Below are 72,089 nucleotides of genomic sequence, written 5' to 3'. Positions count from 1 at the left end.
CTGAGCGTGGGTGCCATCCCTAGTTTGTTCTATAATAATAATCTTAAAAACACAAATATACTTATCTATTTTACACATATCATAAAACGTTAATTTAAACGATGCATTGGTATATTTTTGGACCGAATTAGCATCTTTAAAATAACTTTCTCCACCAACAAATTCAAGACGAATTAATTCAGGTGATCTAGTCATCATATCATTTGTATTTTGGTTTTCTCCATATATTATTGATTTAATTTTTTTGGGTAATGTCTGCCAATATCGAGAAACGCTATTTACTAGGGATCTTTCTAAAAATTCTTTTGAATCTTTCTAATTTACAGCTGATCTTAATCCAATTTTTCATCTATCTATTGCTTCTTCTATATTTTTTACATAGTTTAAATCTAAAAATGTTCCAAACAAAAATATACTTTTAGGTGTGGTCCTATCTAAAAGTGTATAACCTTCATTATCTAAGTGTCCTTTTTGCCTTATCATGTTCATTATTGGCGAAATAAAAGAACTTCCTGAACCAGATCTATGCCTGGCATATGCGGAGACAGTCTGCTAGATAACGATATATCATTAATATTTGGATTTTCAGACATCTTTGGTTTTATATCAAGCTTTATATTTATCATCAGATTATTAAATTTATTACTTATTTTTCTATTTCATAATCTGAGAGACAGGTAAAGTTATCTTCAAACTCACTCATTTTATTTTAGAAATATGTTTTGTTAGATATTTCATAGTTGTTTTATTTCTTTTTTCAGTAATTTTTCTCTTCTAAACTTCTTTTTTCTAATTTTTCTTTAATCATTTGATTTCTTTCTTTAGATCTTTATATATGTATAACATTGTTTTTTTGTATTTCAAATAGGTTTCGTTCTATTTTTTAAATTTTCTGATTCTATTATTTTATAGTTCTCTGAATTCAAGTATGCATTTTTAGTAAATATAGATTTCTTTCTCATACAGCTTTTTTCAGATTTTGCTTTTCTATTTCTAAGAATATATTTAATGCTTCTATTATAATTTCTTCAAAATGATTTTTATTTATAAGATTTCTTACTCTATTTATTTTAGCTTTTATTGGTAAGTCTCTACTAATGCATTTTTTACATTCTTGGCAGTATATTATTCTTTCTGGGCTATTCATTATTTATCTAAGTGTTCATTTCTATAATGGGCTCTAAGTTCTTTGTTTATTTGTGCATATCTATTAGTTATTAAATATTTTTCATGTTCTGCTTCTCTTAACGCCTGAATCTATCATGGCAGGTAACGGGATGGCAATTATTTAAAATAACATGAAGCCGCATTCCTCGATAATATGTAATTCTTTCATTTAATTGTTATAGCTGTTGCACCCCATATTTTTGAAAAAAAAAACAAAATTATGAGTTATAAAAATGAATTTTTGATTAATTTTGAGTGAAAATGAGTTTTTTATTTTTAGAGAATAAATAAAGAAAAATGGCCTAAAATGAGACTTAAAAAATGCGATGGTTTTGGCCCAAAATAATAGTTTAAAAAGGGTTTTTAGAAGAAAACATGAGTCACCACTTGGTATTGAATTAAGGTATACCAAGTCACCTAAAAATGTATTTTTAATAAAAAATAGGTAAAATCCTTTTAAACGACTTCTAAGTCTTCGAAAAACAAGAGAAAGGAGTTCGGGAGTCATGGTTGAAGAAAGGGAAGGCAAGGATGAAATCCAAGGCACCCTTTCAACCTAGTCAAGGCTAGTTGCGTGATTTAGTCGAAAATTTTCTTAATTTAACCTATCAAACTTGTCACATTTTGGATGTTATTATATGGATGCGAACCTAGACCTAATGGATATCGAGGAGTTGAAATATCTTTTCAAATTTTGATTGGTGCAAATCACATTAATTGTGATACTCAAAAAGTGACTTTTTGAAGAGGTCACGAAATTACAAAAGATGAGACTCGAGGAAAAGAAAATTTATAATATATAAGTATACGTGACCTAAAAAAGAGGAATGTAACATAACGGGTGCGGGGAACTAAGATTCATGACTAGATTTTCCTTTTTTATAGAGGAGATATGAGCGTGCTAAGGCTAAGAAGTCATACTTGTCCATATCCCATATTTAAAGGGTGACTCTCCTATCTAATCAAGCAAATGATCTAATCTAGTTCTAATTTTTCTTAAATGGAATGCAAGTCTACATGTCATGTTTCACACATAGGGATAAGGGATATACATATAGAGGAAATATCATGCAAAAATGGTAAATATCCTAAAAAAGTAGAAAATATGCATGACATGTAGTGTTTGTCATGCAAATATGATCTAGCGCGTGGATGATCCCTAAGGGCCTAGCATTGGACTAACCCATGTCTATAATTTCTTCACTAGCATTGGACTAGCCAGAAATCGAGAAAATAGACCATAACTAGTGTTGGACTAGTGTGGTGACATCATGCATTTATTATAACTAAATAAATCATATAAAACATAATAAAACCAAGTAAGCACATAAATCACATAGAGCACATAGCGCATAAGCATGATATATAGATGCAAAGACCCTAAGAAAGCGAGTAAACACATAAACACACAAGCATACAAACAAACAAACAAATAAAAGCAAATAGAGACCTAACTATTACATTCGGGGTCCTAACTACAATCTAAGGGGGGGGAAAGAATAAAATAATAACCTAACTATTACATTTATCTAACTAAATACATTTTTTGGCAAAATTAAAACCTATCTATTACATATTCTAACTAAATGCATGTCTTGAGCATCTAACTATTACAATTTAGCATTTAAATGCCTCTCAAATAATTTACCAAAATCAAGTAAATGAATAATACTAAAAGTAAATAAAACAAGAAATTAAAACATGCAATTACATGCAATAAACACGTAGTATCAAGTAAAAATCAAAATAAGGGGTAGAGTATACCTTCCTTGAATTAATGACTTAATGAAATGAAATTTCTCTTATTTACCCTCCAAAAACAACAAATGGTCAAGGCACCAATTTAATTGATAAACACGAAACAAATTATTTGAAATCAACTCAAGGTTCCTAAACTATACAAATTAAATGCCATTTAAACCAAGCATGTAGTTAAATATAGTTAAACAATTCAACTTATCAAGCAAAAATGTAAATCAATGATTCAAGAGCCATCACTTTAGTTCACTAAATTATTAAGTATCCAAAATCTAAACTTAAAGAGTTCGATAAAAGTTGAGTTAACTCATGAAGATTTGTAATCATATTAAAGAAAATTTTGACCATTTCCTTTTAAGAACAAAGTGATTCGTGAGCAAAATCAAATCATTTTAATGAAATTGATAAATGAATCTAAACTCATAAACCAAAAACACAAAAATTCATAAAATCACTTTTTATCAATACAACTTCAACTTGAATCGAATTAAACCCCGACGACTTGAATTGGTGGAATCCGAGAGCATGACAAAAACCGCAAGAGAAAGAACAAGGAAACTTCAATATCTCAGGTTCCTTCCGAATTTCTGGTTTAAAAGCTTTTTGTAAAAAAAAAAAAATTTATACTTCAATATTACAAGCTCACCCATTACCAAACACTAAACCCAAAGTAGGAGAAAAGGAGAGAGGCCATACACATACAAAACAAGAACGACTGAACATGATCACAAACTTCAGTTGGAGCAACTGAAGTTTCCAGAATGCGAATAACACTGCTGCAACAGACCTGTCATATTGTAGCCTGATGCTACATCACAAATCACTCCCTTATGATTAATGGTAGACTTGCGCATGATATTCCCACCCAAACAGCAAGCAAACCAATGAAATGCAAGGCAAACACATGTTGAGAAGACCAGAAGGTTACAAAGGAACAGCTTGTTTCGATAATGAAACATGGAATTTATTAAGACCGCAGTCTGCGATCTTGTGGGAAGTATTAGATGATTCCATTCATGACCCTCATTAAAACAGAACCATTCCATCAACAACGAACCAAACACGTGAAGGATGACAACCACTATAACACAATAATAAAAGAAAAATGAATCTGCCAACACTGCTGCAATAGGCCAAGAACTTCGAGCTTGTTGCAGCAAACTTTCATGCACAGGTCTCCTTCTAGGACTCCTGATAGACTTGGCTATTATAAGGAATGGATACACAAACTATAAAACAGTAAACCACAACACAAACTCACCAAATCTTGAAGCAAAAATGAGGATTAATTAACGTTTACCAGGAACCAAGGACCAAGTTGGATTACCTCTATCCCAGCAAGTGTTTTTGAACGTGAAATAATCCCTAAAGAATGTGACAAATGGTGAGAAATTCCTTTGACCCGCAACTCCAGAAAATTGTAAGGAATGACGAGCTCCTGTTTTTGAGCCCTGATTCGGATGTCTTCCTAATGCTATTCGGAAACTGTCTCTGAACGAAACTTAAACCTCTGCTTTTCTAGATATCCCAAATCTCTTAAAACATCCAAGAAGAAGTTGATTCAGTGGAGAAAATTTCCTCCCAAAGTGACGAAAAATCAGCCTGATCCTAAAATAAATTCTGCAAAAATGCTCTCTTTCTTCTGTTCTCTTATTTACCTTTCTTTTTCCTTTCGTCTGTTTTGCTGTTTTCCTTTCTAATCTTCCCCAGATTTCCCCCTTTCTTTCTTTCTCTTCTTTTTTCCATTTTTCTTCTCCTCTCTTGCTTGTTCCCGAAACCCTCTCCCTCTCTTTTCCTTTTTTTCTTTCCTCCCAGTTTCTCTCGTTTTCTTGCTCTTCACGGTCTCTTTTCCTCCTCCTCTCTTTCTCTTCTCCATTTCTTTTTCCTTTCTTGCCCTGCCCGAAACTCTCCTCCTTTCTCTTCTCAATTTGTTTCCCTTTTTCCTTCTTGCCCCCGAAGCTCTTTCTCTCTTTCTTACCAAGTTTCTCCCATTTTTCCTTCCAGATTTTTCCCAATCCAACAGCTGTCTTGCCACCTAGCCTTTTGCAAGTGTTGTGATGTGCAAAAAGACAAAAATACATGGCTAATGCTTCCTTAATCCACGTAGCTATCTTGCATGCATTCCACCTATTTTTTTTGTTTTTATTTTTTCAAGGCAAAAATTTAGAGTAAATAAAGGTTATATTCCTCTTTCAGATTTATCTTGCAAATTTTCATTTTATTATGAAGAAATTGAGTTTAAAAGATTAAAAATAATTTTTTGTGAGAATTTTCTTTTTTTTTTTGGAAATTTAATGCAAAAAATGTTTGTTTTGTTTATTATTTTTAAAAGAAGATGAACCTAATTCAAAAATAGCTAACTATCATTTTGTGAACTTTGGTTAAATAAAAAAATAAGAATAAGATAAAAAATAAAAAATAAAATTGAAATTTTGGTGTCTACAACTAATATGCATATTCTTTAATAAGAAATAATATTGAATTACATATTTCACATTCTTCTATTTCAAGGAGAAAGATAGTGCCAATCAGAATCATAAAATTCTATTCCATTATCAAAATATCTAATAGGAATTGGGTTTGCATCATATTCTTCATTAGAAATATAATCAATGTTATTATTTAAGAGAATATGTAGATAATTTCTGGGCTCTGATACCATTTTGGTGCCCAAATTTAAGTCAAAATTTAAATTTGGATTGGCCAACAAGATATTTATATTTATGATTCTTGATGTAAAGGATATCTTTATTTATAAAATATATTCAGAATGTATTATATTTACTGATAAGGTACTAAATGAGTTTGTAGAAGCTTTCATAAATTTTTTTCAAGAGAATAGAGTGCATACCATATCAAGACTAGCAATTTCTTATTAACAAAGGAAAAGGGTCCATCAAGCTTCCATATCTTTATATTTGATTTTTGACCGACAAAACTCCGACTATCTCTCCTAGAACTTCTTAATTGGGCGTTTCAACCTCCAACCATAAGGGTGGCTTCCTTTAAGGGCCACTTCAAAATTTTGCAACACAGTTTAGTTTCGTTTCCTACCTCTAAAAGTACTCAGATACAAAGGATGAAAAGTTATGAAGAAAACTTCTTCTTTTATTAATGAAGAAATTGTAGTACAAGATAGGCTTGGCACACTATTCTCTTTCTTTCTTTATTAACAAAACATAAACATGAGAGAAAATTTTACAAGGCAAAGTTGCTCCTTTGTGGGCTCAATGAATGCCTTTTTCTACAAGTCATCTTATCTGTTTATAGGGGTTGGTGGACTTTACTGCTAGACTTGAATTAATTCTTTCCACGGACTTTCACTTACTTCAATCTTGTGAATTTGAACAAAATATTTTGGATTTTGGGGGTGATGTAAGTGCTTATGTTTTATTCCATACTTTGACTGTTTGATACGGTGTTCTTATTTCTTTTTTTCTCCTTGGTACAGGTCGGATGTGTTATTTTTATGTATCCTCATCCTGCATAAAGTTTTGATTGCTTTATTGCTAGAATTTATTCAACTGCTTTCAAGTAAGTGTATTTTCCAATTTAAGTAATTCATTACTGCTTTTGGGATTTTTCCTATATCTGTAGTCATAATTGAAAAGATTGCTCCATTTCCTCCATATGTACGAAAATCTTGTTTGGATGTATTTTCAAGATTTTGCAGAACAATTCTTATTCTAAGGGCTCTTCGATAATGTATCTTGTCTTCAGAAAAGTATTCATATTCCTTCCGTTGAGAATAAAATTTTATGTCCAACTCATCATATGATAAAAGGTATCATATCTATTTGAATCTTCAAAGTCAGGTTCAGCTGAAATAAACTTGAGTATTAAAATACTTTTGGGACCATATGTCGGATTATTTTGATAAATATCCTTTACTCCTTCTTGAATCCACCAAGGGAGTTTGAAAATTTCAAGAAAATTAGGAGTAGTAATGTATATAGTATTGATTAGTCTAAAATTGTACCACTTTTGACTAAAATTGCTATAACATCCCTGCACACAATCCATCTGAAGATAAATTCATGTGAAATCCAGATAATATGTTTCCATATTTTGTAAATCATATAATTCTCTCACAAGAGAATTGTGTTCTGAAACGAGTGGATGCTCATTTATTATATTACTGAATATGGGTATCCTTTGAGATATTTGGTTCCGGCTAAAATCCGATCTTAAGGATATTCCACCTTTGAGAGAATTTATTCCAGGTTTCTTAGTCTGTTAACAATCTTCTTGTCTCGTTAAAAGGGGAAGATTTTTCATTTCATCCTTTTTAAATAGACCATATAATAATGTATCAACCTTGTCGTAAAAGCTTACTGTATTCTAGCCTTATTCGACATACTTGATAAGAAATTCAAAAATTTCTTTATTCATTTCTTGATAATTCACAATATTCATTACGTCATTAAATGGTGTCTACAATTGAGAAATTTGCTCAGATAACTCTGAGATTTTATTCAAGAGAATTGTTTGTTTATTCATTAGACCTTCCATCTCTAGTGAGAAAATTTGTAAGACAATTCGCATCAGATTTTATTAATTCAATTTCAATCATGAACTCAGATAATGCCATTTATCATCTAGTTAATCTTTTTTTTTGAGGTAGAGGTTTAATATTATTTTCAATAAATGCTCTTACTTGAGAATTATCTATTCACAGCATAAATTTCTTAGATAATAAAAAGTAGCAAAATTTATGACATCCTCTTATTACTGCAAGCAATTCTTTTTCATTTATGTGATATCTTTTTTCTATTTTTGAAAACATTCCTGATGCATATCTACATAATAGATTATTTTCTATTTTTAAAACTGCACTCCATACTTTCTCGGAAGCAATAGTTTCTAATATAAGATTATTTTCATCAGATGGTAGGGTTGAAAATGGTAAATTTTACATTACTTTTTTATTTTCTTTACTAGTGTTGTATGATTTTTAGAGAATTCATATTTATTATTTTTTCAGCAATTTTTGTAATTCTTTTCTTTTTTCTGCTAAGTTGCAGATAAAATCTGATACATAATTTAATGTTCTAAAAAATTTTTGTAATTATTTTTTATCTTCTAATTTATCAGGAAATACTTGTATTTTTTTCTAAAATATGTTATTGCATTTTTATTCATTCACCATTTATTTCTAGACCTAAAAATTCAATTTCTTTTAATCCTATTTTTGCTTGCTTCTCTGATAATCCAATTCCATGTTTTAGACATAGATCAGAAAATATATTTAAATGTTTTAAATGATTTTCTATTGAATTTGATGCTATTAAGATATCATCAATATATACATATAAGAAAGGATAATCCTTAAAGATTTTATCAATTTTTCGTTGATATATTTGGGGGACATATTTTAATCCAAACGGCATAACTAACCATTCATATTGTCCTTGAGGAGTACTAAACACTGTATATTTAATACTATCAAGATGCATTTTTATTTGCCAAAACCCACTCTTACAATTGAATTTAGAATATCTTTTCTTTCTTTTACTCATGTTTATGAGAGTTTCTTTATGTTGTAAAAAATATACATCGAATATGGTTTCATTATTTAACTGTTTATAGTTAACAACCAATCTAGGTTTATATTTTATTATTTCAGCATGGTTTCTTACCTGGAGAATTACTTTCTCTTATTAAAGATATTTCTAACAATTCTTTAATTTATTTTTTGAATTCATCTTAATCAATTGAATCATACCTCATAAACTTAACCCTAATTATTTTATTTTCGTCTTTGAGTTTTTTTTTAGCATAATCTTGATTTTTGTCCCAAAATTTTAGAGAATCATAACTTTTCTTTTATGTCTTTTAAGGTTGTAGATATTATTTTTAATTGTAATTGTTTTAAATATAATTGTATTCAAATTTTAACATAGGGCTTCTTTTAGGTATTTTTGATTTTTCTAAAAAACCGTGATGGACCTCACTTGGCATGCTACTATCCCAAGAGGAGGCTAAAGTTAAAACCATGGCTGCTATGAATGACGGTGATTGTTGGCTTGAACAATACACAAAAGTGCTAGTCAACCAGCTTTTCCCTCAACGTGTCCAAGAAAACTCATACAAGATGTCAGGCACCAAAGGAAAAATAAAATGTCGTTTTATAAGGACTGCTATGCATTTTGGTCATAAGAAGCAAAATAAGCAAACGACATAGTTGGTCTTATTCTGGTAGTTAGTGCTTTATGTCCAGTTCGTTAGATGAATAACAGAATTGTATAAATGATTCCATTTTCTTGTAACCGAATTAGCATGAGTAATAACAAGATTCATTCTCTCTCTTCCTGGTTAGTGGTTACTCTCTTTCTTCTTCTTCCTTTTCTTTGCTCATTCCTAGCTTCCCTTCTCCACTCTTGCTCTGCCAAGCTTCATTCAACCTCTCGTAGATTTCTTAGCCTGACAATTGGTATCAGAGCAGCCGATCCTTGGCTGCTAGGGGCACCATTGATGGCTGAAAACACCAGATATCGATCATTGAAGGATTAACTCAAGAAATAGGAAAACAGACTTCAAGAAGTAATGGGGACCATGACCGCAGTTTAGGCCTCTTGTCAAAACAATTTGCAGCAGAAATTCCATGAAGAACTGGAGCAGAACAATTCGATATTAGAGGCTATGGTAGGAAGCCTGGATTAGAAGTTCAACAAGATGGAGCAAAAGTTCAATGCTCTACTAAAGGTGATGATGAAAGAAAAAGGCATGCCAGAGGTTGAAGAAGGTACGTCAGAACCAATCCTACCTACTCCTCCAGTGCATTTGAAGCTCATGTCTTCCACAAAAGTGCATGGAATTCAGCCTGATGCTAGAGGTAAGAATTTCATTCCCAACCTGCCAAGACTGGAGATGCCTATGTTTTCTTCGGGTAACCCTAGGGAGTGGCTAAGAAAATGTCAGAAATACTTCTTGAATTACCAAATACCTGAGAATCAAAGGGTAGATATGGTAGAAATGTTTTTGGAAGGAAGAGCTGACAATTGGTTCCAAGGTGTGAAACTTGAAAGACCTAAGATGTCTTGGTCAGAATTTTGTGAATTATTGTGTGAAGGGTTTACTGGAAAGTGGTCATGTGATGTGGTAGAGTAATTTAACAAATTACAACAAAGGGAACCATGGAAGAATATGAGGAGAAATTTGAAGAATTAAAGACTCTTATGTTGATCAGAAACCCCAAACTGGACGAGGAGTATTTTGTATCCAGTTTCATCAGTGGCTTAAACGAAGAAATTAAGCCAATAGTCAAGATGTTCAAGCCACAGACTCTATCCAAAGCTTTTGAAGTTGCTAAATTGCAGTGTTCACTTGAAGTTCAGTCTAAACAGCATAAGCCTTCAGGAAGAATAGTAGTAGAACCCAAGTATGGGATGTACAGGAACCACACAAATGGTCAGATCAATCCAAGTTCCTACAAACTTCTACCTATTTACCCAAATTTCAAGAAGGTTGAAACTAAATCTAGGGAATTTAATAAGATTCTAGCTGAGGAAATGCAATATAGGCGTAAACACAACTTGTGCTACAGATGTGGGGAGAATTTGGGGTAGGCCATCAATGCAAGTCTGGAGGTTTAAACTATTTAGATTTGGGGAAGGGGAGGAAACTGATTTTGAGGATGCAGAAGGAGAGCAAGATGAGCTCACAGGAAAGGTAGGAGCAATGGCTGAGGTGTCATTGAATTCTCTAGCAGCAGCAATAAGGAGGAAATCTATTATGCTATTAGGTAACTTGGGGGGAGTACCTGTCAAGATTCTTGTAGACACTAGAAGTTCAGATAGCTTCATACACTATGGATTGGTTATATCTCTTCAATTTCCTCATCAAGTAGTCAGTCCTTTTCCAGTAACCTTGGCTGATGGAACTGACATAACTAGCGGAGCAATCTGTCCAAATGTCAAATGGCTGATACAAAACTATAAGTTTCAGTTTGATCTTAAAATAATGGAATTGGGAGTATGAGACATCATCTTAGGAGTTGACTGGATGTGCCAATTCAGCCCTATCACTTTTGCTTTCCATGCACTCAGTATCGCCCTTAGTAGTAGAGGTGATTTATTACATCTGCAAGGCTTCATTAATCAACCTGTGATGGAACTGGTGAGAGGCAAGGATCTCAGAACATTTATACATGAGAAGCTAAGGAGCTGTGCTTCACTACAAGTGGAATCTAAGAACGATCAGGAGAAGGACATTTCAGAGTAGGTATCCTCAGTTCTACAACAATATTCTTAGGTGTTTGTAACTCCAAAAGGACTGCCCCCTAAGAGAGAGTTAGATCACCAGATTATCCTGAAACCAGGAGTGGAGCCATTCAAACTCAAACCTTATAGGTATCCCCATGGATACAAGTCTAAAATTGAGAAGCAGGTTGCTGAAATGCTTACAAATGGAATTGTTAAGCACAGTTGTAGTCCCTTTGCCTCTCTCGTGTTGTTGGTTAAAAAGAAAGACAATACTTGGAGGTTATGTATGGATTATAGAAAACTAAATGAGCTCACTGTCAAGGACAGGTTTCCTATCCCAAACATTGATGAATTGTTGAATGAATTGCATGGGATCAAATATATATTTAAACTAGATCTTAGGGCTGGTTATCATCAATTGAGAGTCAAGACAATTGACACACATAAAACTGCTTTCCAAACACATCATGGCCACTTTGAGTTTTTAGTAATGCGGCCTAACCAATGCACCAGATACCTTTCAATCTCTGATGAATAGAATATTTCAACCATACATGAGGAAGTTTGTATTGGTGTTTTTTTATGACATTTTGGTTTACAATCCTACATTAGAATCACATGCGCAACATTTAAAGATTGTGTTAGGAGTCTTGGCTGACAACCAACTTTACTGCAAAAGATCTAAGTGTTCTTTTGCTCAAACTTCATGGCATATCTGGGACATATAATCTCTGAGGATAGGGTGAGTATGGATACAACTAAGGTAGAATGTATTCAGTCATGGCCTACTCCAGGCACAATTAAGGAACTGGGAGGATTCTTGGGATTAACTGGATACTACAGAAGGTTTATTAAAGGATATAGGGTTATTTGCAAACCATTGACTCAGCTATTAAAGAAAGAAGGCTTTGTGCGGAGTCACAATGCTCAAATAGCCTTTGAGGACCTTAAAAGGGCCATGATAACTGCACCAGTCCTCAGAATGCCAAATTTTGAGCTTCCCTTTGTGATAGAGACTAATGCATGTGGAATTGGTATTGGGGCAGTCTTGATGTAGCAAGGACACCCTATAGCTTTTCTTAGCAAGGCTTTATCCCCCCAGAATTTGGGAATGTCTGTCTATGAGAAGGAACTGATGGCTTTAGTATTAGCAGTAACTAAATGGAAACACTACTTAGTTGGACACCACTTTATCATCAGAACTAATCATCAGACTCTCAAATATTTGTTGGAACAAAGGCTTACTCACCCTTTACAGCATAATTGGCTTACCAAATTACTGGGCCTAGACTATGAGATCCAGTACAAAAGGGGGTCTGACAATGGGGTAGTTGACGCCTTGTCTAGGAGGAGGATGGAAGGAATCTGTGATGAGCAAGAAGTAGTGAGCCACCTTTGTGTCTTTTCAACATTACAGCCAGTCTGGATGAAAGAGCTAATCGAGAGTTATAATGGTGATAGTGTGATCCAAAACATCATGTCCCAACTATTGTTAGATTCTAATGCTTGCTCAGGATACCAGCTGGAGAAAGGGTTGCTCAAATTCAAGGTGATGCAAAATTGTAAACTAGCCATGATGTGGACAGACCCTATGAAGGTTCCTCAAGGTCCAGTAACACACACAAGAGCTAAAAGATTCAAGGAGTCACTTTTGACTATAGTACAAGCCGTGCAAGCACAAGAAGGATCTTTTACTAGTTTTGAAGGTATCAACTTAGAAGACACTTGCATACCGACCAAGATGTTGTTATCCATTGAAGGTGACAATAGTGAAGCATCAACCGACCATTAGTAGTAGTTATTCAAGATTTTAAAGTCCAATAATCAGCTCATGTGGGCTTAGAATAAATTTTAAGAATTCGGTTCTAAGCCTTGAGTGGCAAGGCCGATTTCTAGTTGGTTTGTAATTAGTTTTTAGTGTTAGCTTGTTAACTTGGCCCAATTTGCAGCAACCCCTAAAGGGCCGGGCTCCTTAAAGTTTTTCAAGTAGTAGTAGGTTTATATGAGGCTATAAATAGCCCTAAGTATGCTTTGATTATAGAGTTTTGAGAGTTTTAATTAAATTTTCTAGAATTTTGTCTTCTCTTGAGAGGCGAATTCATTAGCTTGTGAAAACTAGTTTGAGCATCTTAGTGTCGATCCTTTAATGTTCCTTGACTTATCAATCAAGCAACACACTTGATTGTGGCGTCTTCTACCTTCGTTTTCACCCTTGAGCAGTCCAAGGTTGAACTCGAATCCGTTCCAAAGCAAACATCCCTCTTACAAAGATCTAGGCTTCCGCGCATCGATTCTTGGTCTTTCTTGGAGGATCAAGAAATCACACCAGTTGGTAATCAGAGCTAGTTAAGAGGTATCACGTTATATCCCTTTTCTTATTTTTGAGTCAAGTTTTATTGTCCAAATCCGTGTTTAGGTTGCTAGGGTTTTATTCTAGCAAGTTCAAAAACTCTGGTTTGTGTTTTAAGTTGCTGTCCGAATTTTTCCAGATTTGTTTCATCATGATTTGTGTAGTTTTGGTGCCAATTAGTGTTGGTTATTCATGTTTTGTCCAGAAAAAAAAAACAAAAAATATATATGTTACAGCCACTAGGGTTTTTATTTTCTTCTTGTCGCATGTCTAGTAGGACTTGCCTCTTGTTGTTGCGATCTGTCCAAAACTTTAGTCGTTAATCTCTACTGAATTTTATCCGAATTGGAGCATAATTGTGTTGTTTTGGTTGTGCAACAACCCAGCAAAAGTAAAAAAAAAAAAAAAAAAAAAAGGGGGTTGTTACATACCTAATTGTTCTCGAGTCAAATTGCTGGAAAAATTTTCTTGGAGCTGTCCGAACTTGTTTGCCATTGATTCTTGAATTTTTGTGTTGTTTCTTGCAAAATGTGGATCCCAAAACATATTTTGGAAAGTTCTTGAGCTTCTTGAACAAAATTCTTGAAGTTCTTGGATCACTAAAAACTGATTTCGAAGTTCTTGAAATTCTTGTTCCAAACTCTAGGGTTTCTTGAAACTTGAAGTAGACTTCACCCTTTCTTGGCAAATCTTGAACTTGATCTTGAATCCAAAAGTAATTGGGACTGAATTTGTATTTCTTGAATAGAATTAGCTTGAGCAGAAAAAAAATGAAAAAAAGAAAAAAGGAAAGAGAACAATTGGCTCAAGTTTCCTAATTGTGAAACAAGTCCCAATCTTGAAATACATCTAATCCTAGACCTTTTTGGATTAGAGTCGGCCAAGAAACCCATTAAACCAAATCCAAATCACCCTCAAACACCGTAAACCTTCTGCATCCAACCTTAAACAGCCTTTCCAAACCCAATTCAGTTTCCAATAACTAGCAAACCGCCACACCATTGTGAACCGAAATAGCCCTTGATTCTTGAATCGGTTGAGCAACAAATTGTGAACTGAATTAGCTGAATTTTAAGGGCTAAACTCCACACCATTTGAACACGCTAAAAGAACCAATTACCCTACAAGAAACTGCCCAAAAATGCGACAAAACAGCAGCTCAAATTTCCAGCAAAAAGTCCATCCTCGATAGAGTTACTTTCTAGGATTCTTGAAATTTCAGCTTTTGAGTCATTAGTTACACCTTGTGTCGAATTTATTAGTTTCTTTTCTCCCAAAATCCGAGTCATATTCAGCACCTTCATTCCATAATTTGTCTCGTTCCTTGCTGCAACTTTTAGTGTTAATTGTAGATTTGTCAAGGATTGTCTTGAAGGTGATTCCTAAGTTGCTCAACCCAAGCATACGAATTTGCTTTGGTGAGTGCATTAGAGGGTTTTCATATACTTGAGTGATACACGAGCGCAAGTGAAACACGTAAGGGAGTGTGTGAGGAAATTTTGTTACACTAACTCTTTTTGTAGGTTTCTTTTAAAAATGTCATGTAGTGAAGAGATGAATGTCCCAACTTTTGACATTAAGCTCTTGACCCAAGCATTGGATAAATTGATGTACAAAAAGTTGGACAAAAATTTTGAAATTTTGCATGAGCAGATTGACCAATTGAAGAACTCTAAGCATCAATCTAACTCGAGCAAAGGAAGGGCTGCAAAGGATGAATCGGCTTCATCTAATGATGAGGAGGAACAATTTGAAAGGCGATACAAAGCTGACCAGCGTTTCCCCAAGCAAGGAGATGATGCAATCAAAGGCATAAAGCTTAAAATTCCTTCCTTCCAAGGCAAGTCGGACCCCGAAGTTTATTTGGAGTGGGAAAGGAAAATCGAGTTGGTCTTTGAATGCAACACATACACGGAAGAACAAAAGGTGAAATCGGCAGCCGAGGAATTCACCGATTATGCATCCGTGTGATGGGATCAATTACGCCTTAGCCGGAGGAGAAATCGAGAGAGAGCCATGGAGACTTGGGAGGAAATAAGAAGCTTGATAAGAAAGAGATTTGTGCTTAATTACTATAGTCGGGATTTGCACTATAGGCTACAAGCTCTTACTCAAGGAAATATGTCAGTTGGGGATTACTACAAGGAGATGGAAATGGCCATCATGAAGGCCGACATACAAGAAGATGTTGAAGCAACAATGGCTAGATTTTTGCATGGTTTGAGACCCGAAATTGCTGAGGTGGTTGAACTACAACACTACATCGATCTATATGAGATGCTAGATAAAGCTGTCATGGTAGAAAGGCGTCTCAAGAGGAAGGGTAGTACACATCAAGGTGCTACATATCAAGCTAAAAATTGGAGAAATTCTCAACCTAAAAAGGAGGAGACGTCCAAGGGATCTTCATTCCAACCAGGGCCGAAATCCACATCTACAAAACCAGCTGTTTTTGAAGCTTCTAAGCCATGCCACCGAGACACTAAGTGCTTTAAGTGTCAAGGCTTTGGCCACATAGCTTCTCAATGCCCCAATCAACGTACCATGCTTATCTTGCCTAATGGAGAAGTGGTGTAAGATAATAACGAGGATTGTGAAGGTATTCCATCTTTAGTGGAGGAAAGCGACGACTCGAAAGAAGAATTGCCATTTGAAGGGAATGTTGGAGTCTTGGTAGTAAGGAAATTGCTTGCTGCCCAAGTAATAGAGGAGGAAGGTGTGCAAAGAGAGAACTTATTCTACACTCGTTGTCACATTAAGGACAAGTTGTGTAGTTTAATAATTGATGGTGGAAGTTGCACAAATGTGGCGAGTTTGTTCATGGTTGAGAAATTATCTTTTCCAACCACCAAGCACCCTAAGCCATATCGACTCCAATGGCTAAATAATGATGGTGGTGAACATGTTTATAGACAAGTGAAGGTACCATTTCGCATTGGTAAGCATGAAGATGAAGTGGTGTGCGATGTGGTACCAATGCAAGCGAGGCACTTGATCTTAGGTCGCCTTTGGCAATATGACAAAGTTGTCCACTTCGATGGTCAAACTAACAAGCATTCCTTCATGCATGGTGATAAAAAGATTACTCTTGTTCCTCTTACCCCTAGACAAGTCCATGAAGATCAAGTAAGACTACATGAAGAATATGAGCTAGAATGTGAACAAAAGAAAAGTTCAATGCGTGAGCAAGAAAAGGGAATAAGTTTGGCCGAGAAAGAGAAGAAGAAAGTGGCATTGGTGTGCATGACTAAAGATGAGCTGAATTCTTCTTATGGAGATATTGGGGCTGATCATGTGTCAAATCAGTTTGCAAGTTTAGTCAAGAGTGGGGAGGTTGACTTCATGGGAGCTACTTTGCACCATTTTGAGGATCCTTATCTCATGGCCACAAACTAACAAGCTGAACATACATTGAAGCCGGGTCATAAGATTCAAGGTACAACAAGGGTTGTTTCCCAACTTAGCAAGTGATTTTTGCATTGGATGACAGTTGTAGTCATCATAACAAGATTGACTCGAAGGCATGTAACTCTTCTTATCATCATTCGTGCTTCAATTTGTGGGCAAATTGCTTTCAAGAGGAGGGAAATGATGCGAAATTGTAAGCTAGCCATGATGTGCACATAGACCCTATGAAGGTTCCTCAAGGTCCAGTAACATGACCAAGAGCTAAAAGATTCAAGGAGTCACTTTTGACTCTAGCACAAGCCGTGCAAGCACAAGAAGGATCTTTTACCAGTTTTGAAGGTATCAACTTAGAAGACACTAGCATACCGACCAAGATGTTGTTATCCATTGAAGGCGACAATAGTGAAGCCTCAAGCGAGCATTAGTAGTAGTTATTCAAGATTTTAGAGTCCAATAATCAGCTCATGTGGGCTTAGAATAAATTGCAAGAATTTGGTTCTAAGCCTTGAGTGGCAAGGACGATTTCTAGTTGGTTTGTCATTAGTTTTTACTTAGTGTTAGCTTGTTAACTTGGCCTAATTTGCAGCAACCCCTAAAGGGCCGGGCTCCTTAAAGTTTTCCAAGTAGTAGTAGGTTTATGTGAGGCTATAAATAGCCCTAAGTATGCTTTGATTATAGAGTTTTGAGAGTTTTAATAAAATTTTCCAGAATTTTGTTTTCTCTTGAGAGGCGAATTCATTAGCTTGTGAAAGCTAGTTTGAGCATCTTACCGTCGACCCGTTGATGTTCCTTGACTTATCAATCAAGCAACACACTTGATTGTGCCGTCTTCTACCTTCGTTTTCACACTTGAGTAGTCCAAGGTTGAACTCGAATCCGTTCCCAAGCAAACGTCCCTCTTACAAAGATCTAGGCTTCCTCGCGTCGATTCTTAGTCTTTCTTGGAGGATCAAGAAATCACATCACAAGGGGAAACTGTATGTGGGAGCAGCTAATGGGATTAGGCACATTTTAATCAAGGCTTTACATGATTCAACTGTAGGAGGAAATTCTGATCAACAGGGTGCTTGCATAGGGTGCAGTCTCTATTTTACTGGCCTGGTATCAAAAAGGATGTTATACAATTTGTTCAAGCTTGTGACACTTGCCAGAGAAATAAACATGAAAGCGTTCCTTATCCTGAGCTGCTGCAACCACTTCCAGTTCCTCAACAGGCTTGGACACATTTGACTATGGACTTTATTGAGCAACTTCCTCTCTCTAATAGGTATGACATTATCTTAGTAGTAGTGGACCATTTCACCAAGTTCGGTCACTTCATGAAGTTGTCCCATCCTTATTCTGCATAGCAGGTAGCTCAGTTTTTCCTTGACCATGTGTATGAATTGCATGGTCTGCCTGAGTCTATCACTTCGGATAGAGACAAGATATTCATTAGCAAATTCTAGCAGGAGCTTTTTCGTACGTTGGGTATTGGTTTGCACTATAGCTCTTCCTACCACCCTTAAATAGATGGCCAAAGTGAGAGGGTCAACCAATGCCTAGAAAATTATCTCAAGTGTATGTGCAATGAACATCCCTCGCACTTGAGTGATTGGTTATCTACAGCTGAGCTATGGTACAATATAAATTTTCACACAAGTCTGCAACTCACACCTTTTGAAGCCTTGCATGGCTATAAGCCAATGCATCTCCCTTTAGGACCCTTTCATGACAGTATAATTCCTTCAGCAACTGACATGGTAAAAGAGAGACTTCAAGTTCTATCAAATATCAAGGATAACCTCGCCAAGGCTTAGAACTAAATGAAACATTTTGCTGATCAACACAGGACAGAAAGGACCTTTCAAGTAGGAGATTGGGTATTCCTGAAACTACAGCCTTATAGACAGTAGACAGTGGCTATCAGAAGGAACTTAAAATTATCTACTAAGTACTATGGACCCTTCTAGATTATCGAGAAGGTTGGAGCAGCAGCTAACAAGTTACAACTCCCAGACTGAGCCAGAGTTCATCTAGTATTCCATGTCTCCTTATTAAAGAAGAAGATTGGTGTTGCTCAGGACATTGAGCCTACTCTTCCTGAGCTTGATGCTTTTGATCAGTGCGTACTATATCCCGAGAAGGTAATGAAAAAGAGAGTTGTTATGCATAATACTTAACCAGTCATTCAATACCTGGTGAAATGGAATCATCTTCCAGAGTCGGAGTCATCTTGGGTAAACAAAAGCTTCATTGATAAACAGTTTCCAGGTTTTCAAGCTTGCGGACAAACTTGACATTAGCAGGGAGGGTATGTCAGGCACCAAAGGAAAAATAAAATGTCGTTTTATAAGGACTGCTGTGCGTTTTGGTCATAAGAAGCAAAATAAGCAAAATAAGCAAAACAACGTAATTGGACTTCTGCTAGAAGTTAGTGCTTTATGTCCAGTTAGTTAGATGAATAACAGAATTGTATAAATGATTCCATTTTCCTGTAACCGAATTAGCATGAGCAATAACAAGATTCATTTTCTCTCTCTTCCCGGTTACTCTCTTTCTTCTTCTTCCTTTTCTCTGCTCATTCCCAGCTTCCCTTCTCCACTCTTGCTCTGCCAAGCTTCATTCAACCTCTCGTAGATTTCTTAGCCTGACACAAGACTCCAAGGATCAGAGTGCAGGTAAAGCACTGAAACTTAACATGTAGACGGGAACTATCCCATTTTCTGCATAGCCCAAGATACTTGCAAATCCTAGGAATACCTTATGGTTCAAAAAGTTGGAACCTATAATATAATCTGACTCGCACCATAAACATTAAACCCTAAACAGTATTTTTACTTCAACGCTTCAACTCACCCGTGTAAATAAAGCATTTCCTCTACCAAATGCTTCTCAACGGTCAATTTAAAATAATGAATTCAACACAATCATGTTTTAGCTGCAATAGCCTTGCTACGTGTATCATCAAAGGGTTAACTATGTCCATGAAATCAAAGAACTCACTTCTCATCTATGTTGCCAGTGCTTTTGTTGCAGCTGCAATAATCTCGCTACATGTATCAAAGGGTAAACTGTGTCCATGAAATCAAAGAACTCGTGCTTTTCTTGCATCAAGTCATTTCAGTGTGACACTCCACTGCATATGACTTGGTACTACTAGATAAAGAATACAAGGGAAAAATCCACTTTTTGTCTTTAAACTTTGAGTTAGGGACATATTTCATCCTCAAACTTTTAGACACACCACATTTAGTACATAAATTAATTATTTCGGACCACATTTCATCCAAAAACGATAAAATGTTCAACTTGGATGAAAAAGTCTGACGTAACCATTAATTTTAACTGAAAAATTATTTTTACGTAACGATCACGTGTCAAACACGTGACTTTCTTCATCCAAATCAAGCAATTTACCGTTTTTGGACTAAATGTGACAAAAAATAATTAATTCAGGCACTAAATATAATGCGTCTAAAAGTTTGGGAACAAAATGTGTCTCTAACTCAAAGTTTAGGGACGAAACGTAAATTTTTCCCAAATCATGCATACTTCCTATTTATCCCAGTGAAGTAATCTATTACCAAAATTAAGGTGGAAACTGGAGCAAACTCTACTCCTCAAAAACTGCAGTTAGCAATACATGTGAACCACAGAGGGACCCTTTGATGAGCATATTCGACATGAAAGCAATATGTTGTGCAAACATTTAGTGGCTGTTACCTATTTTAGCACTCAAAAGAAAAACATGTATACAATGCAGTAGCCACTTCCATTGATCTAGCACCAGCAAGCCATAATTCCTTCTCCTCCCACCTCTCATTTTTTTTCAGAACACCCTCCCACATTCCCCCAACGTGTCCCCTCTCTCTACTTAGTTGGACTAAGGATTAAACAAAAATTCACAGTTCCCAACAACCGTTGCATGGTAGATCACTGCCTCCATCCAAACTACAAGTTAGATCAGTCTGGTGAAAATGTTCTTGCATTTCGTCTTCTGGGAACTTTTGTCTCACTTGAATGGCCTCTCCAGAGTTGGACTAATGCCGTTTGAACTAATAACCTTCAATATGTCAACAAGTTGAGTCCAATAACACGTGGAAGTTCAGAAGAGTGGAGCATTACTACTCATTACTCCTCCATCTTGCTTTCCTCTTCTGCACTACCCGAGATTTCCATGCCATCTAAGTCATCTCCTTGAACTTTCAAATCAACATTTCCATTTGACTTGCTACCAGGTGGCATGTCATTGTTTCCATTTGCAAGAAGGTCCTTTGCCGTAGATTCATTTGACTCATTTTCAGGTGATACTTCCCCATTAATACCATTGTCACGATGGGGATCAGATTCCAAGGCACCACGCACAGTTGAACTTGAAAGGCTGTTTTCATCTGAAGCGTCCACTGCCATGGGAACATGCCCAGAATAAGCTGCTAACTGATGGCTCATTGCTCGTGCCTGAGTAGAGAACTCAGAAAGTTAGTGTTAATGAAATTTCTAGATATGTGTAACACGGAGATGATGGAAATCTAGGAATTGCAAGTTATGCCCCACAACCCCAGAAAAAACAAAGCTTAATGAAACCCAAAAAAAAAAGTATAACGGTATTAAAGACTGCCAGCATGCAAGTCTGCAGAAGTCCATTGCCAATTAGCCTCCTACTGGGTAAAACTATAAGAAAAAAATCTGTGGCTAGATGCAAAGCCCCCCCCCCCCCCAAAACACACGCACAAACGAAAAAAAAAAAAAACCATATGCAGAAACACATGATCAGATAAACAAGGTTCAATGCCATTTTGCACCCATACTGTTTATACCTATTCCCACTCCACACCTCAAAGTTTTATGTTGGACACTAAACAGCATTCAAGACCATTTATCCATATGATTAAAAACAATCAAATGAGTTCAGGAAACTAAATGGGAAAGAACAAAATTATATATTTCTAATTATATATTTCTATCTTTTGTAACTAAACTAGGGAACGTCTGCCAAATTCTGGATCAATCATACATCAAAGCAGTCAGGCAAAAATTGAAAAGAGGGTCAGCAGTTTAAGAAATTCGGAACGGTCAAAAGAAAATTATTTGACCAAAGGAGAAACAAGGACAGAGCAAAACCACAAAAGGACTCCATTCTAACCAAACCTGTTCTGTATGTGCTTGTGTGTCAGAAAGGAGATAAACGCAGAGAGAGAGAGAGAGAGAGAGAGAGAGAGAGAGTCTGAGTGTGTGCGCATGCACACCCAAGTGTTTGAGATATTGTCAAATAGGCCTAACCTTTTAATAGTTGAGATATTGTCAAATAGGCCTAACCTTTTAATAGTTGAGATATCGTCAAATAGCTAGTTGATCCTATAATGTCAGTCAACTGGTGAGGAAAAAATCCCACCAATACATCTATTTTTTTTGTATGGTAAATCAAGGGCCAACATCTTTTTAACTTAAAATGATAACTAGTCCTTTTTCACCTAATATATTTTTTTCTACTTTTTCACCTATTATTAAGGTCACTACAGTCTACAATAAGATATTCTAAATACATAAAAGTGGGAACAAGTCTTGGTCCCTTGTGCATTTTGTGATTAATGTGGATTGCCTTGTCCTGTTATACTATCACCAATCCCAGTTCTTTTTTTTTCAAATTCATCCGTCAGATTCCTTCTCCCTCTCCTCCTTTCCAAACCACACAAAGCTCCAATCCTGTATCTTCCCTAGCCTCTCTCCTCCTGCAATATTGCTCAAATATTGATACGATGACCTAGCAGCCATCCATCCTATGGCAGCACAAACCATTTGTCTAACCCAGCATAATCAAAATTTGATGTTTAACCTAATTGCCATCAATTTTTTTCCAATAGTAACTTTTCCTGCAGAGTAATTTCTGCCCAACTGAATTTGTAATTTACTTGGTTATCATATTGTTTGTGGCTCCAGTTTGTTGTAACTATGCAAAAATTAAGATGCATATCAGTATTTATTCCATCAGCTATTTTGTATGACAAACTGCCTGAAATTTATTCCTCACAATTTTTAATGGAGTCTGACAGCTTGAGCTTTGAAGTCTTGACCTTTACAGTTTCAGGCATACCTTTGTAAACATTGCAGCAGGTCACCTTAAAGTTGCTAAAGTTCCAACTTTTGGTGGACTAAACGTGATTCATTTTGCTACCAATTTTTTTACTACTAGTGTTTATGAGCTATGAGATGGTTATCCTGAAATTTTTCTTTTCTTCCCTTTGTCCCTTTAATACTCTACGGGTAATGAAGATGTTCTGTTGGAAAAAGTCAGCAAAAGACCGATTTCTGTTGATTGGGCTGCCTCCTGAATAATTATTGCCTTTGGTGTGAAAAGTTAATGATGGTGATCTGGATGAGGTAGCACAGAAGTCAATGAGCAATCCCTGGAGGATGATAAACTTGATGATATGTCAGAGTCTGATTTAAATAAAGAAATGGTGTTCAATAGGGCATTAAAATTTTATAAAAGGAGATATTACTCGAAAAGTTGTCCACAACAAAATTTCATTAAACTTCTTCATGGGCAAAACTCTGGCCTCCCAGGAAATGAAGGATGATAGAAGTTTGGGGTGGTGCAACAAACCACATGATCCTTTTATTAAACCAAAAGCTATAAGCACATAATATAGACATTTCAATCCCTTTCATTGGTCACCCTCATGCATGGAATGAGGCAATTTAACTAGTTGTAATCATATAATCGAGAAAATATGCCAGTCAAGGGAATTTCAGGAAAGCAAATGCTTAAATCATAACTCAATCAGCTGGACAGTACCTGATATATTTGATGCATCTTGTAGTTGACAATGCCAGCCATCTCTTCAAGGCCACTAATTAGGTGAACGATTCCAGTGTCCTCAACATGACGATCTGTGTATGGGATGACCTCATGTAGATTCAGAGCCATTTGATCAGGTCTCCGGAGCAGTAGTTGAAAAGTTGGTTGTAATTCATAGCATTGTTCAAAAAGAGAACGTCGACAGACAACATAAAGCCCCAGTCGAGCACGGGACATAGCAACAACCAGCCTTCTAACATCACGAAGGTGGCCCACAAATCGAGTTCGCACAAGAGACAATAAAATGTAATCATTCTGCTGGCCTTGAAATTTATCAACAGTAGTAACCTAAGAAATCACAGTAAGTGAAAGCCATGTTAGACAAGCACAAACATGCATCACATCAAAGAGGATTGATTCATAAACATAGTACATAGCACCAGGAGGTGCCTAAAGCTCAATTGTTTCACAATACCCGTGGAGCATTACTTGTTACCACCAAACTCTATCTAGGCATTCCTTGAAAAACAATGGCTTCCAGTATATCCAATATCTAACACTAGCAACTATGCAAAATGATGCCTTAAAGTAATCGCCAGTAAATGAGCCATAGAAAAAGATTACTCAACGTCAGGCATCAGTTAGAGAAATTTCAATGATGTTTATTCATCACTAATAAGCAGTATGTAAACCTAACAATTTACTGCCATTGAGCTCCTGCTAATATTGACTTCCAATGAAAGTTATTTTCTGGAAGTTCAACTACCCTAACAAGTAAATGCTTTGAGTATGTTACCTTGTTTGGTGGACCAATGAAGTCATAAGGAGCACATCGCCTGTTAATAACATCACGGATCAAAAGTTTCTGGCCATTGTAAGTTGTCAAGATGGATATCTTGTTTGCAGGATAGCCGAGTAGCCTCATATACATATAGATGCTGACAATATACTCAGCCTCTCCTTCATTTTGATAAAACCATGGAGAAGGAGCAGTCTCACCTCTCCCATTATAATCAGGTACATCTACCAACTGATAATCATAGCAAAATCCAGCATTTGCTTTATGGAAGACCTGATTGTCCTTCACAAATGGAAGATCACCTAGTTCTCTATATCTCCAATTGTAAAGCCTAGCTAAACTTGGCCTTGCTCGACCCTGAGCATTGAGCTCAATGTAGGGAATTCCTAGGCGAACAAATCTAGTAAATAGACTCTGGTCCATGTGGCTGTACTTCTGAAAAGCCATATTTTTCACAACAGGGGGCAACTGGTGATGGTCACCAATCAATATGCACCGCTTAAGGCGAGCATATCCATCTTCTTGCCTTTGGAGCAACATTGGAATGAATGTCTCAATCTCCAGGATTTGAGCACTTTCTTCCATCAGTAAGTTGTCATACTTGAAGCCTAACTGAAGAAAATCCTTCCTTTTAAGGGCAGCATGGGTGCAAGTCATTGCCACAATCTTTGCCTGTTTGGTCATAAGGTAATTTGACCGGTCAACTGTTGACTTAAGCAATTCAAATGCTCTACACTCTTCAAGCTCCTTAAACATAGTTTTTAAATGACGAAAGCACCCCTTTGCAGCCCGCATGTCACTCTCAAAGGACTGGCCTGTAAATATAGGCTGTGGAGCATTGGAGAAAAACTCTTTGAAGGGAAAGCGATCCTGAACAAAAGTTGCTTTGTCTTGGTTCTTTTCACTAGCAGCTAAAAATTGTTCCCAACGAGAGAAGACATGAAGCAACCAAAAGTACCCAGCTGTCTCACAAGTATAGCCTACATCCTCAGGCAGCTGGAGAGACCTAGCCAGTCGCTCCACCTCACTAAGCAGTTCTAACCTTCTCACAAGCATTGCATTGACACGGCCTTGACGGCTGAAATCCAGGTCAGTTGCCAGTTCTTGTTCTCCTTGACCCAGACGAAGAAGATAACGAGCTGGCACATCCCTCTGTTACAGCAGAACACAAATGACTTAAAGCTAGTCCAAACTTAAAACAAATACAGAGGAGCGATTAGCCCATCAAGCTGAAGACTCCACAGGTTTGAGGATGGAAAACACATACCTGCATAATCTTCTCAAATAGGTCATTCAAAGCCTGATTTGAATGAGTAATTATCAATGTCCTCTGAGAAGGACAATTATGATAAAGCACATTCAAGATCTGTACTGCAGTATCAGTCTTTCCTGTCCCGGGAGGACCAACAACCATAGTCAATCCTGGCTGAATACCTGAAATGATTGCTCCAATCTGTAGGACAGAGAAATCATAATGTCAGAAGAAAAAAACATAATTCCACCAATCTGTGATATAGTTCAACCAAGGCCCAAGGCAAAGGATCGCAAAAGTCTAGAGATCACTTAGCATGTAATTTGGGACATCTAAATTTGGCAGGAAATTCGAGCAAATAAACATGAAATACCACCATTGTGCCACATAAATTATCCACTTGTACCCGAGAAAATGCACTTAAAAAGTTTACTGAGCCCTTGAATTCAGTTATTTCATGGCACTGATGGAAATCAAATGAAACAAGCAGTAGCAAAGAATTCAAAGACTAGGGCACAAATAAATAAACATCTCTCATTACTGGCTATGATCCACTCTACATTAGCTGCATTTCCCAGGGAATGCCTGAAGAATGATGAACTAAACTTCAGACCCAGATTCTGAGGGAATCATCAGTTAAAAGGAATTGCATCCCTTCAAATTATTAGAAAACTGTTCAAGCTTCAGCAAAAATCAATACCAAAAAATTGTAAGCCTTGGAAAGAATTGAATCAACAGATTTTATTACCTTCTGTATCCAATACATGAATGGTCCATAATAAATTATACAGGTTTCCCACATAAATCCTTGTGACAGAAGCAAAACTAGCTAAAAGCCAAGGGTGGAGGATGACTTTAAGAATGGGAAAAGGTAAATATCAAACAAAAAAAGGATTTTCGAACATGGAATCAGTAAATCCCTAGAAGTTTGATCTGTATGTACTGGCACAGGAATTTAGTTGGACTAATTACATGTGCCTCGTGAAAGTTTTAAAAGATATAACCAAAACAACTTGCTTGCAAAATGGAAACAGCAATCCATTAGGTTGTCCCCTTTAGACTTCTGGCTTACACTTAATCCCACCAAAATGTGTAGGACTAGTAATCATATGTTCTAGCCGATGGTCATACTCCTGGTCATGTAGAACACCACAACAAATGAAGGAAACACCAAGAAGATGTATTTTGCATTTAAAAGCAGTCGCCATGATGACCAAATGTATGAAAAACCTATTCAAAGCAATGATATTGCTAAAGCAACCTATAAATAAATACTTGCTAAAGAAGGAAAACTCCAGAAGCCTAATGACATACTTAAACCAGAAAACACACAAGCAGCACCTCTGCAAAATCAAAAAGTGCATAAAGTTGTGTTCAGAGGAACAATTCCAATTAGACACCTAGAACAGCATTAATTTCAAAGCAGTTTGAAAGAATATTTTACAAAAGAAGAGATAGCGAAACAGAAGTAAGGAATTCTTTGACAAATTGAGCAATCAAGTACCTGAGTAGGAGTAAATTTAACTGAGTTCTGCTTGGGTTGATCTTGGGGATATGGACCATGGTCTGGAGGAGTATAAGCCTCAACAACCAGCTTTTCCCCATTGGAATGGACATCTGTTGCATTAGCAGCATCACCTAGAGCTGAGATAGACTTCTTATTTCCAGGAAGAGCATGAGCATCTCCCTTCAGGCTCCTGGGAAGTTTAATACGAAAGGGAGGGCTTGGGTTGGCATTCTCTGTTCCATCGGAGTTTGTGAAGCAAACCTAAGGCAAGAATTGAAATAAGAAAAAGCAGACATACACTTGAGATGAACCATAATCACAGACTAAAACGAAAAGGCAAAAAATAAATATATAAATAAATAAAAGAAAAATATAAAACCTGGTAATCTGCAAAACACTCTCTGACATGATCAGCATCAAGGAAAGTATCTTTGAAATCTACAACCTCCAGAAGGTCTGGCATGTTAATCCATTGTGCAGCAGAAGGATTGCCATAGCCCAAAAATATATCATGTAACCAATCAGGAACAATACAAGTTTCGTTCATTAAATCTCTTATTGATTCTAGTATTGCTTTGAAGTTGTTTTCCTTAGGTTTCCTCCTCATCAGTACATTAAATGTACCATAAACATCTTCAGCACCCTTCTCTGCAATATCACTAACATCCATGTGATATTGAGCTGTATCCAGTGCAACAGTCACAGTTCTCAGTTCTCCTTTCGGTGGCTTCCATTCATCCCTCTTAATTCTTCCAGTAAAATCATTCATGAGTGTTCCCTCTTCATCACGCATCTCAATAACCTCACAGCCGCGTACATATTGTAGCCCAAGCTTCTGTGGTACAGTTGCTTTAGCAGCTTCATCAGCAGTAAGAGGCTCAAATGAAGGGCAAATTGAGAGTAAAAACAGAACATCATGCTCTTTAAGTGCATTCCATTCCGATCTTATTTGTGCTTTGTAGCTGGAAATGCTGAATGTGACTTCAGCAGTCACCGCCGATGGTTTTACTTCCCCAATATTTGGCTGCTTCACCTCAGTAATCTTAAATTCTTTAATTGGCACAGCCATTCTTGACCAGCCACGAAAAGCAGTTTCTCCTTCATTATTAATGTGAGCAAGGAGATGTGGCACAGCTTCTTGGATATCCTCCCGGATTTCATATGTTGATTCAAGACGGAAAAGGTTAAAATTTCTCAGCAGATAATCATGAAGTGTTAAAAATTGCAGATTGAGTTTTGGAAGCGCCAGGCACCCTTCACCTGAGTAGTTGATGCTTGGCACAAGACTCTCATCCCACATTATCTGCTCATTAGGGTACAGGGGGAGAGCATTTATAGCTTCCTTTTGAGATTGTTGCTTCTCGAAAAAGGAAACCATCACCTCAATTAGGAAGTCCACTCTTTCTGACCACGGGTCACTCTTGGACAACAATTTCAGCTGTATTAAAGAAATAAAAATATCAGTTAGTAAGCAATCATGGTGCCTGATATGCATCATAACCAACATATGAGTATTCATCTTCATGGAGGTAAGCACATAAATATTAAGCAGTTAAACTATGAGCTAGAAACCAATAATAACTTTTGGAGATTACATTTGTTAATGACTACATTAGACATAATAATATAGGTGTAAACTATCAGCGAATAAGCTGATTTGATGGTAGATGAGTTCAAGCATACTCACATGTGCTTTGAAATCTTGTCCATTTTAATTGGGCATTTCCCAGACATACACATACACAAGCATATACACAAATATGTATACATACATACAGACATACATATACACACAAGCATATATTTGTGCAAGTGTCTACTTTATCCTTTAATTAAAAGTGTACGCAATATTTTTTCCTTAATTCATCAAGCTTTTGTAGGCTCAGCTAAAGTTGAGCTCAAGATAGAGCTTTACCATGTTAGCTTGATGCGGCTTGATTACACCCTAACAAGAAGGAGAAAATTCAAAAGAAATCTTCATCTCGGTACTGTTTTACTTTTACACAACTATTCATCTGCTTAAATGTTAAGCAGAATTTAAATGTTAAGTGGAATTTGCCAACGGGCGATTGTCAGCATTAATTAACACACATAATGTAATGTATCATCTAAAGTATACAATCACATTTCTTGCCCCTCGAGGTTGCAGACTTGGAACTTGAGGGGGCAAACTTACATATATATATACTTTGAGTTAGGATGAACAACTTTATACTTTACACTAAATTTTAGGTGGGTGAATTCTAAATTTGATAAGGGTATAGCTTAAGCTTTAAAAATTTTCAACACGACAATACAATCTAAAAGTTCTTTTGGGAGATGAGGGGGTTATTAGGATTGACCTTTCCACTGCTTCTAGTCTCTTAATTTTTATTTTGCTTTTTTAGTTCTAATCTTTTGCATGGGATTCAGACAATAATAATCCTAATTCCCAAAACAAGTGGAAGTTCATTAATCACATGCCAAGATCATTAGTCATACTCTTCATTTTGCAAATGAGGCTAAGTTTTGAGTTCATTAAGGACTTGCTTTTGAAAATTTCTTCTTAATGAATCGACTCTTAAAATGAACTACGTGTTGCTAAACTTCAGGTTTCATACTCATTTCTACAATAGTGTTTAATAAGTGATCCTAGCTAGAAAAATTAAACTTTTGCAAATAAACTTGCTTCATAACAGTATAGCTTTAATTTAGCTAAGTCAAGCCAAATACTCGATATTCAAACTCTGTTCAAACGTTACATGAAAAGGTACAAATTTGTTGGTTTATTATATGCACCTGAAGTGTTGTTCAACTTGAATTCATTAACTTGTAAAGGCATTTGGGTTTGATTTCAAGCTCAACCTTGAATTCAAATACAAGTTAAAACTAATTAAATTTATTTTTGAGATAATACACGAGATATGTATATATAACACTTATCTTGTTCTAGAAAATAAATGATACTATTTTGATACATATTTAATTTTATTGGGGAAATGCCAAGTGTGTTTGCATATGGTTGAAACTATACTTATATATGATGGCAAACCTCTTTGATCAGTTTGGGAACATGTTCAAGCCCTACTTGATTATTAAACGACTCATAATCATTCTTACTTCAACTCGTTTACTAGTAGAACCAGCTTTTACTGAATTCAAACGTCTTTCATTCGCAAACATTCAGCTGACTAAAAGCTGTACTAAAAAGAGTCCTACCAATTACAAAGTTAAATCAAAAATTTATAAACAGTATTTCAATTGACCTAGGTTCAATGTACAGACACACTTTCAGAGTTTTCAAATCACATTCTACACTAAAGTTCAATTATGAATTGAGCAAAATGCTAAACCAGAATATGGAAAAAGTTAATTCTTAAGTGACACAATAGGAATGGTGACAATACTTAAATATTCTAGACATATCTCTTACAAGATAAGTTAGTGCCTTTATTTTCTTACCATTTTATGCAGTGTTGAAACAGATAACTATACACAAAAATCCTATAAACACTCAATTCGATTTATCTTTCTCACAACCGCGTTAACACCAAATTTGAATATATACCATGGAGTCCAAAAACCCCAGGAGCACTACCCCAATCTTGGCAAAATCCCATAAATTGTCAATTAGAAATCCAACCAAATATCTTGACAAAAGGGCTGTTGAACCCAAAAAGATACCCTTAGTTGATCAGCTATTAGATCCAAACCAATCCAATAAGAGAAAATCATCTTTCTCAGAATCACAAACTCTCAAGACACCTACATCAATGGAGGAGCCATATCTTGAAATGAAAATGAAAGATTTCATTTGCATATATTGTTTTATGAAGTCCCTACTAAACAAGCATTAGGTCACCAAAAAGCCTCAAACAGCAACAAGCAGTTGAAAAAGAATGCTAAAAAGGGTATGGCTAATCCAAGATGCTTAAGCACAGAACACAGCTACCATCCGACCCAGTCTTTTGTCGGTAGTTCTAATTATTCAAACAAATATCATGATTTCATCAATCAATTAGTTCCCAGCAGTCCCTATTACATACCAACATTTCAATCAACAGCATATGTAGCATGGACGGTATTACCCTTGTTCTATAGCAAATAGCCAAAACAGTTCAAATTCAGTTCCTAAAAACAGACCAAGCAATGTTAGTCAAGGATTGTCAAGCAATTTGGCACTACATCTGGATAACAAAGCCACAAATTGTGAGAACTTTTGGAGCATCTAAAAGTCTTAATTTGCTACTACTCCTGGGATTTTACTGACAAGTCTATTACAAATGATAAAAGAACTGGAAGCAATCAACAAGGGAACTGGCAAAACTGTGACTCAGCACTGGACTTATAGCTCAAGCTTTATTTGAAACTGCCTTCAGCTTCTTTAATCTTGCTCTTCTTGTCAGCTATTACCGGAATTCTTTCTAACATTGCTTTATGATTACCATTTTAGCTAATTTTGAGTTTTGAATCCCAGGAAACATAATATACAGAAAGCCTATTGAGGGGCCCTGGGGAGTTGGCATGGACCCCTACCAGTTTTATTAACCAAGGAAAGAATACAAAGAGGGGGAATTGAAGCCTTTCTTTACAATATCTTATACATCCAAGCTCATTAATTCTCTTATACATGAACATGTGTGTAAGTGAGGTCAAAATACAACCAATTAACAGGTACTGACTTGTGATATCTTGCATAATTATTGTCCATCGAAGTCACACACAAATAAAGAAATAGAAAAGCATTACACAGACTAGCCACACCACATACCTTTACGCAGACTAAATCTCTCAGCTCTTCAGGAGAAAGTACTGCCAGTTTCTTTGAAAGGTCAGCACGCTTGTTAATTGCACCAATATTAGCCAATGAGAGTTCTCGCAACTACAAATGAGAAGGGAGTTGATCAATAAGAACACCCAGAATGAATGGTAATTTTCTCAAAAAGAAAAAAAAAAAAAAAAAAGCCCATATCAGATAGCAGCAACTGCTTAAATTGCAGAGAGACCAGAATGAGACGGTACCACTTCCAGACCACATAGATACAAAAAAGAAAATCTCACCTTCGGAATCTTCTTAAAAACAAGGAGCTGAAAAGCCTGGAGGCGCTCATAGTGAGCTTGAAGCACCTCATCATCAGCCATCTGTCTGCCTAAATGGTCATCAATCTCAAAATTTTCATAGAACTGAAGCAAGTCAACCAACTGGGAAAAAAGTTTCCCTTTTCTATGTCTATACAGAGCACTTAAATGACATTTTGAAACAACAGCAACGTCTGCAATCAGAGGCCTGATATATCTGCAAACGAACAAAACCAAAGGTTCATTAAAGACAAAAGGAAGAACAAGAAATGCTGTAGAACAAGAAGATAGTTAAAAGTACTCCAAATTTCAGCAAAAAACAAATTCGATGTGGCAACAAACAGGCACTAATCATATCATATCAAGAAAGGAAAGAAATAGCAAGATGGCTAGAAAGCAAACAAATTAAAAATGAGACATCTCCTATAGTAAAACATGCAGGTACCTGAGATCAATCACCCAACTCCCTTTTCTCCAGAACACAAACAGACAAAAACATGAAAATGGAGCACATATCTAAATTCATTTCAAATTGTTACAGTGCTATGTAAAAGAATGAGCTTGTTTCAGATGCGAAAAAATGTAACAGCACTTTAACCTCAACTATATGATAAGGGTGAAAAAATGCTACCTCCTTGTTGGTAGTTGGCTTAAGAGATCAATTAGAAATTCCATGAACCGTTCACAATACAAGACACAGGCATCATCAACTTGTTCAGGATCACCAATATTAACTGACTGATCAGACTCATCATCCTGCTGCTGATGATGAAAGACATTGGAATCAAGTACCTGTAATATACGAAAGAAATTACATGTCTGCAGCACCAAAATTATGAGCCACATACTACTTAGAAATTCTTAGCTGAAGGCATACCTCCAAAAACTCTTCAATGAGATTTCGCAAAAATCGTACTTCCATCATACTTGATGCCTCCAAAGATTCCCCTCTTTTAGCAGCCTCCTTCGCTCGCCTTGTAATCTTCTTCCATTTCTTAATCAGATCTGGATTAAGGCAAAGTTCAATCTACAGAAAGAAGGTAAAAACGTTTTGATCATAAAGTGAAAGGGATAGAAAAAGACAATTCTCATCCAACTTGTAGCTTATAAACAGGTGTACCTGAAAACGACCATACGATAAGCTATGCCAGCTCTGTAGACTGGCTACTCTCAAAACCTTTTCACTCACTATCTCATCTTCAAGGCTCTAAGAAAGAAGAAAATAGTTAGATAACATCATCCGTGACAACAAACATAGCAAAATAATAAGTTGTCCAATTACGAAAATCTTGAAAGAAGCAATGCCGCTAATTTAAGACCATAATAGCAATATATAAGGACCATAAGTAACATTTTCACGAGACAAAATAACTCATCAATAAGAACATTCATCCTGCAAGAAAAATCTTCAGGCAAAAATTAATTGGCTTTATTAAAAGAATTAGGAAAGGATAGACATTGTGTGCAAATCAATGGCACTTAAAGGTTTACTTAGCACACGTAAAATACTTCAATTAAAAAGAGATCGAACACCAGCACATCTTGTTTACAGATGACCTGATAAAAAAAATGTCTAGCCAAAGATTATAAAAACAAAAAGGATGATAACAAAAGAAAATAAAGGAACGAAGATAAAAGAAATCTTTTAACCTTTTACGCTCAAAGTAAGAAATAAATGCAAAATATTCTGCTTGCTACTGATTACATAAAATGCTTTCAAGTAACTTCTCTTCTCAGTAATAAACCTCTATAACATTGGGAAGAAGATACTTAAAACACTTCATTATTAACACATTGCACCTCAGCATCAATCCCCAAAGAAGACAGAAAGGCATGCAGGAAAGAACAAAGATCCACTTTCCCAGAACAAATAAAATCCATGTGCCAAAGCATCCTGAAAGAATCATGTACCTTTAAGCTAATAGTTTCTGAAGAGCTTAAGCATATAATCACACAGAAAAATCTTCACACATTAGTGCAACAGGAAATCAGCACACACCTGACCAGAATACTGAGACAATGCTAGTAAAAAGACATGGATCAACCCATAACTCATCATTAACCACCTAAATTGTAAATTACGAATAAATGGAAGCTCATAGGTATTGTTACTGCACCTGAAATCCATTGATCATGAAAAGTAGATAGTTTATCTTCTCTGCAACACTAAAGTTTCTTCCCTGCAACCACATTTCAAATGGCATTTCAAGATGTCAGATATCCAAGAATTTACAACCCTCGTATAAGAAACAATGTTGGCCAATAATCAGGCAACAACAGTGGTAAAGCTACAATGATGTCTGTTGACTAATGGTTAACTAAGTTTCAAGTAAAATGAAGTCATTTGGAGGGGTGGGATTCAAGAAGCAGGGAGGAGGAAGGAGGATTTGAATGTAGGACCTCTAAATCCTGGGGCCTCGACCTCAACCACTAGACTAGACCAAGGCCTCAACATAGTCTTCCTTCAAAACGTCTATTTCAAAGATAGTCTATTTCAAAGCATTTATTTCAAAGATAGTCTATTTCGACAACTATTCAAGCATTAACCTTTTGTCCAACCTGATGATGCAAAAAGTTAAACTAAAAATCAGAAAAGAAAGAACACAATGTCATAGTCCTATAGACCAAAATTGCTTTATTCCAGCAGTGCAAGTTCAGCCCCCACCCTCCTCTTCCCATGTGGCTTAGTGCAGAATCCTGAGTGACAACATCCAAGTTTCTCAGGCTATTGGAATGAGAAATCTCCTTAAATTTCAGCAGACTCTGCCAAGAAATACAGGAGGCAGAGCTGAAATATAAAGATATGCAAAGAACTCTACAAGTGATCACAGCAAACCAACAGTCAAAACCAAAAGTGCATGTCCACCTACACTGATCACTCTAAGAACTGTATCAAGGAAATTGTCATTTCCCTATCCACAAACTCATAATTTTTTAATCCACCTTCCGCAAAAACAAAGAATGAAAAATGACATCACAAACATCACAGCATCCACTACCATGTGCTTCATTTCATGACTCCAAAAACTTTGATATCTACAGTTAAATGAACAATCTATTGCCCCCCTTTTCTTGAAAATAGTCACCATTTTGTTTAGTATTTATGTCAGCTTAGATCTCGCATAACAAGCATCTTCATGGCATTTTTGCTGATTGTTCTAGAGCACTTTGCAACATCAACAAGGGTGAAGCCCATAGCCAAAATATGTCCATGTGATCTACCATTTCAACAATAGAATTACACCTGCCTTCTTGCCCATTTAGGGTTCAATGGCCAAGGTACCTTCCCTTGAAATGATGACTCAAAGCAGAGAAAACAAGTCAAATAACTGACAAAGCTTTAAAACAACCAACTTTACGAATAAAGGATGAATGATATTTCTCATAAGCACCATCAGAAAAAGGGTCAGGTCTCTTCTTGGGAAAAAATGACCAAAAAAGAAGGAACTTTGTGCAATGTAGGACCAAGATAATATGTATTATTCCAATACAGTATCACAACTACACACATTTGCAAGTAAACAGTCAGAAAATACCAAAGCCAGAGGTGCAAACTTCAGCCAAATGATTAGAGTCCATCAAAACTTATTTCAAAACAAGGAGATGATAATTTTCATGATAAGCAACCTCCAAGCTAGCAGAAACATACCTCTTTCAAGCAAAGTACCCTCTCGAGGAATGCCATGAACATAACCTTGTTATCATGAAAGCAAACCCAAGCAGCCACATTTTCCCGAAACTGCAAATTTGCAAAATTCAATTTACTTTTCCTTTTCTTGCTCAAGGGAAAAGGCTTTAATTTCAAACTAAAAACTTCAATAATTAGGATGAAGAATTTTGTTGTCCCATATTTCTGCTCTTTCAGCTTTTAACTGTTTTACCAGTACAAATCGACGTTACCAAGCAAATTAGACTGGGAAAAAGTAAACTTTCCCCTGCAGTCACTTGTAAACAGCAATATAAGGGGGGGAAAAAGGTGGGCCTCTAGCCTAGAGAAGGACTTATCCTATCCTTGAAAATTCATCTACAAAAAAGCCCTTTCAATTCTTAATATTTTTCAAACCTTGAAAGCAGAGCTTGAGAATTCATGTTCATCTTTTGGCAACTATTTAAATATAATAGGAATAATGTGCTTAAAATTTCAGTGGGAAAATTGCATAAGGTATGAGCTGTTGCCATTATCTTACCTTGTCAAAACATTAGAACATATTTTCTAACATAAAAGTTAAAAAAAATGGCAAAACATCACCTAACCAAGAAAGCTAAGCCTCCATAACCACCAAACTAGCCAAAGGCCAGAAAGATTATGCGATACTAACGTCAGACTTTCACAGATAAAAACTATGGCAGTTCCACTTAATAGATCCACAACTTTGTATGGCATGTCTCTCAAGTGCTGCTAAACTCACATTCACTAACATACAAATGCAATCTATACAGCATTCTCATAAATCACCAAGCCCCTTCATATAGAAATTAAGTGCCACTAGACGAAAATTTTCTGAATTTCATGCCTATGTTTCTTGTCATTATCTCGACAGACATGCCCCATCAAGTTCTTTAGATCTAAAAATAATAGATAGAAGTCAAGTGAATTCTCAAGTACGTGAATTCATTTTTTTTTTAAATGCTTCTTGCATAAAACAGTCAATTCCAACTCACATTTCCACATAACTGGCCATTTTGCACATTAGTAATGGAATGCAAGATAAATATCCACAAAAAAATGACATATTATAACTTGTACAATAGCATATACATGTTAATTGAACTACCAATTAGCCTAATTACCAAATTAAACCTACTTAATAAACCAAACCTGCTATCAGGAAAAAAAAAAAAAGGAAGCATTCTTTTCTACCAAACCATGTGGTTACCTACCTATCCAAATGAAACCACTTAAACCATCTAAAATTTTTATGTTTCATCTTTCAGCAGAAATGTAAAAGTAAAATCCACATAAAACATACATAAATATAAATATAAGAACAAAATCTATACCTTCTCATTGACCATGAGAATCATCGACATCACATGCTCAAAGGTAGCCGTTTCTGGATCAAAATTCGGCCATAGGTAATTCTCCAAGTACTGACTCACCTCCAATATCATCACTCTCTGCAACGGCACAGGCTTTCGCCCTCCTTCATTCACCACAACAAAGGATTAGCATTTGCATTAAAGTCAATTAACTAATATTCTACACCCTCTAAAAAAGCCCTTACCTTTAACGGTCAATTCATTGTCGTAAATCTCTTTAACCAATTGAGGACTAAAGGGCTTCTTCGCAGAAGTAAAGTCTCCCGTTTTCGCCCAATTAGCTGCTGCAATCTTCGTTAATCGGTCCCTCTGGATCTCGGTTAGGGTAATCGACGTAGATAAATTTGTCCCGGGCTTCGACTCCAGCGACTTGTCAGGAACAGCAGACTCAGCTGCACCAGCCGGTAGCGGACCTTCCACGGGGTACTCAGCCACCCGGTGCCGCCTGAATTCAAACACCCCTGTTCCGTATACTTTCATATTTTATCTTCTTTTCCTTCAGCTGTATTGAGAGGGTTCGGTGGTGGAGAGCTGGGTTTTAGGGGGGGAGGAGTGGAAATTATGGCGGTTAAAATGGAGGGTTTCGTACATAAACGACAATTAATTTTCGTTATCCATCTGAAAATTTGGAAGTTATCTAAATTCCTATAGTAACATGTAAAAACTTGAGGGTATTTCACTATTTTGGTCCTTCAACATTTTCGCTGAAATCAATTTAGTCCTTGATGAATTATTTTAACCAATTTAGTTATCTAATAAGTTTTTAACTTTTGACCACATTTTACTCGATCCATGTGGGCCTATAGACGGGCATAAGCGTTGCGCTAAGCTAATTTTCTACAATTAATAGAGCTACTTTAATAAAAATATATATATACCAAATTTCACAATCAATCACATATCACAGACAAACAAAATAGTTAATTTAAAAAATACCAAATTTCACCATCAGGAATAACAAACAAAGTAAATAAAATTTTAGAAGTACCATCCCCCAAGTAAAATGCCTCATCTTTTCCATGTGGAATGTATAAGTAAAATTTTCATCATCCTCAAATCTGTTCATGCCCAACTACAGTTATATAATATTATTTCTATATATATTTCCCTCTTCTTTGCATATGCTCTTTAATAATAATTTGGGAAGATATAGATATACTTATCTATATCATATACATTTAAAACTACTATAGTTAAAAAAACATATTTACTACCTTAGATTTTCGCTTAGAAATTACGATTAAGTTACATAAAAAAATCTCCTTAAATTTTGGAATAGAAACCAAGATTATATTGAAATAAAACTCAAAGGTGAAAATAAAATAATTAGAGTTAAATCTATGAGATATAATTCAATTGATCAAGATGAATTCAAAAAATAAATTAAAGAATTGTTAGAAATACCTTTAATAAGAGAAAGTAATTCCCCTATTCACATCTCAATGCCACATTTAGGTCCAAATTGAAACTTGGTTTAGCTAACAAGACATTTATACTTATAAATCTTGTCATAAATATTATTTTTATTTGTAATGTGTATTCAAAATGTGTTATATTTATTGATAAAGTACTACATAGGCTTGAAGTATCTTCCACAAAATTTTCAAGAGAATGAAATGTGTATCATATGTAAACTAACAACTTCTTTTTAGTGAAAGAAAAGGGTCCATCACGCTTTCATATCTTATTTCTAATTTTTGACCGACAAAACTCCGGTTTCTTCCCTGAGAACTTCTGATTTGGGCGTTGCATCTTCCAACCACCGGGGTGACTTCCTTTAAGGGACGCTTCAAAGATTAGCAGCATAGTTTAACGTCGTTTCCTACCTCTAAGCGTATTACGAAGAACTTTCTTCTTTTATTAATGTGGAAACTAAAGTACAAGATAGATAGTACAATCTTCTCTCTCTCTTCTTAACTATACATGAGAGATATTTTAAGAGAAATTGGGTTTTCATTAGTCCAACACCCCTCTTCATCTACTGTCTCCAATGTTTTGAAAATCGAACCGGACCGGCCGGTTCGACCGGTCGAACCGCGAACCGGCCATGGCACCGGTCCGGTTCTATGCTCTGGTTGACTTTGCCAGAGAACCGGTCAAACCCGGTAAAAATCGGGAAAACCAGTGAACCGTGTTGAACCGGATTAAACCGGTTTTTGAATTTTCCTTTTTTTTTTTTTTACTTTTTGCAAAATGCTTTTATCAAGATTCGAACTCAAAACCTTTGTAATAGAAGACCAATGTAGTAACCATTGCACCATCACATCTTATTTGCTTTTTTTGATAACGTATTTATATAAAACAAACATCTATATTTCATTTTTCCATTTTTCTTACAAAATCTCATCCTCTCATGACTCTTTCTTTTTAATCTTCAACTCTTTCTTTTCTCTCTCATCTTTTCTTTTGTCACTCCATTTTTAATCAAACCTCATTAGTTTTAATTTATTGATATTTTCTTCTATCTTTTAATTTTGTTTTTGCCCATTAAATTGGAAAAAGTTAAAAAAGAATTATTTTTCTTTAACCCAAATTATTTAATGCCACAACCACTCACTTTTATCTCATTTTTTTATTTCTTATCAAGTTTGCATTTCTATTTTCAATTCTCTTAACTTCTTTCGAACTCTAAACTTTCTTTTTTAAATTACAATCTTTAAATCTCAAAGACGTAAATTAAAATTTAAATTCACAATATCAAATTCTCATAGACGTGAATTTGTATAATTTCAAAATATTGTGATATTTTTGGGTTGGATTTAAGATTTTTTTGGTAGATATAATTGAAATTGAGATGAAATTTATTTGTTTTAACTTATAATTTAAATAATTTATTTTTGAAAATTCAAATTATTCAAAAATAGTGAACTTTTCATCATATAAGGTTTTAAATTAGTCCATTGCATGTCTTATTTTGTGCATATATATATTTATATAAATTATTTTTAAAAAAATTCATTGAACCGAGGTTGAACCGGTCCGACCGGTTGAATCTCGACCCTTTCACCTCACCGGTTCAATTGACGGTCCGGGTTTTAAAACATTGACTGTCTCCTTATTTATAGAAGATGCTATTTCAATATTGGATTTTAAGTGGTGTTTTCCACGAACTTTATCTTGCTTGAATTACGCGGATTTGAATTAAGTATTTTCTATTCCGAGAGTGCATTCTGATGTAAGTGCTTATATTTTATTCCATACTTTGACTGCTTAATGAGGTGTCCTTGTCTTTTTTTTTCGCTTTCATACAAGTCAAACACGTGTTATTTTTATGTTGTCTAATCCTGCATAATGTCTTGATGACTTGATTCGACAACTGTCAAGTAAATGTATTTTCCAATTTAAATAATATATTGCTGCCTTTGGAGTCTTTCCTGCATAGGTGGTCATTATTGAAAAAAGTGCTCCATTTCCTCCATATATCCGAAAACCTTACTTGGGAGTATTTTCAAGATTTTGCAAAATGTTTCTTATCCAAAGAGCCCTTCGATAATGTATTTTGTCTTCAAAGAAATATTCATATTCCTTCCATTGAGAATAACCCTTTTATGTCCAACTTATCAAATTTCATAACTTTGATATGATGAAAGGCATCATATCTATTTGAATTTTCCAAATCTAGTCCTGTTGGGATAATTTTGAGCATTAAGATGTCTTTGGACAATATGTAGGATTATTTTGATAAATATGCTTTACTCCGCCCTGAATCCACCTAGGGATTTTGAAAATTTTAGGAAAATTGGGAGCAGTCATATATATATATATATAACATTAATTATTCCAAAATTATACCAATTTTGGATGAAATTGCTATCAAATCCCCGCACGCAATTTATTTGGGGATAGATTCCTGTGAAATCCATATAATTGGTATCCATTTTTTGATAAATTATATAATTCTCTCATAAGAGAATTGTATTCAGAGCTCATTATTTATATTATCAAATATGGTTATCATTTGAAATGTTTAGTTTCAGCAAAAATTCGATCTCAAGAATATTCCATTATTAAGAGAATTTATTCCAAATCTCTCAATTTGTTAACAATCTTCTTGTCCCTATGAAGAGGGAAGATTTTTTATTTCATCCCTTTTGAATAGGTCATATAATAATAATTCAACTTTATTGTAAAAAGCTAACTGTAGTTTGGCTTTATTTGACATGCTTGATAAGAAGTTCAAAAACTTCTTTATTAATATCTACATAATAGATTATTTTTCGTTTTTATAACTACACTCCATACTTTTTCGAAAACATCAATTTCTAGTATGAGATTATTTTCATTAGAAGGTAAGATTAAAATTAAAAATGATATATTCTTGCATTGCTCTTTTATTTTCTTTACTAGAGTTATATGATTTTCGAAGAATTCATATTTATTATTTTTCTTTAGCAATTTTTGTAATTCTTTTATTTTGTCTGCTAAGTTGCAAATAAAATCTGATGCATAATTTAATGTTTCTAAAAAATTTTGCAATTATTTTTTATCTTCTAATTTATCAGGAAATACTAGTATTTTTTTTCCCTAAAATAAGTTATTGCATTTTTATACCTTCACCATTTATTTATAGACCTAAATATTCAATTTCTTTTAATCCTATTTTTGTTTTCTTCTCCTATAATCCTATTCCATGTTTTAGACATAGATCAAAAAATATATTTAAATGCTCTAAATGTTATTCTATCGAATTTGATGCTATTAAGATATCATCAATGTATATATATAAGAAATGATAATCCTTAAAAATTTTATCCATTTTTCATTGATATATTTGGGGGGCATTTTTTAATCCAATCAGCATGACTAACCATTCATATTGTCTTTAAGGAGTACTAAAAGTTGTATATTTGATACTACCGGGTTGCATTTTTATTTGAGAAAAACTACTTTTTCAATCAATTTTAGAATATATTTCCTTTCTTTTACTCATATTTATGAGAGTTTTTATGTGGTAAAAGTATCCATCAAATATGGTTTCATTATTTAGCTATTTATAGAAAACAACCATTCTAGATTTATTTCTTATTATTTTAGCATGATTTCTTACCAAAAATGTGGGTGACGAATGGGGAGAACTGCTTTTTCTTATTAAAGGTATCTCTAACAATTTTTTAATTTGATTTTTAATTCATTTCGATCAATTGGATTATACCTCATGGACTTAACTCTAATTATATTATTTTCATCTTTGAGATTTATTTCAGCATAAGCTTGGCTTCCATCCCAAAATTTAAGGGGATTATCTGTGTAACTTAATTGTATTTTCTCTTTTATGTCTTCTAGGATAGTAGATATGTTTTTTAACTGTAGTTGTTTTAAATGTAATTATCTTTTGAATTTTAACATAGGACTCCTTTTAGGAGTTTTTTGGATGTTCTGTATATCCAATATCATGATGCTGACCTATGCGAGGATGAAAAGTAATAGGAATTTTGTGGAAATAAGCATGTTTAAAATAAGAAACTACAATCTAGTGGCCACAAGGGGTTTTAAAATGTATTTGAGATTGTAAAGTATCGAATAAAACTTTATGAAATAATTGAAGAAATTTATTTTCTGATAATATATCCAATCTTGTATCAAAGAAATAAAATGGAGGGCATTTTGACAGATGTCGACTACAAATGTTGACTCTGTACAATAATAAAAACCTGGTCAAGAAAAATAAAAATTTGCATATGGTGATAAGTAGAGTCGTCTCCACAGGAATTGGAGAAAATTTATTTCTTTTTAGACTAAAATTATGGGGGAATTTTTGGTGAATTTAAGAACAACTAATTAACTAATTAAGAAAAAAAGCTATTCATGAAATTAAACAAGAATTAAGTCAACAGTAGACATAACTCTAGTCAAAGGTACAACTTTTCAAACATGGTTCACACAAACACGCTACGAGGGTTTATTTAAATTAGAAAAATCATCCCTAATCAACAAACATACTACGAGGATTTATTTAAATTACATCATACGTTCCCCTAACATGGGACCAATCACACTAGTCACCACTAATATCAACCAATCAAACAATTATCAATTTAATTAATTAATATGGCAGTAGATTATTAGGTTAATTCAAATATCAAACCCGTGATATTCAAATAACAAAATAATCATAAGAAGTTAAATCAGAAAACATACGAATACCAATGAATTAAAAGAAACAAATATAAATCAATTCGATCTCACAGAAGTTTGGAACAACGCCTTTAAATTGACCTTTGACTAGAAAAGGAAATTAGTGATTCATCATTGAGAAAAATCACAATGTAAGAGTTTGAACAATTTCGATGGACATGAGGCTATCAAGGAAGAAACACAAGAAATCGTCAATCATCCTATCTAAAGAGTCACAATACTAATTTTTCTCCTCCTCAGAAGTACTAGTCTACTAATATATAGCTAGCCGACCCTTTTCCTCTTTTATCTCCTAAATTCTAGCTATGAATATTAAAACATCTTTCCTAATTGGAAAACGAAACTACAAAAGACAATTTTCCATGCTTCCTAATTAAATACTATAACTAATAAAAATATCTCCTAAATCTTCAGCCAAAATCTGCTCAGAATTCGACTCAAACTAGAAAACCTCTGCACGTAGGAAAATCTCAAGCCTCCAGGACTTGACAGTAGGACTTGGACGCGCTCACGCCAAACTCGTATGAAATCTTTAGGAAAATTGACTCCTTTAACTACTTTTTGCTCCACTTTCCTATAATTAGTACTATTAACCAAATATAAGTAGAATCTATCAATTAATACAATATTTGGCTAATATCAAGGGGAAAACAATCACAAATTTAATAACAAAAATGCAACCTATCATATTTAATAAGGAATGAGCCAAGTAATATTTGTGGCTTAGCTATTCCAGAATTTATAGGATAGGATTACTAGAGATATCGATATCTATTCAATTAGGTAAATTACATGGTATTGTGGTGGAAAGCATGTACGTTTAAATAAACATGTTCCTAATCCACTATCAATATGGGTTGCAAAATATTTAGTTTTATAATCCTTATAAGTTATAAATACTATACTGATTTGTCATTTTCGTTCGACATTTTATCATTGTATGTAACAAGAATACCGTTAATATTTATATAATAAGGAGATACTGTTTCTAAGAAATTAATTCCTAACATAATTTATAGAGTCTCGTTAAATCCTTCATTTTAAACTAGAAGTTGAATAGGATTTCGACTACCAGTTAATTCTATTTCTATTTTTATGGCCTCTCTTATTTTATGGAGAAATGGATTTCTCCATTAAAATTAGTATATTGATAAGGATCTTGTAATTGATAAATAGGTAAGTGCTCAAATAATCTATGAGATATATAATTCCCATTAGCACCTGTTGTACGCGATAAAAATTTTTCAAGTATGCAAAATGACAAGAAAAAGAAATACACGACAAATATGTGATATATAAACTTAGAAAAATATGTAGGTACAATCTCTGGAAGTTTCTCGAACTTATGGAGAGATTCCTTCGATTCTTCTCCTCGAACACCAATCCAAGGGCTTCGCAGTTTGTTCTTGGATCAACCACCGACTCTTTCAAATCTTGATATGGAAGATTTGAAGAATTCGAAAATATTTGGAGGCTCAAGTCTTGATATGCGAAAGACTTGGAGAGTTTGCAGATCCAACCCTTCGTAGCTTGAAACTTCAATACTTACGTGTATGAGATGCCTCTTGAAGTCTCTCTATGTATCTGTGTGTGTATAATTTGGTTTGAGAGACCCCTATTTACAACTATAGCAAGAGGTAGATGTTGAAGACTTGTGTACCACTTTACTTGTCTTACAAGATGTGCAGTCATATTAAGACTGTACCAGTCAAATATTATCTCTTCATTGTTTATTTATTAATAAAGAGATAATTAATTTCTCGATTGGCCAAACCTGTAGGGACGCGTGACGTGGCGCCATTTGACTGGCCAAGCTATTGCAGTATATAAGAGATATACTTGGATTAAATAACTCTAAATATTATTCCTTTAATAAGAAATAAATACTTAGATATTTATCCAATAGGTATGTGATATGATATGATTTGGTTGGTGGAAATATCCCTGCAATTCGAATTGATCTGGAACACCTCACATTGACACGTGGCAAAATATAATTGGCCATTTAATAACCAATTTTTTTCAAGTGTACATGCCATATGGCAATATCCGATTGGACGAAAATATTTAATAGACCAATGGTAATTTTAGAATTTAATTAAAATTCCATTGTCTACAAATGCCCCCCTCGAAACTTGTTCGTGAATGCTGGATATCGGAGCAAGATTTGAACAAGCAAGTTTCGACATTTTTTTCTTGAGAGCACGGTCGGAATTAATTTCCAAATGAGTCCACAAATAGACTAAACTTGGAGCTTTAGTGGCTAGTGATCTTCGAATAAGGTCTAATGATTTAGTGGCCCCAAACCCCACGTGAAATGCCACCAATGTATCCCTTAATGATTTCAATTTCCAATCAATATAACCAATTAATTTCCAATATGAAATGCCTCCTATCAATCCCGAGGCCGGATTACTTTATACCAAAGCCTTGTGTCTTCTATTGAAATGAAGCCCACTGATGGATTTACTTAAGGCTTTGCATGTCGTGGCTTTTTGAACCAACATAAGATTGTCATGCAAGGCCTTTCAAGTTCCACGGCTGCATGCATCATCTGATGGGGTCAAGTCCCGAGGCCGAATCATCTTATGTCTGCTACTTCACAACAATTTCATTCCTTGTGGTATTTGGTCTCTTGAAGCCAAGATTTGCATTATTGTGGACTAACTGATTATCTCCTCCACTGAACATATCCGAAATTCAAGGAACCGTCTGACACCAATGTTGAGACCGAACTTGCAGAGGAAGTCAATTGCGAGAACAATTCTTCTGCAAAACCATCTTGAGTCGGAACTCCACGTCTCTTTCTTCCCTCTTCGTCCCAATATACTAAACTGGCCTAAAACCAATTTCTTTTGCTAGTCGACTTCCTCAGCTTGACGAACTAACCCACTAAGCCGCAAATAATGAGCCCTTTGTCGTCTCAAACTAAAACACTTTTGACCAGAATCCTCCTTGAATAGGGGACGCACACCTGCTATATATATTCGATGGTTGAGGTATTAGTTCACCCACAACCCAGAGGCGAACTCTCCCTCGTTTCCTTTTTTTTTCGCTAGTGTTACCGGAGCGCTGCTACGTCTAGTGCCGCCGTCTATTATTTGCTGCTTTGCTTGGCCTTGCTGGCCTCTTCGACTGATAAAATCAACTTGAAGTTAGTCATTACTGCTGCCGAGCTATTATTCCAAGGTACGCACTACCTTTCCGCAAGATATGGATAAATTTCTTCCTTGCTAGAGTTCAAAAATTTTTTTTTTCCTTTTTATCTATGTACAACTATCCCTCGGGCTTTCAAATTATCCATGGCCATGCGTGCTCTCGTATTATCCCACCCGAAACAACTTTCATGCAGTGATCTAATATACCTCTTGAGTACATAGTAGAACCCATACGGATTAACCGATAAATGACTTGATGCTCTTATTACCACCCTGCTTGCATTTCTTTTTTTTCTTTTTTTTTTTTACTACTTTGCATGGAACAATTGCGAATTTTGTAGTCTATGCATGGATAGATTCAAGGACAAAATCTTCTTTGTCAATGTTGCCGGAACGCCTGACCCGATGTGCTTTACATTTATCTTCCATGCAAGATGCTAAGTACCATGTGAACTATTGTCTTTGTTGGTCTCGCATGAAACTTTCCATTATGAATTATGTCTGCCCCTTGTACTTTAGGTAAATCTTGATGAACTATGAATGGTTGTGTAGAAATATTTGACGGTTGCTTCCTCCAAATTGATGCCACCCGCTATTTGCATCCTGCCGATACCTCTTTTTTTTTGTTTATTAAGTACCCGAGGCTTCACTTTTTAGCACTTAATTGCTAAAAGGAACTTCGACATTGGACTTGGCATGCTTATGTTGATGTGTCCTTGATGTCTCGAATGTGATTGGTACTTGAAATTTGCATCTTACGCAGATTACGTGCTGAACCAATAGGATAACATAGCCTTCTAATCATCTTGCGGCATGGTTTCCATTTATTCCAAGTCCAATACTTAGCATCATATTTGATCTGCTCCCATCAGCTGAAACATCGCATTCAAGCATCTGATTTCCATGAGGCTCTTGACAAATCCATTTCGGCTCAGTAAAGTCATCCCGACGAGGAATCGACTTCCCGAGTTCCCACGGACGGAGACTTTCTTTTTGACTCGGATTCACATCGAACTCCACCCTGCAAATAGCCATCCCTAGGTCACAAACTCTTGAACGAGTTTTATTTGTTTCTTCAGCTGCATCGTCAAGTTGCCGCAGGTACTTGCGACTTCATCTCTCTCTTTTTTTTTTTTTACTGGCAATATTCAACTATTACAAGAAACTTTAGTCAATTGAGATGCTTAGAGCCCCCACGACTTTACCAAATAAATTCTCAAAATATCATTTAAGAATGAAGCTCGGGTCTCGGCTGGAAGATAAAAATTGGCCGAATGACGATTGACCAAAAATATTATTTGAGATGCCCTTTAAATATTATTTGAGAATGAGGATTGGCTCAAAATATTATTGTTTGAGCTATTCCTTGGGGTTGAAAATTTAATCTCAATTTTCGTACTATCTTTTTTTGGTTTTTTTTTGTTGTTTTGTTGTTTTTTTGTTTTGTTTTTGTTTTTTTTTTTTGCTCATCTATTAGGATAATACCCAAATATGATATTTGAGCAAAAATTTTCCCCCTCTTTGTTGGCCTAATCAGCAACATTCCTCAGATCCCGGCTCGAAGGGACTAACCGCCCAACCCGTGGCACCCAGGGGTGCAGCCCCTCATGCTGGCCGAGCGTGGTACGGTGCTTTGCGCTGCCATTGTGGTTAAGGAAATAAAGTTGCGCCTTCGCTAAAATCTATAGCTTTTGGTGCAATGGTAAGCGCTTGATCCTGACAAGTGGTATCAGAGCGAGGTTGCGGGTTCGAGTCTCCCTGGCTGTTGCTGGGGGAGGGATTGTTGGCCTAATCAGCAACATTCCTCAGATCCCGGCTCGAAGGGACTAACCGCCCAGCCCGTGGCACCCAGGGGTGCAGCCCCTCATGCTGGCCGAGCGTGGTACGGTGATTTGCGCTGCCATTGTGGTTAAGGAAATAAAGTTGCGCCTTCGCTAAAAGCTATAGCTTTTGGTGCAATGGTAAGCGCTTGATCCTGACACTCTTTTTGCTAGAACTCTGACCCTTTTTTTTTTCTCCAGCCCATGTCAATATCTCAATTTTACTAACTTGCTCTTTTGTAGATACCCCATCTCGTGCCTGAAAAGGAGCTTGAAACAATTTCGGGGATTTGAAGAGAGCCACCGATTAGGTAATTTAATTATCGAAATTTTGTAAGAAATTCCCTTTATCGTCTAATACTTTCTTTTTCAAAATTCCAGCAATCATGCAACTTAGGGACTACGCCGTACCACTGCCGCATATTTCACTGACGGATAAACGGGGAGGAATTCAATCAAAGAGCTTGTCACTACATGTTTACAAACCAGCAATCGGCCCGCTCGCTGAATCCTTTATACCCCTCGAAGGATGCTTTCATCTTGAAAATTGGACTAGCAAGTGGATTAAGGAAGTGGTGGCACCGTCGACTTTCTCCACTATCTCGAGGGAAGAAGAAGTGGTCGTATTAAATTCGTCACTTCACAATGGAGATCCAGAAATAGCCAAATTCATGCTTCCGTTCGTGGGATTCAATGTTGACAAAGCTACATGGAAAACCCCCTCGTCCTTCTTCGGTGAGGCGTGCTTCACCTCCCATTATTGGGAGTGAGTTGAGGACATGCTTGGAAGGTATAAAGACATACTCACACGCGCTGGCATATTTGAAGCTGTCTACGCGTCGAGATACTCCTACGACCGCTGTGAAAATATCTTGCAAGCCTTCTTCAAATATTGGTGTCCCTCGACGAACACACTCCATACGCCCGTTGGGGAGTTGTCCATCACATTTTGGGACCTTTATCGACTTGGTGGCCTTTCGAACGATGGCACATTTTTCGATGAAGTTGTTCCTTCGGCGCGGGAGCTCCTCATCCGTGACAAAGAAGGGAAGCCACTTCTCCCCGAGAGTTGCAGGCACCTCTTTTCCGCCTACTACCACCTTTGGACGAATGATCAAAGGGTATAGATGAAGGACTGGATTCGCTTCTGGTTCAAAGGAGAGGCTAGGTATAGGGCTCCTCCGAATAGAGCGAATAGAAAGAAGACCACATCTAAACCAAAAATGACTTACAACCCTTCTCGAAGCGTGGAGCCTTACGACCTTGCCGATGCGAATGACTTCAATGCCCCTTTTGACACCCTGGGTATCCCAGGGTCTCTAAGAAAGGAAACCTATATTACGGCATTCATAGCATGTTGGATTTGCAAGTTCCTTTTGCCAAGCAAAAAGGTCGATCGTATTCACCCAAATGTCTTCAAGGTTGCATGCTTAATGGCTACAAGGAAAAGATTTTACCTTGCAATTCCCGTCCTTGCGAGCATATATCATGGGTTGAGGGAGATCGTCCACGCCCTTAACCTTGGAGAATGTGGGGTAACTTTTTCAATCCATTACGTCTATGCTTGGATTGGCCAATACTTCGATGTATATTATGAAAATCATCAAGTGAGTAGCCACTACGCGCGCATGACAAGATTTAGTGGTGAGAAAATGGCAATATTTTATGGCCAATTGGAAGCTGAGAAAATCTTCAAAGAAGTGAATCCTTTGATGCTTCCTAAATTGTGCTAGACTGAGAATGAAGAAAAGGCGTTGATCGATGACGGATCCCTATCATCAAGACTTACGAGCTACTTCATTAGTCAACGCTCTTGCCATTTAACTCTACGTAAGGACAATACTTTCATCATTGAGAAATATAATCCTTGCAGGTTCAGCAGACAATTCGATTTCTGTCAGGACATCCCAACAACTTGAAAGAGTTCACTCACACGTATACTTTGGGTGAGACTATTCAACTATGGGATTCCTCAGTTCGAACGTAGACACGGTCTCGGATGACGATACCCACGCACAGGAAGCATCCATTGATCACAAAAGACTATGACGCCTGGTGGTCCACTCGGTCAAATAGTGTCTCTTCAATTTCCTTTAAATTCACCGTTAAGATCCCTCAGCAATCATCGAAAAAGGGTAAGATTACCTCCGCTAATGAGTTAGGACATCATAATGGAGCTATAGAGATTGTAACGGGTCTTGCCTCATCCACCTCGCGAAAGAATAAAATTACTGGCAGTCCCTCAAAAAATATTGCCACAAAAAATAAGTCTTCCAAGGACTCCCGACAGGCCATTAAAGAGGCACAACCAGTGATTCCAACGAAGAAGACGCCGCCCAAAGTTTCAAAATCCTCATCCGTGAATCGCACAGAAGAAGATATCGAAATTGAAATGGTGGACGATTGTGATTCTATCGAGGCTGTAGAAAAGGAAGGGACTTAAGTTCAGGGCATCAGATTTACCCAAGGAGGAGCCCATTCGTTGGCGAGCGGTAGTAGTAGTCAAGACCGTTATTGGAACAGATCAAAGAAGAGGACATCTTCTGATTTGGAAGAGGTCTCCTTTACACCCCCGTCGGTTGGAGTGTTGCCACTTAAGGTAATTATCTCTCAATTTCCCCCCCTTTTTTTGCAAAAATTTAATTAAAATTTCTTCAACCCCCGTTCCTTGAATTTCGTCAAGAAGGCATTGGTAACAACTCAGCACCCGAACTCGAAGCTAATGATATAATTTCAAACAACAAAAGTGACGAATTAGCTATCAGTACCCCACAACAATTTGCCCCCAATGGAGATACCCCCGTCGATGCATAAGAAGGAGTTGACTAGTTCACACGAAACCCGAAAAAGGCCCAAGGTAATACTGGTTTCAGAATTTCATGGCCAAAAGTTGATCCAGGCACATCGAAGAAAGTACTTGCAGAGTTTGTGGATGGATTTTCGCGAACAGATTCTTGACACTCCAATTGAGCAGATCTCTTCTTTAAAAGAGTGTGCAGAGGAAATCATTACAGAAATCACAAAAACGGACCCCAACAATGGTCTCCCTTTAAAATACCACTTGATGGAATTGTTTGCCAAGGCGGAGGCTTATGATGTTCTGGCATTTTCATCGTGGGAAAGGATGAGCAAAGAAACACATGCAGAACTCCTTTCCAAAGTGACCGTCCAACTCGAGAGAGTTAAGGCAAAGGGAGAGGAACTAACTCGTCATTTGCAAAGTCTTGAAGAAAAGTTGCAGTCCATTGAAGACAGCAAAAAGGTTCTGGAACAGGAACTCATCAGTTTGGAGAAACAAAGCCTGGAAATCAGCTCAACTATCGATCAAAAGCATGAGACCTTCAAAGAGATCCAGGCCGAAATAACCCAAGCGCATGATGAGCTATCTTCCATTGAACATACCAGCATCCTGACTGATGACGCTGTGAAGGAACTTGAGGACATGAAGTCTGCACTTGAATCATATCAAGTAGCTGTAGTAGAATACAAATTTGATATTTAGGCTTTCCACCATGTTCTTCTTTTTCCTGAATGCTTTTGTCATTCATTTTTTTTATGTAATGAGTTTTTTTTTTAATAATAAAACGCTTCTCGTTTCTTATCTCTTGTTTTTTTTTTAAAGAGAAAAGAACTCAAATGGAGCATTTTATTTATTATTTTTTTTTTGAAAGAGAAAATTTTTTTTTGCAAGGGACAAGAATTTGATTTGGAGTGGTGTAACTGAACTTAGAAGTTGCCCTCCAAACTGCTTACGTATCCCAACAAAGGAATCAAATCACACGTAATTCCTGCCGTTCACATTTTAATCTCATGCGGGTCAGGAGTATCTATTTGTTTACCACCTTAGACTTGGTGGAGTGCTTCAGCAGTTTAACCACATACTACACTATTGGTGGTTGTCATCCACAGTTTTAGCTCATGCGGGCCAGGAGCATCTCGTGGTTTCGATTACGCATAGTACCTTTTTAGGTACTTGCCATTGATGGGGCCAACCCTTAATCCATTTTCAGCAACCAACTTGTATGAGCCATTTGTATATACTTCTCGAACGACATATGGACCATCCCATTTAGGAGTAAACTTTCTTTGTCCGCCATGAGTGAGAATGATCAGTCTCCGAACAGCAAGTACTAAATCTCCAATTTGGAAAGAGCGTGGCCGGACATGTTTATTAAATGCTTTTGAAAGACGGGCTTGATAACACTCAATCCGTTGCTGGGTTTCCAATCTCTTTTCGTCGAGTGCTTCTAACTCCTCGAGGCGAAAACGGACATTATTTTCTTCACTGAACCCTTCTTGGATCGCAATTCTTAGCGAAGGTATTTGACACTCAAGTGGAAGAACAGTTTCAACACCGTAAACAAGTGCGTATTGGGTTGCTTGCGTGGGAGTTCGAAAAGTAGTTCGGTATGCCCAAAGTGCTTCTCCAATTTGAAGATGCCAATCCCTTCTCGATTTATCCACAATTTTCTTCAACAGATTACATAAGGTCTTGTTGAATGTTTCAGCGAGTCCATTTGCGGCAGCGTAGTACATGGATGAATTGTATTGTTTGAAATGAAACTTTTCGCAAAACTTGTTCATTGCTACACTGCAAAAAGGTTTACCATTATCGGTGATGATATAACGCGGGACTCCATACCGATAAATGATGTGCAAGCGAATAAAATCCACTATATTTTCCTTTTTAACCTCTCTTAGAGGAACCGCTTCAGCCTACTTTGAAAAATAATCTGTCGTCGCCAAAATAAAAATGTGTCCGCCAGAAGATTTTGGAAGTGGTCCAACTATATCCAAACCCCAAGCATCGAGCGGCCAAGAAGCTACAGTTGGGTGCAATGGTTCCGGAGGTTGATGAATGAAATTGCCATGGAATTGACATGCTTGGCATCTCCTAGCAAAGTCAATGCAGTCCTTCGCCATTGTTGGCCAGTAGTATCCCATTCTTTTAATGCGAAAGTGCAATTTCGGGCCAGACTGGTGAGCACCACATATCCCAGAGTGAGCCTCCTCCATTGCTTGCATGGCCTCATCTTCCCTAAGACATCGTAGGAACACCCCATCGAATGACCTTCGGTAAAGCGTCCCTTTGTAGTAAATGAAACGTGGCGCTCGACGACGTATATCAACCCTTTTCTTAGAATCTTCTGGTAACTTCCCATGATTAAGGTAATCAATGATGAGATGACGCCAATCCTCCATTTCGATCTCATGGACAAAAATATGATAAGTATTTTCTCCCTCACCATCATCTTCTTCATCAAACATCGGCGGTATAACCCAATTTTGACATATTGAAATTTGATTTCGATGAGAAGGTAGAGTGATCATGGACGCCACCCTTGCCAAAGAGTCAGCTTGTTGGTTGAAATTTTTAGAGATATGTTCTATAGTGACACTATCCAAATATCCCATGAGTTATCTTGCATACTTATAATATGGGATCAATTCAGGTTTTTTGACATCATAAATACCAAGAAGTTGATTTACCTCTAATTTTGAATCACCATAGACTCTAAGATGCAACTGCTTCATGTCTACAACCGTTTCAAGACCAAGAATCAACGCCAGATATTCGGCCACATTGTTTGAACATTGGCGTGTTAAAGTGAAGGAGTACGGCAATACATCTGTTTCAGGAGTATAAAAGACAACTCCCGCGCCAGCTCCATCGAAATACATTGACCATGGGGATTCGACCATAAATACTTCTTCATCGGGGAGTTCATCAGTCAACTCCCACTCTGCAGGTATGGGATGATCGGCTAAAAAATCTGCCAATATTTGTCCTTTGACAGCCTTCGCAGGTACATAAATAATTTCAAATTGTTGAAACTGGAGGTACCATCTCGCAAGCCGATCAGACAGTACAGGTTTTGCCATCACATATTTAATGGGATTAGACTTAAATATGAGTCGAATAGTGTGTGCTTGAAAATAATGTTTTAACTTCTGAATAACAAATATAAGTGCCAAACACAACTTCTCGATGGGAAAATAATTCAATTCATTTGGTGTCATCATCCGACTCAAGTAATACAGCGTATTCTCCTTACCTTCATCATTTTCTTGAACAAGTAAGGCCCCAACCGACCGTTCTTGAGCGGAAATATAAAGAATCAATGATTTTCCTGGGATGGGTGCAACCAAAACTGGAGGATTCATGATATACATTTTGATGCTTGTAAAGGCATTCCTACACGATTCATCCCACTCGAAGGGCACCCCTTTCTTCATCAGTCGACTGAAGGGTTGACATCGTCCGGCCAAATTAGAGATAAACTTCCGGATATATGCCAACTTTCCTTGAAGGCTTTTCAATTCATGAATATTTTTCGGTTCAGACATGTTCACAATGGCATCGATTTTAGATCGATCGACCTCTATTCCCCGTTGATGAACGATGAAACCGAGAAACTTGCCAGAAGTGACTCCAAATGCACACTTCAAAGGATTCATCTTCAGTTGGTATCTCCGAAGGCATTGAAAAACTTTTCGAAGGTCTTGAATATGATCTTCCCGCTTCTTTGATTTCACCACAAGATCATCGACGTAGCACTTCACATTTTTATGGAGCATATCATCAAAAATTCTTTGCATTGCCCTTTGATATGTTGCTCCAGCGTTTTTCAAGCCAAACGGTATTACTCTGTAGCAGTAAATTCCCTTGGGGGTACGGAAGGCGGTGAGCTCCTCATTCTCGGGCGCCATGTGTATTTGATTGTAGTCAAACGATCCATCGAGAAAAGATAGTACTTCATGCCCGGTTGTAGCATCTACCGTCAATTCTATGATGGGGAGAGGAAAATCATCTTTGGGGCAAACCTCATTTAAGTCTCGAAAATCAACACAAACTCGGATTTGCCCATTTTTCTTCCTTACAGGGACAATGCTTGAAATCCATATTGGATATTTTACTTCTCATATGAATCCGGCTTCAATCAATCGATTTATCTCATTTTCTATAAGAGAAATCAATTCGGGTCGAAAGCGCCTTTGAGTTTGCTTGACAGGTTTTGTTCCTCGCTTGACAGATAAATTATGAACAGCGACCCTAGGATCCAAACCGGGCATTTCTGAGTAATTCCAGGCAAAGACATCTTTGAACTCGAGCAGCAAATCAACATACTCTTTCTCTTCTTCAAGAGTCATACAAGAACTTATGTAAATTGGGCGAGGGTCATCAATTGTGCCAAGATTAATCTCCTTTAGCGCATCGACTGTATTCTTTACTCCTTGTTCAAATTCAGCGGGAGCGTCATCTACATCTTCTTCTTCCTCTTCAAGATCACTGATCGTAATATGATGACAGGAAGCCATACTTTCTTGACCATGTTCTTCAAAAATAATTTCAATTCTTACATTGAATAAGTCTCCATAGTGCATGAAGAAATTGGAGACTGCTTTCTTGGTCCGTTCTTCTTTATTAGAGTAAGACTTTCTTCCTTGGCAACTTGATACTCTTGCTTTTTACTGTCTAATCTTTCATAGACAGGTGGTTTCAAATTTTTCGGCCACGGGCCAAGTCTGTCAAATACAAAAGTACGCTTTGACTTGTTCCCTAACCTATCAAACACAGATCTCTTTCGGCTTGTGACCTCCATTTCTTCATTCAGGTAATTACAACTTGCTCTTTTGATCATTATACGCACTGGAGAAAGTGGTTGATAACCAAGACCCATCGATGAACTTTCAACATTATAGCCTTTTTCTTTCAACATTTTCTGTGTAGGTGTTAATCCATGAGTCTTCTAGCCAGTCACCTCAGGAGGGAGTTTTTCCAATGCATGCTTCTCATTTGGGTTATAATCGGCCTTAGCAAGAAGTCTATATGCGTTTGGATCAAAATTTTCTTGAGTCCGATTAGTTGGTAGTGAGTAATGTTCTACTGCCGGTTCTTCTTTAGGACGAACAAATCCTTGCAAGCTCACTTTCTCACCCTTAACCGGCTCTATTTTGGTGAGCAGAACATTTAATGTATCATTCCTGATAAAAGAGGATTGACCTTCTTCTCTCTTTGATCTTGAAATATACCGCAAAATGGGTACCTTGAAATTTTGATTTTCTTCTTTTACTGATTCTTTTCTTTTTGCTTCTTTCTGAAGGTAAAATTTGACATCGGTAAAGTGAGTTTCGGCCTCAGTGAAAGGTTTATCGTCGGCAATAACCTTCTTAACTATACCGTCTCGATAATATTTGAAACATTGATGCAGAGTAGATGGTATAATTTCATTCTCGTGAATCCAGGGTCTTCCCAAGAGCATGTTATAAGAGGTTTTGGCTTCAATAATATGAAATAACGCACTTGAAGACAACTCGCCAATGAGCAATTCAATCCTTATGAGACCAATTGCTCTTTGCCCCCCTTGGTTAAATCCTTGGATCATGAGGCGGCTCTGGGAGAGTTCATCGCTTGAGATTCCTAACTCTTTCATAGCACGCACGGATATGATATTGACAGCAAATCCCCCATCAATGAGTATCCGATTCATCTTCTGCTCTCGGACATACGCACTAACAAACAAAGGTCGATTGTGGGTTTTGAACTCAACAGTTAAATCATCATCATCAAAAATGATAGTCGTTGCACAATCCACTGGTTGTTTATCGTCGATTTTGAGTTTTTTCTCAAATTTCGTGCCAATTTGCGTGACCTGAGAATTTTCAGCTTTGACGACATTACAAGAGGTGGAGTTATCAGCATCGTCACTTAAATATCTCTTGGATATAAATTCTCTCAGTGTCACGGGCTATCGAACCTCTTGAAGGAGTTGAAAATCTGAAGGAATTGGTTTTGTGGCCACTCCCTTTTATTTCTTTGTTGCATTTCGTCGTTTCATTGTCACTTCAGGCTTTGTTGAACGAATGCTTTTCGAAAAGATGTACTTCTTTATTTTTGGCTTGCAAGTCCTCTTTCGAGTGACTAAAATCCATCCTTCGTTGTCATCTTCAATAACATCTTTAATTGAGGATTTTTCAAACTCCTTGGACGAAGCGTTGCTTGTTGTGAATAAAACTTCTATTGGACAACACACAGACCCAAACATTATTGTTGTTTGGTTTGTTGATGCTTTATCTTCCTCGAGATGAATTTTCCCTTGACCGGCCAATTCCATAATTTTGTCTTTAAAGACAAAGCATTTAGTGAGAGGGTGGCCAATCAAGCGATGATAACAGCAATAATTTGGATCATTGACTTGACCAGCTTCCTCTGGGCACTTCATGTCGGGAAGTTCAAGGAGTTTCTCCTTGAAAAGATCATCAAACATTCCTTGTAAATCAGATTCGAGGAAGGGATATTCCTTTTCTTGCATTTCTTTTAGAGTAGATCTTCTTACCGACCTATTTTGAGGAGAGTCTACTCTTTCGGTGACTTTTCGACTCACTTTGGTAGCAATTTTCACGAGAACTGTGTTTATTGCCATGGACTCCTTATTACTGAATTTTAAAGGAGGTTTGCCCCCCTTTTTATTTTCTTGCCTTTCATTACTTTGATGAGGCGGCTGCACTCGCGGAGTTTGAATGGGAAGCCTATCAGTTACATTGGCCGTGATGCTTAATTCCATATCATGAGCACGAGTAGCTAATTCTTCAAACGTATTTAGATGTATGCCCTGTAGAATATAGTTCAGGCTCCAATGCATTCTTCGGATGCACATTTCTATGGCAGAGGGTTCAGACAGTCTATCCTTGCAGTTGAGACTCAGATTTCTCCACCTATCAATGTTGTTGACCACAGGTTCATCCTTCCATTGACGAGTGTTAGTCAACTCCAACATACTAACGGTTCTTCTAGTGCTGTAGAAGCGATTCAAGAACTCTTGTTCTAGTTATTCCCAACTGTCGATGGACCCCGGAGTGAGATCAGTGTACCAATCAAATGCGTTGCCCTTCAAGGATCGGACGAACTATTTGACTAGCAGGTCACCATAGGTTCCAGCGTTATTGCAGGTTTTGACAAAATCGGCCACATGTTGCTTTGGACTACCTTTCCCATCGAACTGTTGAAATTTAGGCGGTTGATATCCAGCAGGCATTGCTAGGTTGTCAATTCTAGCAGTGTAAGGCTTGCAGTAGGTAAAGCTTGATCTTGAACTACCCTCCTTTTTATCTTTGATCACGCCTTCAACAAGTTCCTTCAGTTGTTCCACGGGGATAGTTCCATCGGCGGTCACATATACTTCCTTCACATTGTCCTTACCTTTAGATGAGGGAATTTCACGCTCTTGGTGCTCCTTAGGATTCGCATGGCTTTCTTCAGCAGCGTGATCTTTCTGAGTGAGCAGTTGAGCAATGAGAGCATCTTGGTCCTTGATGTGTTTCATCATCGTTTCCATCATCTTGGACATGTTCGAAACTTGTTCTTCGAAACTTAAAGTATTTGTCATCATGGCCGGCATTCCAACAGAAGAAGCAGCAGAATCTTCAATAGAAAATCTTGAATGAAGAGTTTCATGTGAAGAGGCTGATCCAGTGCTTGATGAATCATCGTCATCCTTAGAGAACTTGGATTCGGATCCAAGTTCAAGCATGGCAAAAGCCTTCTCAATCGAGGCAAGAATATCTTGGATTCCCATCGTGGAAGAATAGCTTATTGGTGATGTTGAACGAAGACGGGAGTTGGCATCGATGGAGCTTTCATGCTATTTTGGGTGGAGGCTCTAGTCATACTCCTTGTCACGGGACCAATAGTGCGGGTATTGGTGGCAACGTGTGCAGCTTCTTGAACAGGCTCAGCATCAGTAGCCTTGGAACATGCAATCATGATTTTGTTGCTCTTTGGTGCCATTGGTGATAGTTGAATATTCGAGAAGAAGAGATGGAAGGCAGAGAGGTCCCACCGGACGTGCCAAAAATTTGTACACGATAAAAATTTTTCAAGTCTGCAAAATGACAAGAAAAAGAAATACACGACAAATATGTGATATATAAACTTAAAAAAATATGTAGGTACAATCTCTGGAAGTTTCTTGAACTTATGGAGAGATTCCTTCGATTCTTCTCCTCGAACGCCAATCCAAGGGCTTCGCAGTTTGTTCTTGGATCAGCCACCGACTCTTTCAAATCTAGATATGGAAGATTTGAAGAATTCGAAAATATTTGGAGGCTCAAGCCTTGATATGCGAAAGACTTGGAGAGGTTGAAGATCCAACCCTTCGTAGCTTGAAGTTTCAATACTTGCGTGTATGAAATGCCTCCTGAAGTCTCTCTGTGTATCTGTGTGTGTATAATTTGGTTTGAGAGACCCCTATTTATAGCTATAGCAAGAGGTAGATGTTGAAGACTTGTGTACCACTTTATTTGTCTTACAAGATGTGCAGTCATATTAGGACTGTACCCATCAAATATTATCTCTTCATTGTTTATTTATTAATAAAGAGATAATTAATTTCTCGATTGGCCAAACCTGTGGGGACGCGTGACGTGGCGCCATTTGACTGGCCAAACTATTGCAGTATATAAGAGATATACTTGGATTAAATAACCCTAAATATTATTCCTTTAATAAGAAATAAATACTTAGATATTTATCCAATAGGTATGTGATATGATATGATTTGGTTGGTGGAGATATCCATGCAATTCGAATTGATCTGGAACACCTCGCCTTGACACGTGATAAAATATAATTGGCCATTTAATAACCAATTTTTTTCAAGTGTACATGCCATATGACAATATCCGATTGGACGAAAATATTTAATAGACTAATGGTAATTTTAGAATTTAATTAAAATTTCATTATCTACACCTGTATCTACACTTTTTGCAAGCTTAATCTTTCAAGTCATCTTATTATTGAGAGGAAAGGGAAACATAGAATGGAAATTAGTACAGCCTACCCTAGATTTAATCCAAATAACCGGAAACTTTGAGAGAGATACCCTAGATTTAATCCAAATAACCGTATTTTATATGTCCTATTTTAGACCATTTTTTCTTTATTTTTTAAGATAAAAAACACATTTTTTAAATACACTAATATTCTCTAAAATCAAAAAATCATTTTTTTAACATCTAAATTTTATTTCAAAAAATGGGGCGCGATAGTTGATAACTTCACTGGGAATTCCCCAAGTGAGTCCAAGCACTTGATTTAGTTGATTTTTTTCTTTTTCTAATTTTTTTTACATATTACATTGAGATGTTTTAGATTGCATTTTTCTTTTTGTTCTTCTTTTTTCGTTTTACGAATTTTTGCTATTCACACACGTAATCGTTCCTCGTTATCCGTGTATGCAATGGATAATTTATTTATTTACTTGTATTTATATACTTGTATCACATTTTACATCTAGGGAGATATATCTACCCTAGAGTTTTCACACATATTTAATGATATTTAATCTCTTCTCTCGAAGGAAGCACTTCATGCGTGCATGTATTATTTTTATCCTACTTTTATTTTTCGTGGGAGCCATCCCACATTTCTTTGTAGGATTAGGATTGATTTCCTTAGATAGACGAATGGTGTGCTTTGCGTCCATAGCGATGCCTAAGGGATCACTCAAACCACCAACTGAAGGTCATAGGATTGATGACCTTTCACCTCTTGGTGTAAAGGTTTGGGAACCTGAAATTTTATCGAATCTAGATGTATTAGTGAATCAAATCTCATACATCCATGATAGAAATCATCTAGGATAGAGCCAACCTTACCCTATTAGACACACTAGATATGAGGGGAGGGATTTTACTCATTTTCTCTTTTTATCTTATGTTTCTATATTATTTTATTGTTTCAACGTATTGTGTGTTATTTATTGAACTAATCCCTCTTTTTTCTCTTTTTTTTTTGCATTCACAAACCTTAAAAAATAAGGATTCTGGCATGGTACTCTTTTAAGAGTCCGTCTTGGTAGTAGATTCTTACATGTTTGAATTACAAGTTATCGCATTTTAATACCTTAATATTGCACTTTATTTTTAGATCTACCTTGGCATTTAAAAGAGTTCCTTTAGATTATATTTAATTCCCATTATCGAATATTTATTCACTTTAATAAACTGGCATCATGCATCAACTATAGAGAGAATGCCTTATATGGAATCTCATGTTAGGAATAAGCGACCTTGTGTTTCGGATATATAATCCAATGAGATTTGCACGTTTATATTTTTTGTACCATTCAAAGGGATTGTGCACAAGATAAGGTAGGATCCGATCCCTTCCATGATAATGGCATTGAAGATGATAAAGTAGTTTTTGTACATTAGAATATGGACCTCTAATATTCACCTTTTGGTCATTTTGTCAAAATTGGTAAAATTCCTTGCGTAAAGGACACTAAGCTGAAGAAATTCATAAATGATTCCCTATTGTTGAAATAATAAATATATCGAGACCAAATCTTGATTTTGGAAGGTTCATAGACTAATGCATTGCAACGAAATTTGTGAGATTTGAAACTATAAATGGACAGAAAATTCAGTTGATTTTTGAGTAAAACGTCAATTACATCCAGTCCATTTGATTAATTTATTCACTTTTAGGATAATCTAGTCAATTTTGGAATAAACCATCAAATCCATTTGACCAGTTTATTTTGTTTTAAGATTTCGATCTATTGTTCACTGAGAAAACTAGTTCAAACATTGCAATCTTTTCAAAAGTAGGTCCTTGGACACGAAATTGACTTTTAACTTCACTTTATGTGTCAATCAAAACAATCAATCCATTCGGGTTTCGTCCTCATTTTGTTAGGTCAAATGTCTCTTGTCATTCCAATTAGCCAAATTTTTAAATTATTTTTTAATCAAATGTCAGTAAATTGATCGGATCCATCATGTATTATTTGGTGCCTACTCTAGAGAATTACTTTTTTCATACTACACCAATCCTTGGTGTAAAAAAAGCATCCTTATAGGACATGCATCCATAATTTATTCAGATATTTACTAACTCATGTCCTTTTCTTTTTTCTTTTGAATAAACTACAACAATTTAATAGAAAACGTACTCTTGAACTGATTTCTTTTCCTCATCTTCAAGTAATTTTCAAAATAGCTACCCATCAAAGTCCCATCATCATGCGGTCTTACTGTCGAGTCTTGAGAAACTGTGAAAATTTAAATTTTCACCCGAAGCCATCGAAAAGATCTACAATAATTTCATCATCAAACGCTGTGAATCTAGGGACCCAATTAAGTGGGATACTGAATAAATTCAATGAGTTAAACATAGAAATAGCAGCGCAAAGGCGCATGATTGATTAACTGATTTCAAACAACACTGACGGTATCCAAAATAATCATATACCCGTTGACACTAATCAACATGAGTTAGAAAATCTTCCACCTCATATGTCGCACAACCAAACCACCTTTGTCCCACCTTTTACAAGTCCATTTGAGGGCGCTTTTATTTATCTCATCCCTGGTTTACCACATACATATCCAAGCAACATATTCTTCAATCTGACTAGCAGTCAAATTCTCCAAAATTACCCATAAATCAACCTAAACATCCCGTCTAACCCTCAAGGACCCCATCACCCCACTACAGAGTCATTCATGTTAAACACCGCCTTTCAAGAGAATGTCGAAATTGACAAACCCTTTGTTCCGATTGATAAGAAGTTGTTGAAAAGGTTGGATGATTTGATGAATTCATGAAGAAAAGCAAAAAATTGAACAAACACGGAGGCATAGACTATGATGAGTTGTGTCTTTTTTCGAATATGCAATTGCCTCTAGATTTTAAAACCCCAAAATTTAGTAAGTATGATGGAACTGGAAACTCCAAGACGCATCTCCGAATGTTCGCAAACAAGTTAGGGAAGCTAGTGAATGTTGAGAACCTGTCAGTGTGCTTGTTTCCTGAAAGTTTGGAGGGCGACGCTCTAGACTGGTACTCTAATTTGAAACTTGAGGAGATGAAAATTTGGTTCGATCTGTCTACAGCTTTTGTAAGGTAGTATGAGTACAACTGTGAACTTGCATCGATAAGAACAACACTTACAGGAACCAAGAGAAAACCATCAGAAGACCACAAGATATATGCTAAACATTGGAGGAAGTTGGCCGCTAAGGTAGAACCCCCATGATCGAGGAGGAGATTGTTCGCACGTTCATTAAATCTCACGACCCATATATTTCGAAGAGATTTTTCGTATGACTGGATGTTCATTTGTGGCAATTGTCAACAAATTCAAAGAATTAGATGAGTTTATAAAGGTCAGAAAAATTGTTAATGTGTCGACTCTGAAGGTACAGTTGGAGGCCTTGTAGAATCAAAATAATTCTAAAAAGAAACCTCAGTTCAAGAGAAGAGAAGAAGAAACTGCTTTTGTGTGGAATCAAGACCCCTCTTTTAGATCAAAATTTCAAAACTACCATACATATTCACCTTCTTATCCATACTACTCAAACCCCTAATCTGTTTGCTATACTATTGTCAATCCTTTTCGTCCTAGACCAAACTACACAAGTATACCCACACAACCTTTTCAGATTTCTCAACAAAACTTGCAAACTCGACCCCTACCTCTTTATAATCCAAGACCCATTCCACCAAGTAAAAAAAACCTATAATCATACCCAAATCAGTCAAATCCAAAATCAAAACCAATATTGAACTTTCATCAATTTCGGTCAACCTTTCGGCCAATTATATGAGCAACTTAAGACTGCTGACAAGATTGGTATTGTCCATCCTAAAATCTACTTTAGGGGTATTCCTATTGGTTATGATTCTCAAGCTATTTATGCCTATCATTCTGAGAGTCTTGGTCACTCTACTGTCAATTGTTGAGTATTGAAACATAAAATTCAAGACATGATTGATGCTTGAGAAATAGTTTTGAGATGAAGAGGTGAACAAGGGTCGGATATTAGTAAAAATCCTCTTCCTGAGTATAAGGATATTGTTGGAGTCATCACCACCGATGAGGAGGTTGAGGTGGGTTGGTCTTAATTGTTCATCGGAGCCACTTACAAGGGTGAATCATTGGAAGATATGGAGTTCCCAACAATTTCTAAAAGAGTTATGCTAAATTGAATTGCTGACTATCTTCCGTCTTGAAGGAAATTTCGATAAATTTAGGAGATTGTCTTTGGTTGGAATCCGTATCCAGATGAAATCTTATGGTAGAATTATTTTGTCTTTAACAATTTGTTTCCGTTAAGTATCATATTAATATGTATGTTGTTTAAATGAAGTCCCATTTCCGCTGTATAGTTCTGGTGGGGATGTGTTTTTTAACTAATATTTTACTTTGTAAAGAACTTGTCCTTGTTCAAGTGTCTATCTACTCTTTTAAATTCAATGAAATGAAAGATCTTTATTCTTTTCTACTTGTTTATTGCGTGCACTTTTATTTTATTTTTTGATGGTTAAAAATAAAATCGTTTGACTCTTTGAATATCACCATTCTGAAATTCAGTCATTGCAAATTCGATATCTCTCATGATTTTGAAATTATGGAATTCGAAATTTAAAACGAGAGTAATAGCAAGGAGGAACCTAAGTCTATTTCAAAAATTCTTGAATAGTATGAAGAGAAATCTAAAATCGAGTTTAGAAGAAATAAAAATTACTAACATTATCACTATGACGGAGGTTGAGATCCCATCCCTACTCATTCTGGTGGAAATCTAGTTGGAGGAAATAGAATGGATTAAGTAGCGATGTGAGCAGCTATTTCTGATTGATGAAAAATGGCTAAATGTTGTTTGCCATGGACAATGTTATCAAAGGCAAATGACCCGTGCTTATAATAAGAAAGTCAAATCTCGCCTATTTGAAAAAGGAGACAAGATCCTAAAGCGAGTTCTTCCTATTTAAGATGAAACCAAATGAAAATTTACCTCAAATTGGTAGGGACCTTTCATTATTAAGAAGGTATTGCCTGAAAGAGCACTCATTCTCACGGAGATGGACAGACATATTTTTCCTCAACCAATCAATTCAAATATATATAAGAAGTTCTTTATCTAATTATGTAAGTTTTCTTTCTGAAATACTGTGTAGGATGGACTAAAAGACGGGCCTTCTTCTTTTCCTTTTGAATGTTTTACCATAATTTTTCCTTTTGAACCTCCAGAATAATTTACTTCTTCGTTTGATGGTCCCCTAAGGATCGCAAATCCCATACTGGGGTAGATTTTATTTTTTGTTTGTTTAAAAAAAATTCGTCAAAAGCCAAATTGGGACAATTTATAGTTTCAATAGCCCTATACTGAGGCAAATTTTGATACGATGTAATCCTAAAATTTTTAAAATCCCTTGAACAATCTGCTTTTGAGTTTTAATATTTTTAACACCCCACCTGATTTCATTACAAAAGTCAATAGTTTGCCTCTGCCGTAGCGGTATTTCTAATAATATTTTTTAAATCAAATGGCAAATGATATAAATGCGCATTTGCTAATTTTACAAAGGAAGGATTATCACACTGATGTCGTCAATCTTTAAACATATTTCGGAATTGATAAAGGCTATCGATAAAATTTATTTATTAGATAAAAACCCGAAAGGGTACCTTTTCAAAAAAAAAAGGAGAAAAAAGAGAGAAAAAAAGGAAAAGAGAGAAAAAAAAGAGAAAGATGAAAAGAAAACAAAAGCAAAAGTAAAAGAAAAGGAAAATAAATGGATGGGGACAACCTTAGTGAAAATCCGAAGGGGCGCCAAGATAGGATTTTGAAACATTGACTAAGCCGTGAAAGTAGAGGGTCAATTGTAATTAGTTGGTGACTATTTTTATTTGGATTTCTCCTTGTATTAATGTTCTTTTGGCAACACTGAATTTCAAAAAGGTGATATCAGAAGGGATCAAATATGATGTTTCTTTCATCACAGACAGGCCTCTCAAATTTGTACCCGAGTCTCTACATCATCTTTTGTAAACATAATAAAAGTCATTTTTCTCGTTAAAAATTATTTTTACTTTATTTTTGTGCCATTGCATGAAATAATTTTATCTAAAACTTTTACGTGTTTTCTATTGAATTCAGTTAAGAGACAATCCCCGTGATTGATCATATTGAGTGCATATATGTATAAACATGGTGGTTGAGTACAGATGCTATCAGATCAAGAGAGGGTTGTACAAAATTTTCAAACCAAACAGTTCTTCGATATAAAAAATCTCATGATTATAGGGTTCTCAAGTCTCGAGGTACCGCACGGTGGTGGCATTATATTTCGTCGTGATTATTTTATTTCCTTTTACAAGATTGGATTACACACGTCTTCTTGAAGGAAGAGGAAAAAATAGCAATTATTTAGCTAAATCTAATCTATATTGGAGAAATTTTTTTGATAAAAGTGATATCTGATTCTATAAGTAAGTTTAATATTTGCTTAGAAAAATAGCAAAATCGCTTCATATCTTTTGATTCAAATATATTTTCATACAATCGTTATTTGCTAGGTTTGGATTTTATCCCACCAAGCGTTTATTTATTGGATTTGGATTTTATCCCATTAATCGTTCATTTTGTTGGGTTTGAATTTTGTTGGATTTGAATTTTATCTCACCAACCGTTCATTTTGTTGGGTTTGAATTTTATCTCACCAAACCGTTTATTTTGTTGGGTTTGGGTTTTATCCCACCAATCACTTATTTGTTGGGATTGAGTTTTATCCCGTCAATTGTTCATTTTGTTGTGTTTGGATTTTATGCCGCCAATGATTTTTTTGTTGGGTTTGAGTTTTATCCCACCAATCATTATTTTGTTGGGTTTAGATTTTATCTTACTAACTGTTATTTTGTTGGGTTTGGATTTTATCTCATAAATCGTTATTTTATTGGATTTGAATTATATTCCATCAATTCGTTATTTTGTTGGGTTTGAATTTTATCCAACAAACTGTTATTTTATTGAGTTTGGGTTTTATCTCACCAACTGTTATTTTGTTGGGTTTGAATTTTATCCCACCAACCATTTATTTTGTTAGATTTCAATTTTATCTCACCAAACGTTATTTTATTGGTTTCGACTTTATCCCACCAATCCGTTAGATTTTATTAGTTGTTCAAGATTGGGTTGTATCCCACCAATTAAATCTGATTTCGAAACAACTTTGTAAATTTTTCAATTGTTTGGGGATTGGAGTGGATCCTGTCGAATTGATTTAAATGCTTAGTAATTCCAATTTTGTTAAAAAAATTTTACTTTGTTTGTTATGATTCAATTGCAGTTGAAGCGAGTAGGTAAGTAATTTAGTGACTACGTCTTTGTCTTGAATTTTTTTCGAAATTCAGGCAAATAGGGAGAAGTTGTGGATACCAAAAATTTTGCTAATTCATTCATTTTTATTTTATTTTCAGTTATTTCATTTTTATTTTTATTATTATTGTTATCTTTTATTTTAAAAAAAGAAGAAGAAGAAGTTATTTAAACCAAATCAATTTTTATTTGATTCTTTTTTAGGAAAAGTGAAGAAAGGAAAAGAAAGAAAATGGGAATGAAAAAAAAATTAGATTTTTGAAAAAAAAAAAAAAACCACACGCGCGTGCAATGCATGCACGCAAGTTTCTTCATGCTGGTTCAGCATGAAGTACAAAAAATGCAGCTGGTTTTTGCTTTTTGGGAGCATCTTGATTTGATTTTTTTTTTCTTTCTTTTCTTTTCCCCCAAGTTTAATAGTACAAAAACCACCTCATCGTAGCAAGAACCATCAAGAATCTTCTGAAAAAGAGGCCATCAAATGGCTAAAAAATGAGGAGCAAAAATGGGTTCATCTCAGCCATTGAGAGTAGGGTTTGGGAGGTTTTTGTTTCATTTAAAAGGTTGAGAACGCAGCTTTAGGGTAAAGGGGGAGGAAAGAGTCGGCTAAGAGAAAGAAAGAGAGGAAAGAGAAGAAAAAGGAGAAAAAGAAATTTTGCAGAAAATTTTTTCAGAAAATAGGCTGGTCAACCAGCCATATTTTTATCTCGATTTGCTTCCTTTATATATCTCCGTTGAAGAAAATTTTTCTTTCTGGGTAATCTAGGAAGTGAGTAGAGGAAGTTTCATTTAAAAAGGTTTTAGAAAAATGCCCAGAAGCCCCTCAAATTGGAGCCCGAATCTGCTTGCCTGAAAAAATTTTCTGCAAATACATCGAGCAGGATTGGACGACCAGTCGTGTTCATCATCGATTCCCCACTTCGATTGAGGTTTTGGTGGAGAGTTATTTGTTTATGCAGCTTATATGATCGAAGTAGAAAAACTCTTATCTTGAAAAGTTTTACAAAAAACGCCTCCATTTCTCCCTAATTTTGGGTCGAAATCATTTTCTCGTCAACATTTGGACATCTTGTGGCAGAAATTTGGCCGGCTCGGTTCCTTTATTTTGATGCATTTTCCTCAGATCCTCCACGTGTATTTGGCCCCATAAAGTGTTAAAGGTAGTTCATTTCACCTCTTTCCATTCGCAGAAGCTTGCTGCATTTTTTCCTTCTTTTGCATTTTTTCTACTCATTTGCAAGCCATTAGCTTAAGTTTCTACTATATAATTTTGTGATTGGATTTAGCATTTGGGGTGATGAGATCTGTTTGATGTTGAGGGTGTATAATCTTATTGTTTTGATCCTAAATTTTGATGATTGTTTCGATTATTTGCGGTGTTTCATGAACTGCAAAGTTGCAGAAGATGCTTCATTCGTTCTTGCATGGAAATTTTGAAAATTATGACTTGACCCCTCAATTTTCACATAATTATACTATGGTCCAAAACTTGGAAGAAATAAATCAAATCTGCCATCTTCAAGTTTTGATCCCCTCTTGTACAGTTTATACATATTTTTGAGTGAATTATTTTCGGATTTTAGGGCATAATCAAGGCTTAAATATTTTGTTGGATTTAATCTCGTAGATGGGCTTGTTCTTTTCTTTTTCTGGGTTTGGGAAAATGGTATAGGTTTGGGTTTAGGATTATTCGGTTGGATTTGGTTAATGGGTTGTTGGTTTATTTTCTTCGGCTTATTGCTTGATTTTTGGGGGATAAAATCCAAACATTTTGGCTGGATTTGTTTGGTCAAAAGAATGGGTTGGTCCGTGTTTTTTCTTCTGGGGAGTCTTTGGCCCAAGGATTAACAACAATGGCCCAGTGGCCTGGTTCTTAAGAAATCTGATACAAAAATTACAGTTCAGCTCGTGACCTTTTAAATAGTTTCACATGACCCTAAAAACTTTCAATATCTTTCAATCAGATTCCTAATTTAATTGTAATTTGGTCCTTGAACTTTATTTTTTTATTTTGATCACCATGATCTCTGTAATAATTATAATTTGACCCTAAATACTTTCTTAATTTTTATAATTAGGTCCCTAACAGTTTTGATTTCTTATGTATAATTGGTTTATCACTTTAATTATTAATTATACTTCATTTAAATGCTTCTAATTGGTGAATTTTATGATTATTTTCATTTCTTTATAATAATAAAGTGAATTTGTCATATGTTAAATTTTATTCTCTTTATTTGTTAATTAAATTGGTGGCTTAACCATTTTGTTAATTTTGGAGTATAAATAGGGTAAATCCAACATCATTTAACCACTATTTCAAGGGATGTACCTTTTAGTATTATTTTAAATCCTCTTATGTGCTTCTATGTGCCTTTTATGTGTCATTGCATGTTTTGAGTACTTTTTCTTGTATTTACTCATATTTATTCATTTTTATTTATTATATTTAATTTTTGATGATTATTTGGAGGGTATTTAAATGCCAAATTATAATAGATAGATACTCAAGAAATGTATTTAACTAGGTCATATAATAGATAGATTTTATTTTTGCCAAAAATGTAATTAGTTAGATGAATGGAATAGTTAGGTTAATATTTTTCAAATTTCTCCCTTTAGATTGTAGTTAGAGCCCAAATTTCCCCCTTTATGTGCGTTTATTTATTTGTGTGCTTGCATGCTTGTATGTTTATGTGTTTATTCGTTTTCTTTGAGGTCTTTGCATCTAGATGTTATATTTATGTGTTACGTGCTCTATGTGCTTTACGTGTTTACTTGCTTTAATTATATTTTATATGGTTTATTTATTTATAAAAAATGCATTGACGTCATTACACTAGTCCAACGCTAGTTGTGACCTTTTTTTTCCCGTTTTCTCACTAGTCCAACCCTAGTGTGAATTCATAGATATGGGCTAGTCTAATACTAGATCTTTTAGACCATTTTCGAGCTAGATTCATATCTTCGCGTGACATATATTGCATCTCATGCATTTTTCTTATTTTTAGATGATTTTCATTTGCATGATATTTTCCTCTTATTATTCCCTTGCCTTCTATATATTTGGACCATATCATTTAGAATTGCATCTTATTTTAGAAAAATTAAAAATAGGTTAGTTTATTTGCTTGACTAGATTAGGAGAACCACTCTTCAAATATGAAAAATGAACGAGTATGATTTCTTAGCCTTAGTATGCAATCCCCTCTATAAAATGGAAAATTATGTCATGAATTTTAGTCTCCCTTACCCATTATGTTGCATTCTTCTCTCTTAGATAATGTATATTCATCTAATATTATAATTTTTCTTTTATCCGAGTCTCATTTTTTACATATTCGTGACATCTTCAAGGAATCACTCTTGGGTGTCACAATTAATGTAATTTGCACCAATTAAATTTTGAAGAGACATTCTGATCCTCCTGATACCTTTAAATTTAGATTCGCATCCATATAGAAACACTTTAATGTAATAAATTTTTTAGATTAGACTAGAAAAATTTTTGATTAAATCTCGCAATTAACCTTGCCTAGGTTGAAAGGGTACCATAGGTTTGAACCTAACAAATTTTTGTCTTCCTTTTCTTCAATCGTGACTCGCGAACTCTTTTCTCTTATTTTCAAAGACCTGGAGTCGTTTAAAAGGGGTTTATTTATTTTTTTTAAATATATTTTGAGTGATTTGGTACACCTAAACTCAATATCAATCGTCGACTCCTATTTTTTTTAAAAACACTTTTTAAACTACTATTTTGGACCCAAATTGCCGTACTTTATATGTCCCATTTTAGACCCTTTTTCTTTTTTTTAAGATCATAAACACATTTTTTAAATACGCTAATATTCTCTAAAATCAAAAACTCATTTTTTTCAACACCTAAATTTTATTTTAAAAAATGGGCGCGACAGTACCTATGTAGGAAAGATTCCAGAGGTAGTAATATATTATTTAAATTTGGATCTAAATTTGGGCACTGAGATTGAAAAATGATACCCTTCCTTCCCTCAAATCCTTCCGGTATACATTACTTCTTCATCCCAACCCGCTATGACTTTGAAATCGACCTACTATTACGCATATTAAATATCTTAGATTTGAAGTTAGGGGTTACTTGATCTTGTTGACAATTCGGCATGACCGTTGCCTTCCTTGTCACTATCACGATCATTCATTGTAGGAGCTCTTGATGTTCCTGGTTCATTTCTGGCCATTATGGTGATTTCGAAGAAGCCCTAGTCCTTCTCTCAATTTCCCCTAATTCTATTCTATTTTATGAATTTAATCACATAGGTGGGGTATTCATCTATTAGTTGTAGAAAATTAGACCAGTGTGATGGTGTATGCTCCAATAGGTCCATGAGGATTGAGTAAATTGTGGTCAAAAGTCCTACATTGGAAGTAAAAAATTTGTTAGAGGAGTAAATCAGTTAAAATAATTCATCAATGATGAAATTAGTTTTAGTGAAAATGTTC

The 72,089-nt window shown here is 35.8% G+C and overlaps 2 protein-coding genes across 3 annotated transcripts; both read right to left on the bottom strand.

Moving 5' to 3' along the window:
• Positions 1 to 20,458: 20,458 nt before the first annotated feature.
• Positions 20,459 to 38,048, bottom strand: LOC113727249 (uncharacterized). Of its 2 annotated transcripts, XM_027251283.2 has the most exons (15): positions 37,510 to 38,048; positions 37,286 to 37,428; positions 35,934 to 36,023; positions 34,402 to 34,464; positions 33,405 to 33,491; positions 33,162 to 33,311; positions 32,916 to 33,076; positions 32,267 to 32,501; positions 31,977 to 32,087; positions 27,606 to 28,664; positions 27,224 to 27,487; positions 25,735 to 25,920; positions 24,465 to 25,619; positions 23,666 to 24,016; positions 20,459 to 21,327 (listed from the first exon to the last, which is right to left on the bottom strand). In XM_027251283.2, the coding sequence occupies exons 1-15, from the start codon at positions 37,802 to 37,804 to the stop codon at positions 21,001 to 21,003; spliced, it is 4,677 nt and encodes a 1,558-aa protein (XP_027107084.1). In that variant the 5' UTR covers positions 37,805 to 38,048; the 3' UTR covers positions 20,459 to 21,000. The 2 variants fall into 2 exon arrangements, with proteins under 2 accessions (XP_027107084.1, XP_071931922.1); XM_072075821.1 differs by lacking the exons at positions 34,402 to 34,464; positions 35,934 to 36,023; positions 37,286 to 37,428; positions 37,510 to 38,048 and having other exon boundaries at positions 33,162 to 33,289; positions 33,405 to 33,486.
• A 14,337-nt stretch (positions 38,049 to 52,385) lies between these two features.
• Positions 52,386 to 53,021, bottom strand: LOC140035638 (uncharacterized). The gene has a single exon (XM_072076947.1). The coding sequence runs from the start codon at positions 53,019 to 53,021 to the stop codon at positions 52,386 to 52,388; it is 636 nt and encodes a 211-aa protein (XP_071933048.1).
• Positions 53,022 to 72,089: the final 19,068 nt, after the last annotated feature.

The sequence above is a fragment of the Coffea arabica genome, chromosome 2c (genome assembly GCF_036785885.1).
Source record: "Coffea arabica cultivar ET-39 chromosome 2c, Coffea Arabica ET-39 HiFi, whole genome shotgun sequence".
Taxonomy (NCBI): Eukaryota; Viridiplantae; Streptophyta; class Magnoliopsida; order Gentianales; family Rubiaceae; genus Coffea; species Coffea arabica.
Note: the sequence above shows the minus strand (reverse complement) of the source record. Positions and strands in the feature narration are given on the sequence as shown.

Excerpts from the sequence above, each read along its gene's own strand:
- LOC113727249 (XM_027251283.2), bottom strand. The coding sequence starts at position 37,804 with ATGAAAGTATACGGAACAGGGGTGTTTGAATTCAGGCGGCACCGGGTG. Across the intron at positions 32,502-32,915 it reads AGCCAACTACCAACAAGGAG|ATATATCAGGCCTCTGATTG; the intron begins GTAGCATTTTTT and ends GTTCGTTTGCAG. Across the intron at positions 28,665-31,976 it reads GAGATTTAGTCTGCGTAAAG|CTGAAATTGTTGTCCAAGAG; the intron begins GTATGTGGTGTG and ends TCTTTAATACAG.
- LOC140035638 (XM_072076947.1), bottom strand. The coding sequence starts at position 53,021 with ATGAACAAGTTTTGCGAAAAGTTTCATTTCAAACAATACAATTCATCC.